The sequence below is a fragment of the Tursiops truncatus genome, chromosome 12 (genome assembly GCF_011762595.2).
Source record: "Tursiops truncatus isolate mTurTru1 chromosome 12, mTurTru1.mat.Y, whole genome shotgun sequence".
Classification (NCBI taxonomy): Eukaryota; Metazoa; Chordata; class Mammalia; order Artiodactyla; family Delphinidae; genus Tursiops; species Tursiops truncatus.
Window position 1 is genome coordinate 22686996 of NC_047045.1, and position 72089 is coordinate 22759084.

A 72089-nucleotide genomic window follows, 5' to 3' on the forward strand; every position below is an offset into this window, starting at 1 on the left:
GACCAAAATGGAAACAATAGCTTTCTGCAGAAAAGAAAAAAAAAGAGACCCAAGTTTCTGGCAGGGACCCTAGGGAGGGTGGTCACGCCATCACAGGGAGAGAAGATTTAGCAAGAAAGAAGCCAGTTCCATGTGGGACATGTTAGATCTGAGGCCCCTCTTATAGGAGAGTCCAACAAAGGTATGCTAGCGGCAATTTTAAATTTAGGTTTGAAGGATTAGGATTGAAATGTATCTTTTAGAATTTTAATCCAGATCACTGTTTTAAGTTATTGTTACATATACTAAAAAATCAAGGTAAAGGTTGACTATAGCTAAGATCAAAGGCCTATTCTCTCTTGATTTTCTTACAGTTTGATATACTATTGCTTCTCAGAAAATCAGATGGCTTGGGGAATTCCCTGGCGGTCCAGTGGTTAGGACTCTGTGCTTTCACTGCCAGGGCCCAGGTTCAATCCCTGGTTGGGGATCCCGCAAACTGCGCAGCGGAGCCAAAGAAGAAAAAAAAAAAAGAAAATCAAATGTCTATAAAAGGTATTTAAATTTTCTGATATTTAAATGCTGCTAATATTATTTTGGGCACTAGAGTTATTTAATGGATTAGGAAGAAAAACAGCATAATCTTTGTTGAGTTTCTCCTCCAAGTGAAGCACATTAGCAGACTGCTCCTACTGATTCGTATGTAAGAAAAGGTATCTTAAACACCTCAGCATGTCAGCCTTCACAAGCTCATGCGGCAGAAACTCTGAACTTCAAGTCTCCCTCTTCCTAGTCACGAAAGGAGGGAATTTTAAGGGACATTTGGTGAGGTTACTTAGAGCAGTGATTGACAGGGTGGACTCTTAGGTCCAACTCCGGGCCTCGTATCTTGCTAGTAATATGATCTCAAGTTATTTTCATTTTATCTTTTATAGCTGCCTCCTCTGTAAAATAGGAGTGATAACAGTACCTTCCTCGGGCTTCCCTGGTGGCGCAGTGGTTGAGAATCCGCCTACCGATGCAGGGGACGCGGGTTCGTGCCCCGGTTCGAGAAGATCCCACATGCCGCGGAGCGGCTGGGCCCGTGAGCCATGGCCGCTGAGCATGCGCATCCGGAGCCTGTGCTCCGCACCGGCAGAGGCCACAACAGTGAGAGGCCCGCGTACCGCAAAAAAAAAAAAAAAAAAATAGTACCTACCTCTTGGGTTTTTGAGGATAATTATGTAAAGCATTTAAGAGCAGTGCATGGCATATCGTGTGCACTCAATATCTGTTAGTATTAAATAATGCTTTTAATGACATTTTCTTTCCCCTAAACTCAACATCACCACTGATTAAAAATCTTGGGAAATTCCCTGGCGGTCCAGTGGTTAGGACTCTGAACTTCCACTGCAGAAGGCATGGGTTCGATCTCTGGTCGGGGAACTAAGATCCCACATGCCATACAATGCAGCCAAAAAAAAAAAAAAAAAACTTGGAAATAACTTTTGTTTTTTGGTTGCACTGGACCTTCATTGCTGCGTGCGGGCTTTCTCTAGTTGCAGAGACCGGGGGGCTAACTCTTCCTTGCAGTGCTCAGGTTTCTCACTGCTCCTCTTGTTGCGGAGCACGGGCTCTAGGCGTGCAGGCTTCAGTAGCTATGGCACGCGGACTCAGTAGTTGTGGCTCGCGGGTTCTAGAGCACAGGCTCAGCAATTGTTAGTTGCTCCGTGGCATGTGGGATCTTCCCGGACCAGGGATTGAACCCGTGTCCCCTGAATTGGCAGGCGGGTTTTAACCACTGCACCACCAGGGAGGTCTGGAAATAATTATTTCAGTTCAGATTTTCCCATGAGAAACAGGATTTCATATATAACATTTAATGCTAGCCCTCTCTGAGAACTCTGAGGGGATCTATAAAAGTCATTATACGGTAGAATCATACTAAGCAAGTAAAAATCAAAATGTGGACTGTTAGGAAAAGAATTTTCAGATGGCTAGGGATTAGGGCCAGAGCAGCAAGAACATCTGAAGTTTACTGAAATAAGTTCTACAGCCAAAACAGGCATGTCCCCATCAAAAATATGGAGAGATACGAGTGTTTAAAAAAATAAATAAAAATGTAAATCCAACTTAAATAGATCAATTTATCCTCATTTTCATAAAGCGATAGCTGGTTAATTAGGACAAACACATTTATCTAAAGGAACCCAGCAGTGATATGCATGTATACAGTAAACAACCTCACAAACATGAAAGACTATGCTTTCTTTTCACCGAAGAGACCATTCCGCTCCCAGAAAGATTAGTTACGAATATGCCTGAAATAAAATGAGAGTGTTACCAAATCATGAGCGTATGACACACGCTTTTAAATGGGCAGCTAACGTTCTTGAAAGGAATGCTTTAACGATGGTTATAAATGATGTACTGCTTAAAGTAAAACATAATACTAAATACTATACTTGATTACAAATTACATCCAGTCCACATAAGTTGAATGCATACCATACTTTAATAATCAAGACAATCCCGCTGTTTTTCTCGAGTGTGTTTCATAGAACCCGTATATAACAATATTGCTGTGTTTTTAGGCATTTTTACATTTAAGGGCCCAAAATATATCATGTTCACAAAACATTACCGTCTGTGAATGTCAACCAGTTTTTGATATATATTCCTTCAGAAACACGCTACCCTGGTCATACACACTAATCTACATCACTGAAAATAACCAAAGAGGGTATTTCACAAGCAGAGTCTCATCCCTACATAGAAGTTCTAATTGCCCTGGAAACCTGTAGGTCAAGTTCTCAACCTTTGAAAACGAGCAGAAATGTTCCAGCACAGGCACTGTAGCCATGTATTTGGGCTTTGTATTTATACATTATTTTGTATATTTATACATATTTATAGCATTACATTTGAGACCTAAAGGTGGCCACACACAAGTAAGCTAAGTCCCATATCAAAAATAAAATGAAAAAGGAATTGAAGAGATTTTGTAATTCCAATAGCACAGACTTCAGAAACTGAATGCTTAGATATAACTCCTACATTTCTCTTTAACTAAGAGGTCATTGCCATGCTTACGGCTTTGAGGCAGTAGTCTATGTATCAGTGTGTCATTAATCAAAGAGTGCACTTACTACCATGAACTTGAGTCTGATGTCATAGCATTAACTTTGCCTTTCCCCCAAAGAATCATTTGCTCTTGAAGTAATAGGCTTTTAAGGCACATTTTAACAAAAACCCATCATATACCCAGCTTAAAAATGGAAGCTCCACCTGGTTATAATAACATATATACCTAAGTAATGTGTGATTTACCAGATAGGTAAATGTCTCTATCTTGAGGATAAAGTCACTTTAGAAAAGTGATTCTTTATTTGCTTATCCAAAAAGAAACGCTGTGTAAAAATATTAAAGAATAGATTTATAAGAATAACTTCCATGTACCATGTTGGCAAAGGTCTAACAGGTTATAGGTCTGAAAATTAGGAAAAAGACTTCCCTGGAACCCTGGCTTCCTACCCACCTGTGTTTCTGAGTAGGAATCATGAGGAAGGGAGTTAGGGCACCTTCATGATTTTTAGAGATTTCCTTCCAAAATGCACAGACCCTTGGGAGGGCTCAAACCTTAAACCCCAATCAGCTACCATCTTAAATTACAGTTACCAGCCTCAAAGGAATAGGACTTGGGAAAATGATGGAAGGGGAGAGGATGGAAAGAAGCTGCAGATAGTAGTGGGATAGCTTCAAGAACAAGTTGCTTTAGGAACCTGATCCATTTTTGCTAGGATCAGCATTGCTATCCCTATGAGGCTCTGCTAAAAACATTTTCTAATACCTGCCAACATGCTTTACTTAGGGCACTGACCCTTGGGATGGATCTAGAATAATCTACTTGGAATGGTTTGGGATGGGGGTAGATTTAGAATCTATTAACTTGCTGTTGGCCTCAAGTAAACATAAGTGGAAGAATTTCATAGAAACAGACACAAAGCTAACTGTAATGCCTCCCCTGGCCATCCTTTTCCACTGACCTTTAGAGGTTTTCAGGATGGCTATTTAGCCATGCAGAACACGCTGCCGGAGAGCCGAGCTCTAGTTCAATCATAAGGTGGGAACAGGCAGAGTCCACAAGGCACACTGTCACAGGTGAGAGGGAGACTCAGAGGGGACAAATGTGCCCATCAGGATTCAGCTCTGTGGCAGAGAACTGAGATATTACCTGTGGTCGTGGAGCAATGCAAAAAAAAACAACAACAAAAAAACTGGTCCTAAATAAACATTTGCAATGTTGCACAGTAAGAGGCTCATTCCACAGGGGCCAAACATTGTATAGGACATATTTTAAAATCTGCAGTGGCCAATCACCTACATTTGGGAAACCATGTGGCCTCTGATGTTATTACTTTAGCCTGAGTGGCAGGTACAGAAAAGCCTCCAGAAACCCTGCAATTTAGTGACATTCTGATTTCTCTCCATTGATCGGCACCATTTTGGAAATCTGGTCCCAAAGGTTCTAAAGAACAGTAATGCAGCAAAAGGAAATAACCTCTCTGTATAAAATGATTATAGAGATGTGTGTTGAGGTAAAGAGTTTTGTAAAAAGGGTCGACTAGGGAAGCACTGTCACGGCTATAGAAATTTTTAGATAAGTTTGGTGCTAATATTATTCTATAAAACTTCTATTTATGTCAGTTATAAACAGGGGACAGTTCTTATTGCTCCTGAAGCTTGCTGCCCCAATCTGTTCCTCCACTGAAAAATGTTTTTTCTCAACAATTGGTAGCAAAGATTCCCAAATTTATAAAAAGTCATTGCCAACGCATCACTTTTTGATTACTTTCTGACTGCCCTATAGATATGGACTCGGTATGCATGTCCTAGACACCAAGGACAGAAGAGAGCCTAGAAAAGTTGTTTTATCAAAGTTTAGTTCAATGAGGGAAAAAAAATAAACATGAAAAAGTGCAAAATATATACAGTTCCTGGCAGTTCTCACACAGGATTTTTTCTGACTACAGACCATAAAAGTTTACATCTGTGTAATGAAGTTACAGTAGATTTCACTTCATTGTTAATATACGTTTTTGCTTCAAAGTGCTTACTTTATTTAAAAAAAAGAGAAGATCAAGTGGGTGGCAGGAATTTTTTTTTTACAGCAAATATATGTCGTGTGTCCCCATCTCCTTCTTCCTCTTCCTTTAGTGCAACACAGAGCAGCAGCCTCATTGAAAGGTCTGATTTTCAAAAGATGTTCCTGAAACCTCACCTACAGCAGCACCCTAGGCGTCCCGTTAGGGGTGGCTCCTTTTTTCTTCTGCAGCCTATTCTGAACCTTTCGTGATTTCACCACTTTCATTCTCACCTCAAAAACTTCATGGATGGCCTTCCGGAAGCAATGAAAATTATAGTCAATCAGCCCTGGAGAAGAAAACAAAAATATTTATAGAGGTGCCGCCTAGAAATAATCTCTTTTCATGGCAGCTATGGCGAAGACAAGCCAGTAGGGGGCGGTAGAGGAGCAGGCTTAACATAAGATCTCTAGATTTCTCTAGGAGGTGTGCAGCTGGGCTTCAGGAATTGCAGGCAAAGTCTTGTGAATATATATATTTTTACTAACGAAAGGTTCCAGAGTATATACCACATTTTCAAAGGTGTCTATGACCCAAAAAGTTTGAAGAACCAATTGAACTGCCTTTTTAAAAAATCTTTCAGAATTAAGGATTGTAAGAACAATTAAGATATATCTTCAGTGAAATACTTATTAGTATTTTTTCCCCAAAAGGTATTATTAAACTGACTCTGAGTGGAGGCAGACCCTGACTTGGAATATAGCTGAGATCTCAAGGTCACAGAGCCGTTGTCATAAGCCCTGGGGAAAACAAAGTTCCTGATTTTATTTTATTTTATTTTATTTATTTATTTATTTTGCGGTACGCGGGCCTCTCACCGTTGTGGCCTCTCCCGTTGCGGAGCACAGGCTCCGGACACGCAAGCTCAGCGGCCATGGCTCACAGGCCCAGCCGCTCCGCGGCATGTGGGATCTTCCCGGACCGGGGCACGAACCCGTGTCCCCTGTATCGGCAGGCGGACTCTCAACCACTGCGCCACCAGGGAAGCCCAGTGCCTAATTTTAGAGTGGTTATCATCACCTCAGGTGAACTCTGAGCTCAGGAATTCAACAACCAATGACACTCTCAGTTTTTCAATATTAAGTAAATTTTAAATGGAGAATAATAGTGGAGAATCTTCTTGTATTTTCAGAAATTAATAGAATTTTGTAGAATTGATACAAAATAGAATAAAATATAATCTAAGTCTTGAGCACATTTCTCATCACCACCACTAACTTGTAAAGTGTTGAGAGCAGCATTACGTTTATACCAATTAGGATAAGGCAGTGGGTTCCATTTACTATCTTTAAATTTATTAAAATAACTAGACCCAAAATTATTTGCATCCACTCAGGTGATGCTTCCAGAGTACCCCCCCCCCCCCAAAAAAAAGAATTGTTTTCCAGACAAGAAGAGAAATGCTTCAAAGCAGTCATGTAACCAACCACAAGTATGCTGGAAGAAACACCATCTCAGCTTCCAGGAGCAGGAAACTCTCTGAGTGGCGCCCTCTGCTGCTTCTGCAGTGATAGTGACCACAGTGCAATAAAACTAGGAGACAATTTCCTCAAGAAAAGACCAGTGAGGCAAGAGGGAGAAAGTAATAAGAAATAAGCAAGCCCAGGTATGGGCATCTCTTCTCTGCCTGAAGCTTTCTTTGGTACACAGACAGGTACCAGGGCTATGGAAATAAACGTTTCTGAGGGTATCCCTCACACAAAGAGACATGGGAGTTGGTGGACAAATGTGGAAGTCTTGCATGCCCAATGGGGGTGATTCCAAATTTCTTGCACACAGTTTCTCCGAGATTCCCCCAGCATGAGTGAGCATACAGCTCCCACTGTGGATGGCTTTTCTACCTCCCTTGTCTATTTCCCCACTTCCTCACTTTTATTTCTTGGAACCATCTTCCAAACAAAGCATGAACTTCAAAAAAAGAAAGAAACATGGAGCACAGAAATGATTTTATTTAGTGGGAGTTTGGATAAGAGATGTGAGAACCACCTCAAAATTCTCTGCTTATGTGTGCAACCAACTGCCTTAGGCAGAAAGCTTAGCTAGAGGACTTTGGCTCAATTAGAATTCAACCTGGGAAATTTCAGATCCAGCCTACTGATGATTCCTGACAAATCTCAATTTATTCATGGTGCACATTTAAAATGTAACAGTAGGGGCTTCCCTGGTGGCGCAGTGGTTGGGAATCCACCTGCCAATGCAGGGGACACGGGTTCGAGCCCTGGTCCGGGAGGATCCCACATGCCGCGGAGCAGCTAAGCCCGTGCACCACAACTACTGAGCCTGCGCTCTAGAGCCCGCGAGCCACAACTACTGAAGCCCGTGCACCTAGAGCCCGCGCTCCACAACAAGAGAAGCCACTGCAATGAGAAGCTCACGCACTGCAACAAAGACCCAACACAGCCAAAAATAAATAAATAAATTTATAAAAAAATAAAAATAAATAAAATAAAATGTAACAGTAATCTTGCTGCATTTGGAGCTTTAAAAGTGAAAATTCACGACTGAGGTTTTTAAAGGAAGTGCCTACAAAGAGTTTGCTGTTTATTTCAACTCTTTCATAAAATACAGTTGAAAGTACAGGAACAGGGCTTCCCTGGAAGCACAGCGGTTAAGAATCCGTCTGCCAATGCAGGAGACACAGGTTCAAGCCCTGGTCCGGGAAGAACCCACATGCCGTGGAGCAACTAAGCCTGTGAGCCACAACTACTGAGCCCATGTGCCACAACAACTGAAGCCCGTGTGCCTAGAGCCCATGCTCTGCAACAAGAGAAGCCACCACAATGAGAAGCCCACGCACCGCAAAGAAGAGTAGCCCCCGCTCGCCCCAACTAGAGAAAAGCCCGTATGCGGCAACGAAGACCCAACACAGCCCAAAATAAATAAATAAATTTATTAAAAAAAAGAAAATACAGGAACAGAGACATGAACAGAACAAGCACTATCTTCAGCACCATACGCAGTTATGGGATGGTCCTACATCCTTCTCTTGGTTCAGTGATTCTCAATCATAGCTGCATATTAAAAGCATCCAGAGAACTTTTTAAAAATTAACAAACCCCAGGTTCCTCTCCCAGGAATTCTGTTCTAATTGTTCTGTGGCAGGCCTCAATGGCCATATTTTTTAACCACCTCCCTTCCCAAGGTGCCTACGATGCGCAGCTAAGACCAAGAATCCCACTTCCGCTTTCTATCCTCCTCTTTCTGCCAAAGCAGTCAGAAATCATCCACGAAAACAGAGAGAGACCAACATCAGGACAAGTCAACCAACAAGGGTTGATTATCAGCACCAGCAGGACTCAACACTTGAGATTAAAGCAGCAAAAACAAATGGAACCACTCCATGCATATGTAAAGCGTCAAGCTCTTTCTAAAGCTAAGGTGATCAACTTAATGCATTTGCCTGGGACTTTCCCAGTTGCAGCCCTGAAGGTCCCCTGTTTCAGGAACCCTCACCTCTGTCCCAGGCAAATGGAGATTGGTTAGTCACCCTAAAAAGCAAACAAGTTTAACTTCATGGGGTTAAACCTTGTCTGCCTATTTATCTCTCTTATCACATTAAAACAAATACTCAGGTTTCTAATGAGTTCAATAAATTTTACAAAATCCGCCTATCTTCAGAGATGATCCTCCCTAGGTGGTTTAACAATAAGTTGCCCAAGATCCACATGAGAAATTCCTGCTTAAATTAACTCACACGACCATAGATGGACATTAAAATTAGTGGGCAAAGTGTGAGGAGAAAGAGGATTTGCATAGTTTGAAAGTATTTATTCACTACAAAGTGAAAAGTAGGAACTCTCCAGGGGAAAGACCTGGTAGACCCTATCTTAACTAAATCAAGGTCAGCATCGCCAGTAATAAGCCAAACTAACGTCATAAACATATGATACACTAAGGACACAATATCATTTCTGTGTGGTATTCTGGCCAAATTGCATAATCTCATTCCAATTGTGCGAAAATATCAGACAAACCCAATTTGAGGAACGTTGTACAAAATAATTGATGAGTACTCTTCAAAAGTGTCAGGGTCATGAAAGACCATCACAGATTGGAGGAGACTAGGAGAAGTAATAACTAAATCAATTTGGGATCCTGGAACAGAAAAAAAAAGGTATTTTTGGAAAAACTCGTGAAATTTGAATAAGGTCTGTAAGTTTTATTAATATTGATAGTATTATACTGATGTTAATTCCCTAGCTTTGATTACTGTACTACAGTACGTAACATGTTAACATTTCGGGAAGCTGGATGAGTATATATAAACTACGTATTATTTTTGCAACTTTTCTATTAAGTCTAAAATCAGTTCAAAATAAACAAGCTCTCAAGGTTGATGTTATTGTAACCTAAATTTTAGGACCTGTCATCACCCTAGATGGTTTGGGGTCTATAGTTGTACTATTTGCATTACTTTTACTTTCCTTAGTTTCCAAAATCAACACAAAATATTAATCACCAAATATAAATTCTAGAAATATCTTTAACCAAGGGAATATATGTATAATGGTTTAAAACACAATACACAGAACTGATTCCATACAGGGAGAAGCCTAGAAATCTTTAGCCCAGACTGCTATACACTGGTGGTATGACCATAGGAGAAAGTCACTTCTATTTCCTGGGTCTGGGTAAAATCATCAGTAACTGAGAGAGTGAAACACAGGATGGTCCTGTCTATCTTCAAAATTCCATGAATCCATTATATAATCTGTTCTTAGTTTCAGCGAGATGAAAGTGAAAAGTAAAAGATTACCACCATTTAATTAAAAGTTTTGAGGGCCAAGGACATAACAGGCAATTTGGCTGGTAATAGTAAATACATGAAAAAAATACACGACTTCACTAAGAAGCAGAAAAAATGTAAATTTGTTTTCAATTATCAGTGTTTAATGCTAATACCCAATATTAATGAGAATAAAGCAAAATGGACACACTCATATTCTCTTAGTAGCATAAACCTGTAAAAACTTTCTGAAGGACATTTTGGTAACATGCATTAGAAGCTACCAAAATGTATTGATCTAAGTAATTCCATTTGTTGAAGTATTTCCTGAGGAAATAACCAAAGATGTACACAAATATTTAGTGGAAAGAAGGTCATTATGGATTATTTATAACATCAAAATCTAGAAACAACACACATTTCTAACAATAGAAGAAACTAATCGTTAAAATGATGTGGTTAAAAAAAGATTTAATGAATTGGAAAGATGTCTGTAATAATTTAAGTGAAGGTTATAAAGTAGTATTTATTATATAATCCCATATATAGAGATATCTATGAAAAAACTGGAAAGTTATACAGAAAATATCAAGAGTGATTATGTGAGTGAGAAGCTTATCAATAATTATTTTTTTTGCTTATTTATTATATCTAAATTTTCTAAATGAATCTATTACTCTGTAACAAAAAGAAGTAATAAAAATCTAAATCATGGGCTTCCCTGGTGGCGCAGTGGTTGAGAGTCCGCCTGCCGATGCAGGGGACACGGGTTCATGCCCCGGTCCGGGAGGATCCCGCGTGCCGCGGAGCGGCTGGGCCCGTGAGCCATGGCCGCTGAACCTGCGCGTCCGGAGCCTGTGCTCCGCAACGGGAGAGGCCACAACGGTGAGAGGCCCGCGTACCGCAAACAAACAAACAAACAAACAAACAAACAAACAAATAAATAAATAAATAAATAAATCATGTTTTCAGGCTCAATGAATTAAGAAGATTTTAATGATATCAATAAGTGAAAACAACAGGATAGAAAATTATATAGGCAATATGGCATCACTTTTGTTGGAGGAAAGGAAGGAAAGAAGGGATGAAGGGAAGGAGGGAGGGAGAAAAGGAAGGAGAAAAAAAATCCCAGAAATTTAACACGGAGTTTAGCTCTAGATGGTGAAACTGACTTTTTTATACTTTCCTAAGTTTTCAAAGTATTTTTATAATGAACATGTATTGCATATAAGAAGAAAGGCTATTTCAGAAAATGTTACTATTGCCACTTTGTTGGGAATTTAGGGTAAATCATCCCCTAATCACTAGCAAGAATCCCTAGCTACATCAGTAAACTGATATTTCCCAGTTTACATAGTGGTGCCCGGCAGGGCGGGGGAATATGAGTATCTTTATGAGGGTTAATTGCTTTTGTTTCCAAATAAAACTAAATTTGGTCCTAAAAAGATATTTGGTGATGTTATTAAATATATTCATATCTCCCTGTTTTGAAATCACGATGCTGTCCCTGTGTTTTAGGACTAAAGAATGGACAAGGGCTGAACAGAAGTTAAATAACATCTAGCTTTAATGCTGTATGAGTTTCATCCTTTACACGGGGAGGACAAGTGGTCACAAGGTCCCTAATACCTTCTAGGGGTGTGGACCAAGAGGGAGGCCTTGGCACCCCCTGTAGGCTAGGGGACCTCCCCGGGGTAAGAGATCTACAGCCTGGCAACAACGCCCCAGCTGGCTCTGCTCCCAGAAAAGCTCAAGCCCCTCCCTGGGAGGATGGTGCGGTTCCACTACCACCTCACGGCAGCTGCATCACTAGAGGGCAGGCTGGTTCACAGATCCCAAAACCCCAGGACGTCGGGAGGAGCCAAAGGGCCCTGTGACTACAGTCTGGAAGCTTCCCAAGGCACACTGCTGTCCACCTGCATTCAACGTCTGAATGGAAATGCTTCATTTAAATCACACAAAAAATTACCTTTTCTTTCAAAGCTTTCCTCTCTGACAAAGCAAACGAGAGCCAGGAACTTGGTCACCTCTTTTAAATAAAGAACTGTTGTGTTATTCAGCTTTATAATGGCTGTTGATTCCTTGTCATAAGGGGTTCCTGCTCCATCTTCTTTGAGACTAAATGGGGAAAGAAACCAAAACATATTTGACCATTGAGAAAGAACTTCAGTTTGTAACCCAGCGACGGAGACCCGCTTTCACAAAGAGAACGATAATCATAATGACAGGGAGTTTACACTTACAGTGCCTTTCGGCTAAAGATCTCAGAAACCCCCGTTCACAAGAACGTACACAGCGTATGACAGTCACTTTCCTACTGACACACTGAGTGTGGTGTGTCAGCTGGGCAACTCTCCAGGCACCTGAGGAACACAGGTGAGGGATGGAGGTCAGTTCTTCTCCCCTCCGTGGCCCACAAGGGCTTCCAGTTTTCTCTCGTGACAGAATAACCAGGCTGCCCAAAGCACAGCCTGATGAAAGACCAAGAAGGGGTGAAGAACTGATCCAAAATAAAGCAGCCTGAAGAGAAACGGCAGCAAAATGCTGGGCTAGATCCTGGATCCAGCAAAAAACTGCTATGAAAGATAGAATTGGGACCTTTGGTAAAATTTGAAAATGGACTCTATACTAGATAAGAGTAATGCAGATATGTTAAATAAGTTTAATTTGAAAGTTAAAACTGTGATCCTACAAGAAAACATCCTTGTTATAGGACATGATTCCTATAGAATCATGTTACAAATTCCTCCCAATTAGTTCAGCAAAAACAAACACGTTCAGTCATCCCTCACTATGGGGGCGGGGGGGGGTGCTTGGTTCCAGGATTTCCCCCAGCAGATACCAAAATCTGCAGATGCTCAAGTCTCTTATATAAAACGACACAGTATGGGCTTCCCTGGTGGCGCAGTGGTTGAGAGTCCGCCTGCCGATGCAGGGGACACAGGTTTGTGCCCCGGTCCGGGAAGATCCCACATGCCGCGGAGCGGCTAGGCCCGTGAGCCATGGCCGGAGCCTGTGCTCCGCAACGGGAGAGGCCACAACAATGAGAGGCCCGCGTCCCGCAAAAAAAAAAAAAAAAAAAGACACAGTATTCACATATAACCTACACACATCCTTCCATATACTTCTTTTTTTTTTAACATCTTTATTGGAGTATAATTGCTCTACAATGGTGTGTTAGTTTCTGCTTTATAACAAAGTGAATCAGCTACACATATACACCCATATCTCCTCCCTCTTGCGTCTCCCTCCCACCCTCCCTATCCCACCCCTCTAGGTGGTCACAAAGCACAGAGCTAATCTCCCTGTGCTATGCGGCTGCTTCCCACTAGCTATCTATTTTACATTTGGTAGTGTATATATGTCCATGCCACTCTCTCACTTCGTCCCAGTTTACCCTTCCCCCTCCCCGGGTCCTCAAGTCCATTTTCTACGTCTGCGTCTTTATTCCTGTCTTGCCCCTAGGTTCTTCAGAACCTTTTTTTTTTTTTTTTTTAGATTCCATATATATGTGTTAGCATACGGTATTTATGTTTCTCTTTCTGACTTACTTCACTCTGTATGACAGTCTCTAGGTCCATCCACCTCACTACAAACAACTCAATTTCGTTTCTTTTTATAGCTGGCTAATATTCCATTGTATATATGTGCCACATCTTCTTTATCCATTCATCTGTCAATGCACACTTAGGTTGCTTCCATGTCCTGGCTATTCTAAGTAGAGCTGCAATGAACATTGTGGTACATGACTCTTTTTAAATTATGGTTTTCTCATGGTATATGCCCAGTAGTGGCATTGCTGGGTCGTATGATAGTTCTATCTTTAGTTTTTTAAGGAACCTCCATACTGTTGTCCATAGTGGCTGTATCAATTTACATTCCCACCAACAGTGCTAGAGGATTCCCTTTTCTCCACACCCTCTCCAGCATTTATTGTTCGTAGATTTTTTGATGATGGCCATTCTGACAGGTGTGAAGTGATACCTCATTGTAGTTTTGATTTGCATTTCTCTAGTGATGAGTGATGTTGAGCATCCTTTCATGTGTTTGTTGGCAATCTGTATATCTTCTTTGGAGAAATGTCTATTTAGGTCTTCTGCCCATTTTTGGATTGGGTTGTTTCTTTTTTTGATATTGAGCTGCATGAGCTGCTTGTAAATTTTGGAGATTAAGCCTTTGTCAGTTGCTTCATTTGCAAATATTTTCTCCCATTCTGAGGGTTGTCTTTTCGTCTTATTTATGGTTTCCTTTGCTGTGCAAAAGCTTTTAACTTTCATTAGGTCCCATTTGTTTATTCTTGTTTTTATTTCCATTTCTCTAGGAGGTGGGTCAAAAAGGATCCTGCTGTGATTTATGTCATAGAGTGTTCTGCCTATGTTTTCCCCTAAGAGTTTAATAGTGTCTGGTCTTACATTTAGGTCTTTTATCCATTTTGAGTTAATTTTTGTGTATGGTGTTAGGGAGCATTCTAATTTCATTCTTTTACATGTAGCTGTCCAGTTTCCCCAGCACCACTTATTGAAGAGGCTGTCTTTTCTCCATTGTATATTCTTGCATCCTTTATCAAAAATAAAATGACCATATGTGTGTGGGTTTATCTCTGGGCTTTCTATCCTGTCCCATTGATCTATATTTCTGTTTTTGTGCCAGTACCATACTGTCTTGGTTACTGTAGCTTTGTAGTATAGTCTGAAGTCTGGAAGCCTGATTCCTCCAGCTCCGTTTTTCTTTCTTAAGATTGCTTTGGCTATTCGGGGTCTTTTGTGTTTCCATACAAATTGTGAAATTTCTTGTTCTAGTTCTGTGAAAAATGCCATTGATAGTTTGATAGGGATTGCATGGAATCTGTAGATTGCTTTGGGTAGTAGAGTCATTTTCACAATGTTGATTCTTCCACTCCAAGAACATGGTATATCTCTCCATCTGTTTGTATCATCTTTAATTTCTTTCATCAGTGTCTTATAGTTTTCTGCATACAGGTCTTTTGTCTCCTTAGGTAGGTTTATTCCTAGATATTTTATTCTTTTTGTTGCAATGGTAAATGGGAGCGTTTCCTTAATTTCTCTTTCAGATTTTTCACCATTAGTGTATAGGAATGCCAGAGATTTCTGTGCATTAATTTTGTATTCTGAAACTTTACCAAATTCACTGATTAGCTCTAGTAGTTTTCCGGTAGCATCTTTAGGATTCTCTATGTATAGTATCATGTCATCTGCAAACAGTGACAGCTTTACTTCTTCTTTTCCAATTTGGATTCCTTTTATTTTTTTTTTTTCTTCTCTGATTACTGTGGCTAAAACTTCCAAAACTATGTTGAATAATAGTGAGAGTGGGCAACCTTGTCTTGTTCCTGATCTTAGAGGAAATGGTTTCAGTTTTTCACCATTGAGAACGATGTTGGCTGTGGGTTTGTCATATATGGCCTTTATTATGTTGAGGAAAGTTCCCTCTATGCCTACTTTCTGGAGGGTTTTTATAATAAATGGGTGTTGAATTTTGTTGAAAGCTTTTTCTGCATCTATTGAGATGATCATATGTTTTTTCTCCTTCAGTTTGTTAATATGGTTTATCACATTGATTGATTTGCGTATATTGAAGAATCCTTGCTTTCCTGGGATAAACCCCACTTGATCATGATGTATGATCCTTTTAATGTGCTGTTGGATTCTGTTTGCTAGTATTTTGTTGAGTGTTTTTGCATCTATATTCATCAGTGATATTGGCCTGTAGTTTTCTTGCTTTGTGACATCTTTGTCTGGTTTTGGTATCAGGGTGATGGTGGCCTCGTAGAATGAGTTTGGGAGTGTTCCTCCCTGTGCTATATTTTGGAAGAGTTTGAGAAGGATAGGTGTTAGCTCTTCTCTAAATGTTTGATAGAGTTCGCCTGTGAAGCCATCTGGTCCTGGGCTTTTGTTTGTTGGAAGATTTTTAATCACAGTCTCAATTTCAGTGCTTGTGATTGGTCTGTTTATATTTTCTATTTCTTCTTGGTTCAGTCTCAGAAGATTGTGCTTTTCTAAGAATTTGTCCATTTCTTCCAGGTTGTCCATTTTATTGGCATATAGTTGCTTGTAGTAATCTCTCATGATCCTTTGTATTTCTGCAGTGTCAGTTGTTATTTCTCCTTTTTCATTTCTAATTCTATTGATTTGAGTCTTCTCCCTTTTTTTCCTTAATGAGTCTGGCTAATGGTCTATCAATTTTGTTTATCTTCTCAAAGAACCAGCTTTTAGTTTTATTGATCTTTGCTATCATTTCCTTCATTTCTTTTTCATTTATTTCTTATCTGATCTTTGATTTCTTTCCTTCTGCTAACATTGGGGGCTTTTTTCCTCATTTTCTAATTGCTTTTGGTGTAAGGTTAGGTTGTTTATTTGAGATGTTCCGTGTTTCTTGAGGTAGGATTGTATTGCTATAAACCTCCCTCTTACAACTCCTTTTGCTGCATCCCATAGGTTTTGGGTTGTCGTGTTTTCATTGTCATTTGTTTCTAGGTATTTTTTGATTTCCTCTTTGATTTCTTCAGTGATCTCTTGGTTATTAAGTAGTGTATTGTTTAACCTCCATGTGTTTGTATTTTTTACAGATTTTTTCCTGTAATTGATATCTGTTCTCACAGCATTGTGGTTGGAAGAGATATGTGATACAATTTCAATTTTCTTAAATTTACCAAGACTTGATTTGTGACCCAAGATATGATCTATCCTGGAGAATGTTCCATAAGCACTTGAGAAGAAAGTGTATTCTGTTGTTCTTGGATGGAATGTCCTACAAATATCAATTAATTCCCTCCCATACACTTTTAAGTATCCTTAGATTACTTATAATGCCTAATACAATGTAAATGCTATGTAAATAGTTGCCAGCATGCAGCCCATTCAAGTTTTGCTTTTTGGCATTTTCTGGTATTTTTTTTTCTGAATATTTTCAATCTGCTGGTTGGTCGAATCTGCGGATATGGAACCCACATGGAGGGTCAACTGTATTAGAAAAAGAAAGAAAGAGCAAATATGGCAAACTGATAAAAATTGGTGAATCCCAGTGAAGGGTACATAGGAGTTCACTGTACTATTCTTGTACATTTTCTATAGATTTGGAATTTTTTCAAAATAAAAAGTTAAATAAATAAATTGGTCTATTTACGAAAAGGTGTGGCCTGCAAACACAAATGACTTGGGTTTGAATCCCAGCTCTCTTATTTATCGTATAAGTTTGGGCAAATTAAGTAACTTCTTTGAGCCTCAATTTCCTCAACTGTACATGAACAATAATTACCTCAAAGTTTCCTAATGCAATGAAATAATACATATACAGTGCTAAGCACAGTGCTGAGAGCATATAAAATGCACAATAAATGCTAACTGCTATTATCATTATTAATATGGCCTTAATGATCAAAACTGAGCCCTCTGAAGCCACTGATGTAATCAGTTATGTATCCTTCCTTTATAGGCAAAGGAGCACGTCTTGTACCTTTTCCCTTATCTGAAACTGTGTATACGTTTTCAGAATCCCAGCTGAGATTCTTGAGCAGACCAGGTCACCTGCTTCTAAGGTCTCCAATTACAGGGCTGCCTGCTTCCCGGGCTGGGACATGCATCCCCGGCCACCCCCTGCAGGCCACATGGGCTGGCTCATGGCTGCTCCAGCAAACAGTCTCAAGAAACCCCAGAACTCACGCCCCATTTGTGACCCATACCCAGACCGGTTCTTACTGAACCGGGCGGGCTCCCAGGAACACTGCACTCGGCAACAGAAAAGCAATCTACCAGCAAGGCCCTGCTCCCTCCTCCGCCCAACCCCTCCCTCCCCGTGTTTGTTTTAGCTGGATAAAAGTAACTCTGATTAACATCATTTATATGAACAACTTACCACTTATGTCTAATTACCATATAGCAAAATAATGATTATGCATATCATTAAACATGTGCCAGATTAATTGTGTTGTTCATTGTATTTGATTACGACAGCCATCTAGACTGTAATCAGGGTAGTTTCAGCTTCCATGGCTATTTCAAGGTCACCCACTTAGAGTTTAAAAACAAGAGAATACTGCAGGGCAGCGATCGTGGAAAATAAGGTCTATTTCTAAAGCCGGTGGCAGTGTTTAGTAAGAATAACAATAATTAATAATAATTATAATGGCAGCTACATTTATCCAGGGTCCACCAGGGGAAGCCTAATGATACTGCATCCTCACTACAGTCCTGTGAGGTAAGAATCACTTTCCCTGTTTCATAAGGGAAGGGACTGTGGGTGTTCATGTGTGTATAACAGTTAACAGAAAGAGTCTAAACTGAATGGAAGAGAGAAATGGTAAGACTGAGGCTCGCCCAGAAGCTGGCAGAGGAGGCTGTGTAAAGCGAGTCACAGCCAGTGAGGAAAGAGGAAGATGAAGGAAAGCTTTATCTCATCAACGGGTGCGTGAGGATGTGAGATTCAATATGAAAACAAGGCAGCAACAACGTGATGCCTTAATAAGATAGACACACAAGGTCACACCCACTCACTCTAAAACACCCTGAATTCAGCAAATTCACAATTATGTGGAATTATTTCTATGTCTGGTAACAGAATCAATTTTCCCCACGCCTGTTTATTTTATATTATTTTAAATGTACAAGAAGTTCTGTTTTATAAGAATATAAGATAATAATAATAAGCAGGTAATGTTGTTTGCTTACTTTAATAATTCTCTGCTATCCACCATAGAAGACAATCAAAAGTATATTGGAAAAACAAACAACTCAGCAGTTATTTCATGTAATGAAGAAAATAATAAAACTGTGGTAAACATGAGATATTTATGTAGAATCCAAGGATCCTAGTGGTCTCCCTCAAGTAAATACATTATGATATGACAACAGATTTTTCAGTAGAGGAAGAACGTATCAGACTTGAGCTCAAATACAATACTAATTCTGTCCCTTATTGACAGTGTGAGCAGGTGTTAGAAACTTAACCACTCTGGACCGCAGTGCCCCATCTATAAGATGGTGATAGTAATTCCTGCCTCGAGGAATAGTGGAGAATTCAATGATAATAATGTGGGCAATGAAATTATTAGCATAATGCCAGGCATTTACTCAATAATGTTTTGTTATTATTATTACATACGAAATGGTGTATTTATAGATCTCAGTCATTTCAAACAAAAGTATTAAGATCAAATAAGTAAATGCAAAATTCTCAAAGGTTATGAAAGAAAAGTATGGCTCAATTGTAGCCTTTCAGAATGTTCTACTTACCCATAAATACAAGAAATGTCGATAACCACATCGATCATGTCACAGCAGAGCTCATAGGTTTGCATATCCACGGGGGTACTATCAGTTGCAATGTAAATCTTACTGACCACATCAAAGAGAAACGCCTTTTCAATTCCAGAATTCTGAAACAGAAAAGGAGATGCGGCCTTAAAGGGACAGCTGATTGCAGAGCATGTCATGGTTACATAAAATGATATGCCATCCTCAGTCTCAGATATGAACCAGCAAAAAGTTAGGTTGTTCCATTTTATTACAATTTAAACCTCATTGTCATAAACTTCTTTATAATGGATTTGCACAAGAAATGAAAACTGGAATTATCACGAATTATTTACTTTCGGTAAACAAATTAAGTAGTGTTTCCTGACTCTTAGAAATGTACCTGCAGTTAGGAAAAAGGCCAAGTAAAAAAAAAAGCATTTTAAAAACTTTAAATTTAAAAATAGATTTAAAAAATCTAGACAAACAAACTCAAAATTGTGCACTGAGAATCAATGCGAATGCAACCAAAGGTCTGCCTTAATTCTATTTTGTGACGTTTGACTTGACGTGGTGGTGTTTAGGACTCAGCCGGACAGCACATCATTCACAGTGTTAAACATATTTTAAAAAATTCAACAGTATATATCTTATAGCCAAAACCAACTTTTATGCTCCCAAACTCTGGTAGGATTCCATTAACATTGAATGATCGCCTACAACTTGAATAAACATTCCGATTACACAAGTGAAGTACAGGAATCGTTTTGGCAGTTACATTTTAAAGGCCCTAAAACAGTACATAGGCGCAATCTTCAAAAATAATATTTCAGTGAACTTGAAGTGCTGTAAGAGCAAGTGGAAATAAGATCATTTCCACTCTTGCAATGTTATTCTTAAATTCCGCAAATGACTCTAACAGGACAGTATTATTTACTTACTGAGATAAAGATGTTTAGCAAATTCTCCAGGGTGGGGAGTTGTGGAATCAGCTTCTGAACCACTTTGCTAAAAGCTTCAAATATTGAATGATCATATATGCTTGTCAGATAAAAGCTGAAAGATGAAACAATATTTCATCACTTTTTACCTCTGACTGAGGAATAGACTGTTCAGGCTATGTCATAACACCAGAATCATGCCTTCTGTATTTACTACACACACATTCTAGCCCCCTTCAGAATTCAAAACAACCTCAGTCAAAAAATGAACATGTCTTAACAAGACATTCCTGCCCAACTCCCCAAAGCAAGAACTGTGCCCATTCTGATCTGCTGACTGGCTGGACTATAGGAGGCTTAAAAATGCAGCCCACGTGCTTGCTTCGGCAGCACATATACTAAAAATGCAGCCGTATATGCCTGTATCAGCATCCTTACCTTCTGCAAGAGAATCCACACCAGATCATCTTTATACACACCTCTCATGTTAATAACAGTTATGTTATTGATACTGAAGCACCTAATCTTTCCATTTTTCCAATTTGCAAAATGAATGGTGCATATATATACTACCCCACAAAAATTAGAGCCATGGCTTTCCTCTGAATATTTCTATTGGAATTATTTTCAGAGGACTCCTTTACTTATGATTACAGATACTATCTATAACAGTAAACTTCAGCATCGATTGACTTCCTGGATGCAGTTCATGGGTTTTCTCCTATGTGTTTTTCATAGGGGGGAAAGAACCTTAGCTTTGACCTTTGGTCCAAAAAATTTTTTTAAAACCCCACCGCTTTTCCCAAAGATGAGAGTTGGCACATGCAAAGCTTGCTTTTCCCAAATACTACCCCAATGTCTACAGCACAAAACAGGGTACACAGGGCTCTGTGACTCTAAATGGCAGTCCGGGCCAAACCACTCCTGATGGCTCTGGACCCCAATGATCCCTGATGGGTTTCTGTTCTCACCTGAGGTGAATTTTTTCTAATCCAGCATCTGCAAGGTCATCATTTGCCCTCTGGTGAATATCTCTCTGGGTTTCAATTTTGTGATCATCTGACAGACCATCCACTTTGTGAATAAACACCTCGAAGTTGATGTCGGTGTTCACTTTGTAGGCCCTGGTCACCGTGAGGTGGAGCCTGGCCAGGGCCTCCATGTAATCGTCCTGGGAACAAAGCACACTCCTGTCAGGGAGGCTGTTTTGCTTCCCTTCCACATACAGTCTTCCCTCCCAGCTTTACTGAGGTATGACTGACAAACTTTGCATGTATTAAGGTGACGACGTAATGTTTTAGTACCATTGTGTACCCATCTGTACCCATCGTGAAAGGATCCCCCCAGTCAAGCTAATGAACCAATCCATCACCTTACAGGTACCATTTTTTCTCTTCCACGTACATTGTTAATCTTACAACCCCCTCCCAAAATATTTTGCAAATGCCCACATAAAAGCTGTTTCATAGAATTCAAGACTGAAAACTTAAGTTTTGTTAACAAAGAAATGAAAAAGAAAGGCCAGAAAAATACAGTTATGATTTAGCTTGATGACAGTCACAAAGGTCAGAGTTGCAGTTTTATGTATTGAAAATGACCACACACCATCCAGGACCTTCCCTGGAATACTGTCCCTCCAGGATTCTGAGTCACTTGGTGAAATGTAATGAACAAGCAGGGATGAAAACATGGTAGGGATCACTGGGAAGATGGGGAAGGAGCCAGGAGGAAAAAATTTTAAGAACCACTGATCTAGAGCAGAGGTCAGCAAACCATGGCCCTCGGGCCAAACTGGGCCCACCTACTGTTTGTAAGTAAAGTTTTATTGGACCACAGTCACACTCATTTGTTTACAGACTGTCTATGGCTGCTTTGAGGGTACAGTGGCAGAACTGAATGGTTTTCCTCTGTGGAAACTCCTCAGAGACAGCACAGCCTGCGAAGCCTAAAATAATTACCATCTGGCCCTTTTCAGAAAGAGTCTGCTGACCCCTGGTCTAGAGTAATTGCCCCAAATAACACACTATTTTTTTCTCCTTCCTACAGATGATACCTATGTAATAATGTAATGAATGCCTGTGTATGCATCTCTCTGTTTAAGAAATCAAACATTAGACACTGAAGCCTTGTATGTTTCTCCCCATCCTCCCAGCCTATCCCATCACTGTACCCACACCCTCCAGAGGTAACCACTATCCTGACTTCTGCCTGTATCATCACTTATGTCTTTATACATTACTGCATACATATGGATCACTGAACAACATACAGAATTCATTTACATTGCTTAAAACTTTACAGAAATATCAACTTGCATGTGGATTACAGTTTGCCTTCTCCATTCACATTACGTCAGTGAGAGTCACCTTTGTTGAAGCACATACTCTAGTGCATGATTCCTGTTAACTACTCTGTAAAATTCCATCGTATGGATGGTCTAAAATTTATCGCTCACTTGCCAGCTGATGAACATTCAGAATGTTTCCAGTTATGTGCTAGTTCAGATGATGATGACAATGTGCCCAATCTCACGCACACATCTCTGTGCCTGTCTGCAAGTTTCTTAGGGCTTACCCTGAAAGGAGGCTTGTTGGGTCATAGGAATGAGCACCTTGAACTTGACTGGATAATGTGTAAGAGCCCCTGATGCTCCAGACTCTCCACAACACCCAGGGTTGTCAGGTCTCTTCATTATTGCCAACTTGAAGGGTGTGAATAGGTCTTGTTTTTCCAGCAAAAAAAGGAAAGGGGGGAATCGCCTGGCGGTCCAGTGGTTAGGACCCTGGGGGCGCTTTCACTGCCATGGGCCCGGGTTCAATCCCTGGGGGGAACTAAGATCCTGAAGAAAGGGATCTTCAGGACAGAATTTAAAGGACTTTTCACCGCCCCCTGCCAATTCTGACTCCAAACCTGGACAAATACAGAAAAGCCAATAAAACAGGGGATGTTTTTAGGCATTCTTGTATTCCCCAAATTAAATTAATAAAAATATATCCCTAGTTTTTAGATAAATCAAAATATTAAAGATACTAATATGAAACTATGAAGGGAGACAAAGATAAGCGGAGTCCTCATCCTTTGTACTCTAAAGAGTTGTTTAAAATGAAAAACAAATATTGGACACTGGGATAGCAGATTAAGCATCTTGGAAAAATTCTAGATTAATAATTTGCAGCACTTTTTTAATACCTTGCAATATCTCAGATAAAAACTAAAGTCCACATACTGTACAATTCCACATACAGAAATTCTAGAAAAGGCGAACTAGTCTATAGAGAAAGGAAGCACATCTCATCAGCAGTTGCCTGGGGCCGGGGTCTTGGGGGCCGTCTGAGAAAGGACACAAAGAAGATTTCAGGGTGGGGGAAACATTCTGTATCTTGATTGTGAGGTGGTTAGAGGTGTATTTGTCAAACTTGTTGAACTGTGTATTTAAAATGAGTGCAATGTATTGCATGTAAATTACACTTCAAAAAAATGTTATTCCTTATGTCTTTAACAGAAGAGAGGAGTTCAGGGCACATGTCTGTGAGAACACTAGCCAAAGTCAAGAGTGTTATCACAGTCTCAAGATTAGAAATCACTCCTCTAACCTCCGTGCCAAGCATGTAAAATGGTCTGATTACCAACAAACTGATGAAGTGGTACAGATCTATAAGGGCTAAAAAGGACATGAAAAGAAACAAAAGACTTGATTTATTAGAGCAGAGGGATTGTGAATGATTTTTTTTCTACTGTGTTTGTTATTATCTTCTACAACAAATTCAAACAAGGAAAAATATGCTGCCTGGTTTCTATTCCAAAATTAGATCTAGGAATTAGAGGCAGGTCACAATCACCAACGCGGGTCAAGCCGACACTCTAGTTTGGATCCCAGGCACATGTGAAATGGCTCCCGGGGGCCGAGGGTGGCCCTGGAGATGAGGTCCTTTCTGTGGGCCGTGCCAGGGGGCTGGCAGTGTCACACGGGGAGCTCACGGGAAATTACCCTTGATGCTTTCATTCTCTTTTATTTTACAACATTCTGTGAGGACACACTTTCTCCTTGGTGATATATTTATCTGGCAATTCCGTGGTTGTGAGGAATTCGCAAGCAAAAAATAAAAAAGTGTGAGGTGTCAGACGAACATAGCACTGCTTAGAAATGAAGGCAGTGACATTCAAGAGTTGCCGAGACACTTCCCTCAAGTTTGGTTTTGTTTAGTGCTTGCAGTCGCATCAAGTAAATGTGATTGTTATCAGCTGCTTCCAGTAGAAAAGCCTATTAGGCAAATTCTGGAAACTGCTTATTTAACGATTCCTTATTTTTAGTAAATGACAACTCTCAACAATGTTTTTTTCTACCTTTTAAAAAGTGTCATTTAAAAAGATGTAGTTCTCATTCTTATACCTGTGTCCGCCCTACGGCCAAAACAAGACCCAACAAACCGAGAAACAAATTAAAACAAAGAACACATTTACCAACCACAATCGAAGGTCCACTTTTCATGCTCAGGTAAAATTAAAACCAAATTACAGTTCCAATTTAAAAATAGGCTAAATAAATAAATAAAAAATAAAAATAGGCAAGTGGGAGGGGGAGGGATAAATTAGGAGTTTGGGATTAACATATACACACTACTATGTATAAAATAGATGACCAACGAGGACCTACTGTATAGCACAAGGAACTACACTCAATATTTGTTAATAACCTATAAGGGAAAGGAATCCGAAAAAGAATATAAATATATATATATGTAATATATATATATATATATATATAACTGAATCACTGTGCTGTACACCTGAAACTAACATGATACTGTAAATCAACTATACTTCAATAAAACAAACCAACCATAAAAAGGGGATCACTCTGAAGCAATAAAGATACCCCAAACAATAAAAAACAAACAGGCAAGTATGCCTGTTTTAGCCATATTACAAACACCTGAGATAGAGGTGCACCGGAAGTTCAAATTCCATAAATGTAAATTGCTATGCATGAACAATATTGTATTGAAGGAAGTATTCCTAAGCCATTGTCTTGAAGTGATGAGTCAGGGTTGGAATCTACTTACCCATGGGTAGGGCTACTACAGCTCCACAAGTTCACCATGCAGTCCCTTGAAACTAAAAGGCTGAGTTGAAAATTTCATTTTTATATTAAACAGGCACCTCATTCCATGAATGAATTTATGATACTCTCAGGCATGAGTAGTCTTGTCTGAGAATGGTTTTCTAAGAGTGGGCTCAGAACCATTATTACTAAGGGTCTTCACAGCCCTTCCTCCCTAACACCACTGGGCTCCTGAAGGGCTGGGAGTGCTTGGCCCTACCTGTCTGACTGTAGGTCCACAGTTGCAGGGAAACACTGAGACCTGAGCTTAGAGTTGGCTTAGGGCATTCCTGCAGGACTTGTTGCCTTTTATTCCCCCACAGCTACAAAAGAGAGCCCTCAGGAGGGCCTTCGGGCTGGGCCACCCATTGGGGACACTTTCTAAGGGTCCCTGCACATGGAGAGTTTGAAGAACGTAAATGTCAATGTCCCAGTCCTGCTACCTGTGCTCTTTGCTAAGACTGACCTGCCGGAGATGCATCTGTGGTCCTGCTGCTCCTTCCCTTAAACCACCAGCTCTGCCCATACTTCACAGGAGAAAGGCCCAGGGTCTTAAAAACCCAGAGTGCCAAAGAGACCATTCAGAAGGCTGGTCTGAATACCAATAAAGTGAGCAATGCCTGGGTGATAATACGGTTCTTCACCAGTCAAGGGGCTCCCAATTCTTTGCTTTCAGCAAAGTTAAAGGAGGACACAATCAGGATGTCTACTGATAAACTATGAAAAAATAATTTTTTTGTGATAGAAAATTGGGTAATTTAGGGGATATAACTTAGAAGGAGTTAAACAATTGAGTGAATGCTAGAACAAAACTCACCCCATATCCACCTTATGTGAACAAGTTTTCTCAGTACTTAACAGCTATACAAACAAAAAAGGATTGATGCCAAATCCTGTCTTAGTCAAGCATAATACATGAATTAAGTGGAAAAAAAAATATGTATCTCAAATTTTACATTTTGTATTTAGTTACCTATAAAATACATACTAGTCATGCTGCTGTAATTGTGTACTAGTAGTAATTACAATAATGATTCAGAAGAAAAATGTTCACCCTTAGAACTTTATCTTCAAAGGAAATAGTAAACATTTTGAAATGTAGATATATATGTATTTTTGTTATAGAGAACTTGTGATCTTTTATAGATGTCTGCCAAGAGTACCAGAGGGGGGGACATATCGTTGGTGTCACTGACCTGCACGGTGGTCCCTCCTGCCCCCCATCTGTGAGGTTTCCTCTAGGGTTTGCTGAGAGCACACAGTTCCCGAACATCGCATGTTGGTCAGGGCTGCGTGAAGGGAGCCTTTTCCCCTTTGCAAAGCCTGAGAGTCCCAACTGAGAAATGCTAGTCAGGTAAAAAGTCCTATTCCTGACTCTAAAAACCAAACCAAAGTGATTGCAAAGGAACTTGTTTGCAAGAAGGGGCTGCCTGGGGCAGGGGGCTACAGTCCCACCGTACCCCGAGACTGAGCCTTACCTGGGAGTCTATGACAAATATCAGTGCTCCTGTCCCCCGGAAGATCATCTCATAGTCAAAGGTAGGGTCAAAAAAGTCAATCTGCCCTGGGAAGTCCCAAATCTGAAAATTAACAAAGGAGCTGTTGGAAACGTCTTCCCGGCAGATCTTGTTCGTACTTTCCAAGAACAGGGTTTCGTTGGGAGACATTTTATGAAAGACAACTTTCTGGATGGATGACTTGCCACTCCTTCTCAGGCCCATGAGCAGGATCCTCGGCTTCACCTCCGTGCTGAAGGGGTCGCTAAAGTCCAGAACTGGAGAAACCACAAAACAAGAATGAGGGTGAGATGCTGTCACAGCGGTTAATGAGATGAGTTTCACTTCCGCCTCAGATGAGATTTATGATCCACAGACAATGCTACATTTCCAGATACAGAGAGCGCTAACTCCATCACCCTGCTCATGGAGGGGCCAGCTCTTAGAAAGTGCAAAACCCTGAAAAATGCTGCATCACCACCTCTCACACAATTTCAGAGGGCCACAAAACCTGGGATATTCCCCATCACGAGCAGGGACTCTGGAGTGTGAAGCACAGAGGTTTCCTGGAGCAGACTATGGGGGGAGAGAATCCAGTCTTAGCATTCCAGAGCAAGGTCCTTCTTTGCCCAGATCATCAGTCTCTGCACTAAAGAGATGCTTGTTTGAGTGACACCTCAAAGAAACAATTTTGGACATCATCAAAATTTAAAACTTTTGTGCTTCAAAGGACACTTATCAAAAAAGTGAAGACAACCAAAAGAATGGGAGAAAACATTTGCAAATAATATATGTGATAAGGGTCTAGTATCCAGAATATATAAAGAACTCTTACAATTCAACAATAGAAAGATAAGCCAATAAAAAATGTGTAAAGGATTTAAATAGACATTTCTCCAAAGATACACAAATGGCCAATAACCACATAAAAAGATGTGCGACATCATTAGTCCATAAGGAAATGCATATGAAAACCACAATAAGATGCCACTTCATACTCACTAGGATGGCTAAAATAAAAAAGACAGACAATAACAAGTGTTGGTGAGGATGTAGAGAAATGGGAACCCTCTTAAACTGTTGGTGATAATGTAAAATGGTGTGCTTTGAAAAACAGTTTAGCAGGTCCTCAAAAGGTTAAAGATTTGAGTCACCACATGACCCAGCAATTCTATTCCTAGGAATAAAGAAATAACATATGTCGAAGCAAAAACCTGTACATGAATGTTCACAGCAGCACAATTCATAATAGCCAAAAAGTAGATAGAGTCCAATGGCCATCAACTGATATAAATGGATTAACAAAATGTTGTATATTCATATAATGGAATATTACTCAGCCATTGAAAAGGAATGAAGTACTGATTCATGCCACAACATGGATGAACATCAAAAATGTTAGGCTAAATGAAAGAAGACAGACACAAAAGGTCACATATTGTTTGATTCCATTTACATGAAATGTTCACAATAGACAAGTCCATAAAGACAGAAAGTACTTAGTGGCTGCCAGGGGCTAGAGGGAGGGGGAAATTGGAAGTGACTCTTAATGGGTATGTGTTTTCTTTGGGGTGATAAAAATGTTCTGGAATTAAGGCTTCATGACTGACCCAAAAAAATAAGTAAAGAAAAATAAAAGACCCAGTATGAAACTTGGAAAAAGATCAAGAAAAGAAACCAACATTTTAAGAAAAAAGGCAGAATATAGGAAAATAAATATACATATATTTTTCTACATTTCTTTTTTGTTTTCTTCTGAGCTACACCTCGTTATGTCTTTCTCAGACCCTGGTCCTGATCTAAGCATAATCCAGTACAGACTGGATTTATTTCCCTATTGCAACTAAGAATTTTTCCTGAAGTTCTACAATTATCTAAAACACAGGTTACTACCTGATAGAATCTTAGGAAAGTTCATTTACTATATATAATATTTTCATGTTTCACTTTGCAATAGGTGCAGGGAAATACATAAATTTCAGGTAAAACAGTAAATGAATAAAGAAAAAGTAAGTAGCTGTACACAGACACTATTCCACTATAAGCAACATTTTACTCCCATCCTACCCACACACACTTTCCCCATTCAACTTAACCCAATTCAACAAATTGCAGATGATATGCCCTAGACAGAGTGATGTGGAATTAAACCACCCAAAAGATCACCAGCTTTCTTCTTCTTCATCAGGGATTATACGCTATACTTGCAGTACTATCATTACAAGTCAATCTTAGCAAAAGCAGGACATGAATTGAAAAAGAAAACAGGACTTCCAGTTGCAAAAATATCAGACTAAGAACATGTCAGTCTCCCCTTCCCATACTGAATCCCTAAGCACAATAGAAAAGGTATGAACAATAAATAAATAGATGAACAAATAAACACGGATAGCTGAGCTTGAGACCAAAGAGAGAACTCAAAATTGACAAATTACTGAGAAATCCCTAAGAAACACAAAGATCAGATGGAAGGGGGAACCTGCAGCCCTTGATTATGAATGGTAGGGTTCTGCTGGAAAAGGTAGAACTGGAAGCTCAAACAGCAAAGGACATGAAAACAACCAACAGGGTTGTTATTTGGAGAATCATAGTGAGAAGAGCCAAGCAGATAAACTCTGCACCTACATACACACTAGACTACACACTAGACTATCCTCCAAGTGTAAGCACTGAATGTAGGAGTGTAGGTATGAGAGGCAGGGCAGTGTCCTAGAGGCACTGATGCCCAGAAGGAACAGGAAGCACCCACAGTACCCCCTCCAAGTACTCTGACCTTCCTCACTGCAATGTGTGTGGAGTTCAAGAGGTGGAAGCAGCACCACCATCCTCCCTCTAGACATTTCCTCAAATGCCAAATATTTGAGGAAAGACAAGATTATAGAAGAGAATACAGACTCAACAAATGGAAGAATGTATACCTGAAGAAGCAGAGTTATACAGGAGTCAGAGTAAACTTTCAGGTATAATTAAAATACTCAGAGATCAGAGAAAACATGGCATTCATGAAACAAGAATAGACAGTTTCAGAATCAGAGCAGTTATGAAAAAGGGCCTTATGGATCTTAGAAATAAAAACACAACTGTTGGGCGGGGAGGATATATGGATTGAAAAGCAGAATAAACACAGATGATAAAATAAATTTTATCATCAATATGAAAATAAATAAATAAATAAATTTATTTTTTAAAAAAAGGATGCACTCCTGGAAGAAAATACACTCAAATATAGTGGAATGCAACAAGCAATAGAAGACAAATTTTACTGAAACCTATTGAATTGAAATAAGTATTGATTTTAATTTTTTTTTTTTTTGGCTGCATTGGGTCTTCGTTGCTGCACGCAGGCTTTCTCTAGTTGCAGCGAGCAGGGGCTACTCTTCATTGTGGTGTGTGGACTTCTCATTGCAGTGGCTTCTCTTGTTGTGAAGCACAGGCTCTAGGCATGTGGGCTTCAGCAGTTGTGGCACACGGGCTCAGTAGCTGTGGCTCGCGGGCTCTAGAGCACAGGCTCAGTAGTTGTGGTGCACGGGCTTAGCTGCTCCACAGCATGCGGAATCTTCCCAGACCAGGGATCGAACCCATGTCCCCTGTATTGGCAGGTGGATTTTTAACCACTGAGCCACCCAGCAAGTCCCTGATTTTAAATTTTTGAATAAAAATCAGAAACTAAAATTCCAGACAATGTAGACATGGGAGATTGGTGAGGGAGAGGTAGGCAAAAGGTAAGTAAGAGAATACTATGGTTCTTGTTACAAAAGCCCAGTTATGTATCAATTTTTTTAAATATAAGGATAAGCATCTCAAACTAGTAGAAAATATAAAATAGGGGTACCACATTTAATTATGTACAACTACAAAAATATTTAAGTACATAAAAATGTCTTTATTTCTTCCCAATTTATACAGTTGGATGTGGATGCAGACTGTAACTTCTCTTCAGCAGGGTCTGCAAGTCTCTGTGTGGCATGATCATTGACACTGGTGCCCTGGAGGTTGGATCTCCTCCTCCTGGGAGAGTGGGGAGGTGATGGAGACCACTGTGGAAAGGGGAGGGAGTGTGTACGTGTGTTTACATACATAGAGTGGCTGGGAAGTGAAATACACATACAGCTATAATATATACACACAGCTGGAGGCATGAGCCACCAAATGTAAACAGCTGGGAAATAGTGAGTCAGATCAGCAAGAGGACCATCAACTCTGTAGAGATCCCTTACACCCATGCAGATGTATTTTGTCATATTTAACTAGCATGTACAGAAATATACTGTGCGCCAGGGACCTCGCTAGACATAGACATCTCTACAAACTTTACCCACGCAATGAGGAGGTACAAGTCTGCTTTACACCTGAGGAACTTGGGAGAAGGAACCTGCCCAAGGATGCAGGACAGGTATGTGCTAGAGCCCTTACCCAGGCCTTAGCCACCAATCGGCTGGCACTGTACTAAAACTGCAACAAAGACAAAAGAAGAGACCAGAAAATATCAGAGTGCCTTCTGCATAAGAAGAGTAAATACTGCTAGTGAAACTCTCTTACATTAACTTATATGTAGGTGGGTGCTGGTTCCCAATATAAACGTATTTTTTATTGTGGACTCACAGCCAAAAATGTTTGTAGGCCACTGCTGTTGAATAGGGGAGGTTTCTTACATCAGAAAAGCCTACTGGCAAAAATCTTCCTTCTAATTCTCTCTCACTCTCTCAAGTATCTCTACTTCTGAAACCCTGTGGGGTTTCTCAGAGGATCTCCTTCCACCGGAGGAGTGGTAGCAAGGAGCTTCCATCAGAAAAGGAAACACCCCAGCCTCCAAACCTCCTGCAGAGGGCTGCCTCATCCCACCCCGCCATGACATTTCCCTGAGTATCACGCGCTTGCTCAAGCTTGATAAGAACCACCTGAGAAAAATGAAAGCGTTAAAGAGGATGAAGGATGAGAGGGGCTTTGAAACGGGCAATAAAAGGGCTAGTACTTTTTTTTAAAGGCAAATCAGAAAGGAACTACAGGAGAATCTGGGACTAGACATGGGACCCCAAAGAGGGCTCTTTAAAAGTGTCCGCGGGGGTTTGGAGGAAGTTGCCGGAGAGAGGTGAAATTTACAAGAGGGCAGTTTGTTCCTGTTTCATAAAGGTTCCCTGAACGTCTGCCAAGTGTTCGTTCTGTTCGACAGGGCTGCGCCAGAGGCTGCAGACACAAAGAAAAGCTTCATTCCTTAGCGATTAGGGGGGAAAACAGACAAGAGGAACTGACAACTACAATGCACTGCTATCTAGGTGTTATGGGTTCAGCGAGAAGGTTCCCTGGAGAAATAGCATCTGCGTCTTAAAGGAGAGGAGGCATAAAAGAGATGAATGAGGGAAAGGTCGTGCCAGGAAGAGATGTGGCCTTCCTGGAGTTTAGGGAACATACTTGAAAGACAAGAAAAGCCTGCACACTCTCCAGCGGCTTCCCACAGCATTTTGAATAAAATCCAAATAACTTCTTAGCCCAAAAGGCCCTAAGTGGGCTACCCTCTCATCCCATGCCTGGTTCATCCTCCCCACCACTTCCCTACCCTGCAGCCACACGGGCCTTCTGCTTCCTCACCTTAGGGCCTCAACTCGCTCCTCCCTCCTCCCTCCTCCTTCCGACTCGCTCCTCCCTCCTCCCTCTGACTCGCTCCTCCCTCTGTCCAGCAAGCTTTCCCCAGGCCTCCCCCGGCTCCTCCTCCCACTCAGCCCAGGGGCAATTTTACCTCCTCTCACCTCAATGGGGTCCCGTCACTTTCTAATATCCCTGTGTCTTCTTCATAGTACTTCACTATACAAAATTATCTTTTTACTTTATATTGTTTATCTTGTTTGTTTACTTGTTTATTGTCTCTCACATATACACAGGCAAAATACATTGTAGCGGGCTTCCCTGGGGCGCAGTGGTTGAGAGTCCACCTGTTGATGCAGGGGACACGGATTCGTGCCCTGGACCGGGAAGACCCCACATGCCGCGGAGCGGCTGGGCCCGTGAGCCATGGGCGCTGAGCCTGCGCGACCGGAGCCTGTGCTCTGCAACGGGAGACGCCACAACAGTGAGAGGCCCGCGTACCGCAAAAAAAACAAAAACAAAATACATTGTAGCATGTGGTGTGAACCCAATAAATATCATTGAATAAATTAATTTATAGAGAGATAACAGGCCAGCTCATGAATGAGATGCAAGTTTGGATTTTACTTTGCAAGCCATGAGGAAATCACTAAGGATTTTAAGGGGAGACTAACATGATCAGGAAGCTCACTCCAGAAACAGACTTCCTTTGAGGGGGTCAGTGTACAGACACCAATAAGCCACTATGGAATAAAAAGTTTTTTGAGCTAAAGGCACTGGAGTTCCTGAAGTCCCTTATTTGCCTAGAGCAGACCCTCCCAAAAGAACTCAGTTGTCAAAAATGTCCTCCCCAGGAGCAACTCTCATCTTCTCTTCTTGGAGACAGAGAAGTCAGCCCTACACCCAAACAGACACTGTCACCAAACTATCGTTATCTCCCACCTTTTCTCCTATGGGCCCATTTATCTTTCCAGTGATTTGTTTTTCCATAAGTGCCCCTTCCCGCATTCCCTTTGAAGTCATTTTTTTCTCCCAGAAGTGCCCCTCTACCCCTCCTCATCCTCTTAAAATGGTATATAAGCCCCAAATTCTAACCGCCTCCTTAAGTCGAATTTTTTGTGAACTCTCATGCATTAGTACTTAATTAAACCTACTTTTCCCTTGTTCATGTCATTTGTCAGTTTAATTTGCAGGACTTCAACCCTGAACCTAAGAGTTTTTCCTCCCTGACAATAATTAGGTTGTTCTAGAAACACAAATGAGAAGCATGTGGAAATGGGCAGATGGAATGGATTCATGAGAAGCTCAAATCCACTCAGTAGTACTTGGTGATCCTCTGAACATAGGGGACAAAGGAGAAAGAAACCCCAAGTTCCTGACCTGGAAGATCAAGTGAATAAGGACCTGTTCGTGAAGTTCATAAAGGTAAAAAGGCTGAACACAGATTTGAAGCTGTTGAGTCTGGGGTGCCTGTCGGCCTTGGCTCAGGTGAGGAAAAGATCTGGGGCCTCAGAAGGTAATATGAATACAAAGCGGCAATGCAGTTTGCTGAGGCAGTCCGTGCCCCATTGGTCCTTTTTTCCCCTGATCTTGTTGGCTGAGGGTGAGGGCACACTGGAGAGGTTTTGGCCTCGGCCACCAAGAAATGGCTCAAACCAACCCACTCCAACCGCTTATCACCAGCCGTTACCATCTACTAAGCACCTGCATAGCACACAGTGTCATCTCTAATCCCCAAATTGATAACATTTATCCTTCACAGATGTGAAAACTGAGGCCTCGGTGTTTACCACGATAAACACTCAATAGATGTTCGCTGGTTGGGATGATTAAATGAAAGTGATTGAGCAGAATGTGAAGCTACATTAGCTGAAGTTTTAAAAAAGAAACTCCACACCTGACTTTGGCCCAGCCCAGCATTTAGGTATCAAGAGGATAAGCTTTATGCCCAGGTGAAGCTTATCCACTGTGGTCAGGGCACTGAACACACCTTACCTATATCTTCCACTGGATCCTGTTCGTACCCAAATTTCCCAGATAGCTCAGTTTTGTAACTAGACCGCCAGGAAGCCCAGGGAAACTCAGGCACCCAAGGAGCAGGATCACGGGGAGGGGTTACTTAACTGAGCCACTGTCAGCCTTTAACACCTGCAGGCTAATGACTTAACCCAGAAACGGCAGAGCCCTGTCAAAAACGACAGAAGGAAGGGAGAGAGATGGATCCGTGACTTGGGGACAGGGCTGCCTGGGGGCCACACCTGACTGATCTGTGGGCTGGGAATGTTCACAACAAAGAAGGAAACAGAAATCAGGAAAAGGAATTGCAGTTCTGACAGGCTTGGCCCTGGCTTCCTGGGGAGAACAAGGTATTGTATGAAATGCATTTCATCAATTCTGATGTATCAGACAATTGAGAGCTATTATAATTTAGGAAAGTTCTCCAAGAGATGAGACGCCTTTGAACAGATCCCAAACTGGAAAATAGAACAAAGATTTAACAAAAGAATTAGGATAATCTGGTAGCAAATGGAATGGTTGAAAAAGTACTGTGATAGTGCCAGACTGGGGTTCAAGTCCCAGCTTGGCCACTTACCAGCTGTGTAAATGCCCACACATGTCCCAGAGCCCATGAGCCTTTATTTCCTCATCTATCAGGCTGTCAGCGTGTACACACACACACACACACACACACACACACACACACACGGCTTCTTTTTTTCTTTTTTTCCCCAGCCCAAGCCTAGGTAACGAGAAGGTCTTTTTTGGAATGTGACCACAGCGAGAGGCTCACTCAGCCTTAAGGGAAAGTTAGAATGTCTTTGCTATTAGTATTCTGTGGGGTCCACAAAGGCTTAAGGTTCTACATACTAACGGTTTTAGGAAGAGGCCCCTGGTTTGGTTCTATTTGCATCATTATCTGTAGCCCTTTACATCTCTGATCAATGGAACTACTTACACATTCAAGAGCCAGGAGTCCAGTAAGAAATTCCAACCCAAGTGGCAATTAAATATATGAATACTAATACTGTTAATAAGAGAATATGCAAAAATCATGAAGATTCACTGTCCGTTTGATTAACGAACTACTTAGAAAGGAAAATTTAATGCAATCAGAACGTGTATTTTCAAAGGCACAAAGGTTTTTGTGTGTGTGTGTGTGGTACGCGGGCCTCTCACTGTTGTGGCCTCTCCCGTTGCGAAGCACAGGCTCCGGACGTGCAGGCTCAGCGGCCATGGCTCATGGGCCCAGCTGCTCCACGGCATGTGGGATCTTCCCAGACCGGGGCACGAACGCACGTCGCCTGCATCGGCAGGCAGACTCTCAACCACTGCGCCACCAGGGAAGCCCGGCACAAAGGTTTTTGAAGATGATTTTTATTTATATGTGAAGACCTAATCTTTTTCTATGAAATCCTCTCACATCACACTGGCAGGTAACTAAAAAACATGATTCTATATGTGAATATTTCCTTTACATAAGCATCCAATAACACTTCTGGGAATTCCCCGGCAGTCCAGTGGTTAGGACCCAGCACTGTCACTGCTGCGGCCCAGGTTCAATCCCTGGTCTGGGAACTAAGATCCCATAAGACGTGTGGCACAGCCAAAAAAAACAAAAAACAAAAAAACACATTTCTAATGTGTTCTGATTTGTTTCTGCAAGAAGGGAAAAGTGTTCTTGTGAGCTTTTTTTTTTTTCCTCCAAACGATCACTCTGAGTGTGATCAAGGTTGGTTCTATGTCGCCCTCGATTTTACACACTGAGAAACAGAGCTGGAGTCTTCCCCAGAGATCCTCAAGAGGAGAAAGTTCACCAGCTCTCCGGGCGCGTTAGGCCAGGAGTGAAAAACCCATCTGTCTTGCACGTTACAGCAGAACCAGGGAAAGCCACTGTCGCAGGACAGCTTTAAAGCCCTCTTTAAAAGAGAATTGAAAAGTTACCTTTAAAAAAAGGTAAGGAGGGCTTCCCTGGTGGCGCAGTGATTGAGAGTCCGCCTGCCAATGCAGGGGACGTGGGTTCGTGCCCCGGTCCGGGAAGATCCCGCATGCCGCGGAGCGGCTGGGCCCGTGGGCTATGGACGCTGGGCCTGCGCGTCCGGAGCCTGTGCTCCGCGACGGGAGAGGCCACAGCGGTGAGAGGCCAGCGTACCGCAAAAAAAAAAAAAAAAAAAAAAAAAAAAGGTAAGGAATACAAGAATAAAGGAAGTAGAGAAGTGAGAAAAATGAGCAGGACAGAAGTGATTGTGATAGGAAGTAAAATCATACCACCAACAGTGATGCGAGCTGGGGGGACTGAACAAAGCAGGTGAACTCTCAGGCACAGCACCTTATCCAGAACTCCAGAACTTGCTGATTCTGCCTCTTTGTTCCATTAGACTACCCCAGGTCTGTTCTAATATTAAAATGGGAGATATTTCTTATAAAAGTAGAGAATCAAGATTCTATGATACCAGGAATCACTGAAACATGTTCACACACATCTGATATAAAAATATGCTCTCTAACCATATGTATCTGAATAAGCTTTGGGCCTCAGGCGTGACCTTGGTCACATCATTTTTAACTATTCTGTGTTTCCATCTATTCCAACACATATATCTCTGTATTTTCAGGACCAGAAGGAAACCCAAGAGATTGGCTATAGCCAGGGTTGCAGTCAACCCAACTCTTTTTGGACAAGGCACAGTTACAAGGGAAGGGGCTTACATTTCCATGTACTCGACCCTCTCCTAAACCTTGCTCAGTTCTAGCCCATGCTGTGGCTGCAGGAAAGTCCCCTGGCATCTCTGAGCCACAGATTCGATATCAGAAGAACAATTCTCTCTACTTACCCTCAAGAATCAATGAGAAGGTAACTTCACTAATAATTTAAAAAATTATTTTAAGAAAAAAAAGCTGACACTAATGATGAGAAGTGAATCACCAGATTCACTGCCTTTACAGCCACCAGGGAAGGATCACCTGCTGACCCTGGATTTTCTGTGCCTCCAGGGACCACCTGTCACTTCCTCAGACCCTGAGAGAGTGCACAGGCTGCTACGAAAACAAGACCGCACTTAGCTGGACCGTGGCAGAGCAGCTGTCTTAGCCAAATTTCCCTTAAAAACTGGCAGGGAGTCGGGGCAGGGGGGGCTTCCCTGGTGGCGCAGTGCTTAAGCATCTGCCTGCCAATGCAGGGGACACGGGTTTGAGCCCTGGTCCGGGAAGATCCCACATGCCGCGGAGCAACTAAGCCCGTGCACCACAACTACAGAGTCTGCTCTCTGGAGCCCACGTGCCACAACTACTGAAGCCCGCGCGCCTAGAGCTCGTGCTCCGCAACAGGAGAAGCCACCACAATGAGAAGCCCGTGCACCACAAGGAAGAGTAGCCCCCGCTCGCGGCAACTAGAGAAAGTCCGCGTGCAGCAACAAAGACCCAATGCAGCCCAAAATTAATTAATTAATTAATTTAAAAAAAAACTTTCAAAAAATTGGGAGGGACTTCAGGAAAAAATAATTTCACTTTCTGACTAAATATGATCTTTTAATTGGTTTCCTTGTTATTAGTTTTTAAAGAACTGTAATTTAATAAAGACTTAAAAGTCCATGTGTCTAAAAATAATCAATATTTTCGGTGCAATTGTTTTTAATGGTTTAATTATTGTCTCCTCTCTCTGGAGTTTTATCTGGAGCATGGGGGTTGAAGATGAGATTCATCTTATCTCTGATTAACGACCCTGAAAGGGGGGGTTGAGAAGTGCCCAAACCTGTCCTTAACAGAACTAAAGTGCTCAAGAACACGCCTGCTATTCATGAATAAAATTTGGAACGTAAGCCAGAAAAGTGCAGTTTAAGGCTCACCTTAGCTGCACTACATTTTCAACCTTAACACAATGTGGTAAAAGGTACAAGGCACTCGGTTTAAAAATAAGATCAGAGGTTCCTTGTAAGACTACGGGAAGTAAAAATCACACTACCCACCTTCAATCGCATTCTTTTGCACAGCAATGCTGGTCAGGCCTGCATCCCACCCACCAGGGTAGATTTCTGAACCTCATGGAAAAAGCCCCAGGTCTCCGAGAAGCTCAGGCACTAAACCAAGTCCATTAGGATGGTACGCAATTCATTAGAGAAATGCTTTGCTCATGGTTCAAAGTGCACCATATACATCTCTTCTCAGAGGAAATAAGTCCTCCCCACCCGCTACTTTCCACATCTTGAGTTTGAGAGTAAGTAAATGTAAAATTTACCCCAAATAACACAGGGTTATAAGGCAACACGTGCCCGGGGCCCATGAGAAATCGGGATGACCATTTGGCGGCACCTTGCTGTCTCAGGAACACAAGAAGTCACAACTCCCAGCCTCCACCCCCATCCTGACTCCCCAGGACCATATCAGCTGGCATGACAGGTGTCAGGGACAGTCCTTGCTAGAACTGCTGACTGAGGGGCCTATCTGCTACTCTAGAAAGCGAATGTTCTGATAGAGATTCTACATTCAGGCCTAAACCCCAAAATCAAAGCCAGCAACACATGGAAAGAAAAGCAGCCCAAGATAATGGAGGAAATCTTCAGAGAATAGACGGTATCCACAGCAGGCCCAGGTGGAGAAAGGCCAGGCTTCAGTAATGTTTGCTCTTCTTACCACACAAATATACTCAGGGCTTTTATAGCAAGATTTCAGTTTGATACCAAGAACTCACGAGGGAGGATTTTATTACTAAAGTAATCATAAGCATCAGTTACAGGCGGGTTTGCCCTGGGTTAGGAGCACTGGGGAGCATCCTACACCCAGATCTGGGGAAGCCCTTTGTTCAGGAAATCCCCGCCCCTCAGCCAAAGCGTTAATTTCACTTCAAGGCCCCAAATCAAAATTTTAAAGTGCCCCCTTAAAGAACTGCAGAATAAACAAACAGGTCCCGTGCTTTTCCTGGAACCCAGTCTCTGGCCCCCAGGACAATATCAAATTACAGGGTTTTTCTCCCCATATACGGTCTCTTATTTCTTTTCCTTTTTTTCAAAGAGGATCACAACTGCACCCTGTTGTGTGTCTTCGGTTTCAAATACCTTGCAAATACATCCCCATTCTGAATCTCTCCGGAGCCTCCGAAGAATCTGGGAGGGGCTAACAAACGCAATTTGAATAATAATGAAGCGACTGAACAATTTAACCACCAAAGGTAGCCCTAGAGACTCCAACAAAAGGGTTGAAAGCCTTCATCTACAAAAATGTGGCCACCTGCTCGACTGTGGGACCAGTTATGGGGAGTGCGGAAAAGAGAGGCGCACAGGTGCACACACGAGTTTAAGCAAATAGGGAATTAGTACAAATGCTCCCTGGGGACCAGACACTATGAAAAAGGGCGACTTGGAAAGCTCCTTTCTCATCTATCAGGCTCAAGGTTTAGTTAACAACCTTCCCCTTCTGATTAATTGAAAGTAGCACTCACCATACGTAAAATAATGAAAACTCACCCCCTCCCCGAGAAAGGCTTTGTTTGTATGGAGAATTTAAAACAAGTACAGTGAATTTTCAATAAAAGTTCTTCAAAATCAACAGCCACGAAAGTACTTTTTATCCCTCATGCAATTTCTGCCAAGTGAACATTTTAAAAGTTAGTTCCTTCTTCAGGATGCTGACAGTTCCACCTAGATGTTATGTTTACCAGCGTCACTCTACTTGACCTTTCCAAAAGACCTTACGATAAAGGACTTTTTCCTCGATTTGGAGGGAAACAAAAAAGATGAACCTTTCTGGAATCCTAAAAAGCTCTCAACTCCCTTAGTCCTTAAGAATTAAACGCAGCAAGCCCCCGCTGGCTGAACAATTGCTAAATCCTGCTTCTTGAACAGGAAACAGAGTTTGCTTCTGAGTGGCTCCGTATTCCCCCGCCCCGCGCTCACTCCAGGGCAGACGCTGCCATGCCCAGGTGGTGACGCTGAGCAGAGATAAGGTGTCCTAACAACCTTATTTGCCTGGATCTCTGGATACCCGCGGCCACACGGCGACTCCTTTATCACCTGGGTGCATCCCTCCGCCGACCTGGGCGGCCCCGGGACCCCTCCGGCGGCGACACGGGGCAAGACTGACACCCGCAGCTGCCGACGACCCTGCCAGTCACGCTGCCGCCGGCTGCCTTTTTTAGCCACGACATCTGACCCCGGCTCCGACAGCAGCAAGCAGGGAGAGATCCCAGGGCGCGCCGGGCGGTCCCCTCCCCTCCCAAACCCCCGGACCCTGCGGAGAGCTCGGGGTGAAGCGTGGGGGAGGTACTGGCCCTGGAACTGGCAGAGAGCGCGCGTTCCTCCTGCCCAGACGCTTCCTCTCCGTCCTCTCCACCGATCCCGGCCCCCGCTCCGCTGCCTGCACCCGGGCTCCCCCATTTTGCATCTCGCCGCGGCTCCTCTGGCGCCCCTCCCCACTCCCACCCCCCAACTCCGCTTGCCTGGATCCCCTCCAAGTCAGCTGCCCGCGCGCCGGGCCCGGCGGGGGTGCGGGCCGAGGACGCTCGGGGCGCGGGGCCGAGCGGGGGAGCCGGTGCTCACCTCCCTCCTCCGTCCCGCTGTCCGGCTCGGCGTCCGAGGAGTCGGGCCCGTCCCCGTAGCCCGCTAGCCCCACCAGCTCATCCTCCTCGTCGTCGTCCTCCTCCTCCGGCTGAGGCTTCCCCAGCACCTGGCTCATCGCGCCCACGGCCGGCCGTCCCCGGGGCGACGGGGGTCTCTGGTGGGGGGCGCCAAACCTCCCGGCCTGCCGCTCGCAACCTATTTCTGAATTGGGGTTTTGTCCCGAGGTTCGCGGGCTGAGGCGGGGGCCGCGCGTCCCTCGCAGCGGTCGGCGTCCAGGTCTGGGTCCCGCCGTTCGCAGCGCGCCCGGAGCCCCCCCTGCCCCGCCCGCCCGCCGGCGGAGGAGTCAGCCAGAGCGCGGCAGTTCCTCCCCAGAGGAGGGAGAGAGAGACTGCGTGACCCAAGTCACCTGACACACACTGTCATACACTCTCTCTCTCTCTCACACACACACACACACACACACACACACACACCGCACGGGCGCGCGCGCGCTTTCCCGGGAGCACCGCTCGCTGGGGCGCTGGGGCGCTGGGCCGTGGCCGCGCACACACACTCAACCGGGAGCAGGCCGGCGCGGGCCCCTCCACCCACCCAGAAGCGCACACAGACACTCGCCCGGTACCCGGGGACCCGGGACGCGGCGCAGTCACCCACCGCGGCTGCTCGCCCTGGGCCCCCAAGCACCTCTCCTGCACGTGGTCCCCGCACAGGCGGGCGAGCTGGGGTACCGCGCACCCGGAGAACCTCTCCCCGCCCTCCCACGACACACACACACTACCTAGGGCGGCCTTCTCCAGCTTTCGGTCCCGGCCGAGGGTTCCAGTCCCAAGTGGGCTGCCCCCGCCCCGGACACTGCTGCGCCCAGGCCCCCTCTCCGAGCGGCGTGCCTAGAACACCCCGTGGCTGCTGAAGCGCCCCGAGAAGAAAACTCTAGAGATATGCGCCGCAGAGGCGGCGCAGTCTCCATAGCAATTGCCTTTTAGTGCGCGTCTGCGGTTCAAAGTGCTTCCCACCAAGAAAACAGACGCATTCGCTAATCAGGCCTACCCAGCTGTAAATGTTCCTGAAAAAATAACATGCCTCGTGGCTGCCTAGCCTGAATAATAATTCCTCTGCGGCGTTTGGGCAAAGGTCTCAGGTGTGTAACACACCAAGGGGCTATTCATAGCCACCTCCGCCTGTCTCACTGTTGAACAGACTGTAATCCCAAATCCCACATCTCAAAATAAAACGTTTCAAGGCTCTTGGGGGGGGGAGAGAGGGGCGGTAGACGGGGAGACAGGACTAGCGGCAGGGTGAGGGTGAGATTAAAACCGGCATTCCTCCACAAGCTTTTCACCACAGGACATACCGTACCCGCCCTTTCTGGATACTGCAAAAAATCACGTGGATGAACTTCCTTCTGTCAAGCACAATGAGAAATAAACCAGCTGGCCAGCAGGATAATCCAGATTCTACAGGTGCCAGCAGCTCCGCAGGTGGTATGGGGGAGGGGAAGGGGAGGAAAGCAGCTCAGGCTGGAGGCTCTTGGGGCCCCAGGGTGCTGCCTAGGTAGGGAATTTGGATGGAGAACCTACCCTATGCCAGGGGGCTGGGCTACGGGGTGAGGGTGCGGGCCTCCACGTAGGCTCAGAACAGTGTTCATGCCCTGGAAGAAATCCCAGTCTAGCAAATCATGACTCCGGTCCTGGATTTTGTAGTAGCTGTAGGTGTTGAAGGTGGATGCGGACACCTCCTAGGAGGTTTTGGGATTTTCCAGGTGGAGGCAGTACAACATGTATGGCTGTATCAGTCAAGGTCCTTCCCAGGAGAAAAATAGATGGCACATGCAAAGATTTTAATTCAAAAGCCTTTATAAAGTAAAAGGGACAATTTACTAGGATGTGGGCAGAGTTTAGGGATCGACACAGGGATTAACAACAGTGGGAAGAGGTTATCTCCCCTAAACTAGTTGGTGTAAAGGAAGGGAAATAGAGTCCTGGACAGGGAGCTCAAAACAGGAGCTATAGCTGGTGACAGCCACTGCCAGGGCCACCTCCTGTCCAGGAGACAGCAGTGGGAAGGAACACACTGACCTCTCTTGCCTCCCACCCTCCATTCTTCTCTTTTTGGCCGTGCTTCCTGGCTTCCAGGATCTTAGTTCCCCCACCAGGGATTGAACCCAGGCCCCCTGCAGTGGAAGCACAGAGTCCTAACCACTAGACCGCCAGGGAAGTCCCTTCATTCTCCTGAAAGAGGTTCTCATTGGCCAAATCCAACTGGACGCCAAAGGGCTAGAGAGACTGCAACCTAGTCCAGGACTCAGATATTGGGTAGGGAGGGCAGTGGGTTCCAGGGGCAGGGGTAGGGGCAAATAGTATATCCAGCACAAGCAAGCTCTACTCGGTCTTATCAGAGGAAATTATTCTAGGAGTAAGTTTCCTAGTCCATCTTCATCCATTCTGTTTAAGGAAAGAAGTACCTGGGAGGTAGGCTCTTTTAGAGTGGTTTTCAGACTTTCAGTTATCCCAGAACAAACCACCAGCCTGGGGAAGTGTTGAGCTGGCCTGATTCAAAGTGCAGAGGGCCCTAGAAGCCAGTCCCAAGGTCAGCCCAGACCATCAGGACATCCTTTGGGCTGTCTGCTGACTGTGTATGCCTTGGGGATCCAGGGGTTCAGGCAGTACAGTCGCTAAGCCAAAGGCCCCTCTGTGCCTGAGATCAAGAAAAAAACGGAGATACCTGATGGTTCTCTGCCTCCCCCCCGCAAAAGAGAGATCCTGAGGCGGGGAACACCAGCAGGAGATTGGAGCATACCCTAGGATATTTGAGAATTTGACCATTCTTGAGAAAAAAAAGGAACAAATCCACACACACACAAAATCAATAAAAGCCAAATCCTTAATTATGCTCCACCCCAAGGTAGATAAGAGTCATGTACAGGTTTAAGAGATTCAAATTCATTGTCATTTCAGAAATGTACAGTATTGATAAAGTTTGATTGAACAGAACAGGAAAAATCTTTATTGCTTCTCTTTTTTTCTGTTATCATTTCAATACTGTCAGCTTTCAAATAAAGAATATGTTGAAAAATATCTTAGAAATTTTTAAATTTTAAAAGTCGTGGGCTTCCCTGGTGGCGCAGTGGTTGAGAGTCCGCCTGCCGATGCAGGTGACACGGGTTCATGCCCCGGTCTGGGAAGATCCCACATGCCGCGGAGCGGCTGGGCCCGTGATCCATGGCCGCTGAGCCTGCGCATCCGGAGCCTGTGCTCCACAACGGAGGGACCACAACAGTGAGAGGCCTGCGTACGGCAAAAAAAAAAAAAAAAAAAAAAAAAAATTGAAAGTCGTGTGTGTGGATCCTTTCAGAAATTAAATAAAATTAGAAAGACACTAAACACTGAAAGCCTTTGAGACACTCGGTATAGGATCTACTCAGTGAATTAGCTACCGCCTTGATCACTCTGGCCTGGAGCTCAGGCTCTGTGACTTCTCCCCAGGAGGGCGTTCTCAAGAATCTGAGGATTTGTCTCTGGGCTACTCTTGGTTTTTGCTGTTGTATGTAACCATGGCAGGTTGCCACATACATGATAGGTGCTGAAGTTTATGAAATGAATGAAAGAAAAGAAGGGAGGAAGTTATACAGTACATGGCCAGGCATATTTTTGAGAGAGACTTCAGGAAAAAACAGAAGCCAGGGGCTTCCCTGGTGGCGCAGTGGTTGGGAGTCCGCCTGCCGATCCAGAGGACGCGGGTTCGTGCCCCGGTCTGGGAGAATCCCGCGTGCCGCGGAGCGGCTGGGCCCGTGAGCCATGGCTGCTGGGCCTGCGCGTCCAGAGCCTGTGCTCCGCAACGGGAGAGGTCACAGCAGTGAGAGGCCCGCGTACCGCAAAAAAAAAAAAAAAAAAAACAGAAGCCAAATTTTCTACTTACTCTAAACCCTGGGAAATGCCACAGTGACATAAATATGAACTATGCTGTACAAGAGTGCAACCAGAATGAGTTGACGTGCAAGAGATGATGACTCTCAGGCCTTCCTCCCTTCAGGACTGCCTGAAGACTGGAAGGAATTACAGTATAATGACTATGGAATGCTTATTCTATTTTTGCTAACCCTTCCTTTCTAAAAAGACTCTTCACGTTCAGAGATATTTTGTAGCATCATGAAATATGAGATTTGTCTTTTGCCAAAATTTTCCAACTAATATTGGGAAAAAAAGACATGAATAAGGAAGGAGCTCTTCCCAAATAATATGACCTTCAAAATATTCCCATTAAGTAATATTATTGTCCTTAATTTACAGATAAGAAATATTCACCCAAGGTACCACATGGAAGGTACCAGATGGTGAAACTACTTTGGAACTCAGCTGGACACTAGACCTATTCCTATTTAATGGCATTAAAGCTAAAGTCAATTACATTATGGCCTGAAACTGAAAAGGGAAAAGGGGAAGGGAAAAGCTGGCTCCCAATCTCCTAGGTAAAGAACCAAAACATACATAGACACTAAAAAATGGGTCTGTTGTCTCAGCCACTAATTTACAGGATCCACTGAAAGGAGGGAAAAGAAGAAAAATTGAAAAGCTTCCTAACGAACAGAAGTTAGAAAACTACTTGTCATAATAAAATTGTTGACCACCATCACTCCTTTTATTAGGAACACAAATAGCAAGTGAGGGACTTCCCTGACGGCACAGTGGTTAAGAATCCACCTGCCAATGCAGGGGACACGGGTTCGAGCCCTGGTCCAGGAAGATCCCACATGGCACGGAGCAACTAAGCCCATGCACCACAGCTACTGAGCCCACACACCGCAACTACTGAGCCCACGTGCTGTAACTACTGAAGCCAGCGTGCCTAGAGACCATGCTCTGCAACAAGAGAAGCCCCCGCAATGAGAAGCCCACACTCCGCAACGGAGAGTAGCCCCCGCTCGCCACAACTAGAGAAAGCCCACGCAGCAACGAAGACCCAACGCAGCCAAAAAAATTTTTTAAAAAGTAAACCTGATCATTAAAAAAAGCATGTGACTTAGTTCCCTTTCTGACTAATATGGCTCTATTGTACTACATGCTTAGCTAAACTATAACATCTAAGTGTATTTTTGTTTAAAATGTGAATTTTAAAGGCCAAAAGTTTGTGCCCTTATTTTAGTGAATTATTTTGCTGTTACCAATTAGATGCTTTGTGACAAGGAACATGAGAGCTGTTTAAAAGAGACCTGTAGGGCTTCCCTGGTGGTGCAGTGGTTGACAGTCTGCCTGCCAGTGCAGGGGACACAGGTTCGTGCCCCGGTCCGGGAAGATCCCACATGCTGTGGAGCAGCTGGGCCCGTGAGCTATGGCCACTGAGCCTGCGCGTCCGGAGCCTGTGCTCCGCAACAGGAGAGGCCACAACAGTGAGAGGCCCGTGTACCGCAAAAAAAAAAAAAAAAAAAAGAGAGAGACCTGTACCGGCAGAATAATTGCAGTCCTGAATAGGGCAGGCAATTAAATACAGACTGCAGCCCTGCATCTTGGGGTATTTTGAGGCATCTGATGGCATTGCACCTGGTTCCTGGGATTCGCATGTTGAAAGCCTTTAAGGCTTTCTTTTTAAATATGTATTTAAAGCCATTAATTCTCTCTTGATGAAGCAAACAAAAGAAAGAGCCTTCTACAGAATCTTGCCGCACTCCTGCTAATCCAGGAAAGCCAACTTTTTCAAGAGGGCAGCTCAGAGTCTCCGGTTCTCCTAAGACAGTTGATGCCCTGATGAAATCATTAAATCATTTCCACTGAGACAAACCATCATTAAATATATTTTATTAAAATAATGTTTTGATATTTTAAGAACATGCATGTGGTAAATAGTCAAACAGCATAAAAGAATATCCAGTGAAATGTTAGTGTCTTCCCCCAACCTGCCCCCCTCACCGGCCCTACAGTCTCCTGGTTTCCCTCCACAGAGGGAAATATTCTGCTTTAAATGTGCAAACATATTTGTAGCCTTTATATATATATATATATATATATATATATATATATATATATATATATATGTAGCCTTTATAGATATATAGATATATTTGATAACTTTATCTCTTTAATAGTCTACAAATTTTTTTTTTAATGAACGTGAAGACAATTAGATTTTTAGGGCTGTAATTTGAAGGAAATAAATAGAGAGAGATGAGAGAGAAACCGGGGATGAGAGAAGGAGCCTGATTTAGATGGGGTAGCCAGAGAAGACCTTTCAAAGAAGGTGACATTTGAGTTGACCGTGAGACAGAGACAGACAGCAAAGTGAGTCAGGGTGGAGAGTGTTCCCCTGGAAGGTATCTCCACAGTTAGAAAAATCAAGGAGAAGTGAAAGGACTTGGTGTTGGAGGAACAATATATCAGTGTGATGGGAGAGGGGGACAGTGGTAGTCATGAGAAACAGGTAGTCTTCTCCACCAGTATAAAGAGTTTGGATTTTATTCCAAGTGCCACTGAGGCACTGAAGAGTTTTAAAAAGGGAGGTGAAATGCGTGGTTTACATTTCTAAAAGCTTACGCTGCTAGATTGTTTCCAAAGATGGCTTCAACAATCATGCCATCCCACGTGCCCTTCTGCAAATGTGACTTTGCCACTCCCTCCTCCTATTTTTCCTCCTCTTAAATGTGGGCAGGCTCTGTGACTTGCTTTAACTAACAAAATGCAGCAGAAGTGACAGTGACACTGTGCAAAGTCTGAGATAGGGTCATAAAAGACCTTGCTACTTCCTTTTTCACTTTCTTGGTGTCTTTAGCCACCATGAAAAGAAGTCTGGGCTAGCTTACTGGAGAGGCCCCATGGCTACAGAGGCCCTGAGATGTTCCAGAGCACAGGAATACAGAGGCCCCAGAATTCCAGCCATCCATCTGAGGGGCCAGGCATGAGAGGGACAACAACTTGGATTCTCCAGCCCAAATTGCAACCACATGAGCAAGTCCAGCCCACTCTGCATGAAACACAGACTTGCTGTTACAGCTGAGCCCTGCCAGCCAACCCACAGAATCATGAACAAATAAAATAGCTGTTTTTTTTAAACCATTAAGATATGGGGTGGTTTGTTACATAGCAGCTGGTAGCTGATGAACATATTCTGGCTGATGTGGGGAAAATGGATTGTAGATTTCAGGTTGGAAGAACAGGAGATCACTTTAGTAGTCCATAAGTGAAATGAATGGAGGCAGTGGAAACTGAGAGAAGTGGATAGATGTGATATAAATTTTGGAGGTAGACTGGATCAGATTTATTGATAGCTAAATTAACATGGATGGTCAGGGAAAGGACTCGTACCAGACATTTGATTTGAGCAACTAGACGTATGGTAATGCCATTTATTAAAGTAAGTTAAGACCCAGATAGGAACAGGATTGGGGGATGGGAGGTGAATCAAGGTCCTTGATTTCTAACATTCTAGTTACTGTATATGGCCACAAGGCAAACTACTTTAATCCTGTGATTTTGGCTGTTTCTTAGATATCTATCATGTTGTCTTTGGTATAAATAATGAATTTTTCCAACTACAAGTCATGAATGAACTGAAGATGACACTTGTAAAAGTTCCAAACTAGTGAGATGGAATTGTTACATATGGACTTCCATAAAAAGTTAACTTTTTATTCATATGGATTTTTAAAGACAAGCTTCTGACATAAATGGTGCCGTAACATGAGAGCAGAAATGTCTTGACTGTAGAGTCGGCCAAACAGAGGTACTAACAGCTCCACATCTGTAGATCAGTTTGGACTTGGCAACCCCTGCCTTGGCTGGGAGGGTTACACTAACTTCAGTGATACAAAAAAGCAGATTCTCCAAGACAAATGACCTTATTAAAAATCCACAAGGGCTTCCCTGGTGGCGCAGTGGTTGAGAGTCCGCCTGCCGATGCAGGGGACACGGGTTCGTGCTCCGGTCTGGGAAGATCCCACATGCCGCGAAGCAGCTAGGCCTGTGAGCCATGGCCGCTGAGCCTGCGCGTCCGGATACTGTGCTCCGCAACGGGAGAGGCCACAGCAGTAAGAGGCCCGCGTACCGCAAAAAAAAAAAAAAAAAAAATCCACAAGAATGAGAGAGTTCCCAAGATGGTAGAGTAGGAAGGCCCTGAGCTCACCTGCTCTCACGGGCACACCAAAATTACAACTATTCACAGAGACACTGTTGCTGAGAAAGACCAGAACCTACCAGAAAAGACCTTCTATAACTAAAGATATAAAGAAGGAACCACACAAGACAGGTAGGAGGAGAGGAGTTGCGGCACAGTCAGGACCCATATCCCTGGGTGGGCAACCCGCAAACGGAAGAATCATTACAATTGCAGAGGTTCTCCTCGAGGAGTGAGGGGTATGAACCCCACATCAGGCTCCTCAGCCCAAGAGTCCTGCACGGGGAAGTTGAGCCCCCAGAAAGTCTGGCTCTGAAGGCCAGGGGTGCTTACTTTAAAAAAAATTTCTTTTTGGGTGCACCACATGCTATGTGGGATCTTAGTTCCCCGACCAGGGATTGAACCCGTGCCCCCTGCATTGGAAGTGCAGAGTCTTAACCACTGAACTGCCAGGGAAGTCCCCAGTGGTGCTTACTTTCGGGAGACCCAGAGGGCTGTGGGAAATAGAGACTCCACTCTCAAAGGGCGCACATAAAATCTCACCTGCTCTGGGACCCAGGGCAGAAGCAGTAATCTGAAAGGAGCTTGGGTCAGACCCACCTGCTGATCTTGGAGAGTCTCCCAGAGAGGCAGGAGGCAATTGGAGCTCACCCTGGAAACACAGACACTGGCGGCAGCCATTTTTAGGAGCTCCTTCTACCACATGGATGCCGGTGCTAGCAAAAAATTTTGGAATCCTCCCTCTAGTTTATTAGCCTTGGGACCCAGCCCTACCCCCATCCACTAGACTGTAGGCACCAGTATTGGGATGCCTTAGGCCCAGCAACTACCTGGGTAGGGAGACAGCCCCACCTACCAGCAGGCAGGCTTCCTTAAGAGCCCCTGAGCCCACAGCTGCCCTTGGACATGGCCGTGTCCAACAGAGGACCCAGGACTTGGCCCTACCCACCAGGGCACAGGCACTAGGCCTGGGACTCTCAGGGCCCTGCAGCCAGAGATTCCGAGACCCAGCTTCCCCCACTGGTGGACAGACACAAGCCCCAGGACCACCAGAGCCCTGTAACTTGCCATGGCAGGACGCAGCCAACCCACCAGCAGGACAACACCAGCCCTAGGACCTGTTAGGCCCCAGCTCAGCCTACCAGCAGTCTGACACCAGCTCTGGGACCCCTGAACCCTGCAGGTAGAGACCCCAGGACCTGGCTCTGCCCACCAGTGGGCTGGCACTAGTCCCAGGACCCAGCCTCACCCACCAGTAGGTGAGAACCAGCCCTGGGATCTCCTGGACCCCAAACCCATCCACCAATGTGTGGACATCAGCCCCAGTCCCACAGTCCCACAGCCTGCCTTGTCAGGACTCAACCAACACACCAGCAGGCCAGCACCAGCTCCAGGATACCAAGGCTCAAGCCTTGCACACCACCAGGCCAACTCCAACGCTTGCTCACCTTGGGGCCCTCAGCCAGTGGCCCTGGGACCTAGCACCACCCACCAGTGGGCTGACACCAGCTTTGGGACCCCCAGGGCCCTGCAGCCAGAATACCTGGGAACTGGTTCCGCCCAACAGTGAGCTTGCACTAGCCCTGGGGCTCCCAGGGCCCTGGGCTCACCCACCATCAGGCCAATACCAGCTCTGAGATACCTTGGACTCCTTAGCCAGCCACTCCAGGATCCAGGCCCACTTACTGGTGGGCCAGTACCAACTTTGGGAAAGCCCAGCACCTGCAGCCAGCCGTGTCAGGAACTGGCCCTACCCACCAGAAGGCCAACACTAAATCCAGAAATTTCAGCCCCACAAGCACCCACCCCAGAACCCACCAATGAGCCAGCACTAGACCCAAGACCCACTAGGGTTGCGCCGCCAGCCACCTCATGACCCAGCCCCACCAACCAGTGGCCGGCAGCCTCTGCACAAGGCAGGGCCTGGCAACCAAGCAGACTGAGGCCCAGCCACGCCTACCAGACGGCCCATAGTAATCAGCTCGCCACAACAGAAGGACGCATGTTGCCCACATGGGGGCATCCCTAGAGCATATAGCTCTGGTGGCCAGAGGGGAGTGCACTGCCAGGGCGCATAGGACATCTCCTCAAAAGGCCAATTCTCCAAGGTCAGGAAACAAAATCAACCTAGCAGATACATAGAAATAAAAAGAGCAAACTAGGAAAAATGAGATAACAGAGGAACGTGTTCCAAATGAAGGAATAGGCTAAAACCCCAGGAGGAGAACTAAGTGAAGTGGAGATGGGCAATCTACCTGAGAAAGAGTTCAAGGTAATGATGATAAAGATGATCAAAGAACTTGGGAGGAGAATGGATGAACGGAGTGAGAAGTTAGAAATTTCTTAACAAAGAGTTAGAAAATATAAAGAAGAACCAAACAGAGACAAAATATACAATAACTGAAATGAAAAATACATTAGAAGGAATCAACAGTAGTTTAGATGATACAGAGGAACAGATCAGTGAGCTGGAAGATAGAGTAATGGAAATCATTGAAGCCGAACAGAAAAAAGAAAAAAGAATAAAAAGAAATGAAGACAACTTAAGAGACTTCTGGGACAATATCAAGTGTACTAACATTCGCATTACAGGGGTCCCAGAAGGAGGAGAGAGAGGGAAAGGAGGGAGAACATATTTGAATACAAAGAACTAAAAACTTCCCTAACCTGGGAAGGGAGATAGACATCCAAGTCCAGGAATAACAGAGAGTCCCAAACAGGATCAACCCAGAGACAAACACTATATATCACTTATATGTGGAATCTGAAAAAACAAAACAAGCAAACAAATGAAACAAGCAAACAAATAAAACAAATGAATATAACAAAACAGAAAAAGACTCACAGATATAGAGAACAAACTAGTGGTTACCGGTGGGGAAAGGAAAGGGGGGAGGGGCAAGTAGAGGTAGGGGATTAAGAGGTACAAACTACTATGTATAAAATAAATAAGCTACAAGGATATACTGTATGGCACAGGGAACACAGCCAATATTTTATAATAACTTTAAATGGAGTATGATCTATAAAAATTTTGAATCACTATGTTGTATGCCTGAAACTAATATAATATTATAAATCAGCTATACCTCAATAAAGAATACTTAAAACCATAAGAAAAATCTACAAGAATGAAATCTAGGAACTGTCACTTATACATACCACTTAATGTTACCTAAAAACATGGCAGATGCTCTCAGTCAGCTACTTACCATCCATCCCCAAACCTCTTCTCTTCTCCTGTTTCCCAAACTAGCAATGGGGAAAGTACTCAAACTCTGAGACTCCTTCACGTCTTGTCAGTAAGAAGATAGGGGGAATCCTGCTGGGGAACTTCTAGGAAAGGGTTTGCTTCCTAATAAAAGATGTCAGGGTATCAGAAGAGCCCCCTGACCCCCCTTCCTCACCCTTTCCTGCTCTGAACACAGTTGTGTGAGAACATGGTACTTGGAGTTAGGAAAGCCATCTTGCAGCCTTGAGGTAACAGGCCTTAAGATTAAAGCCTGTCCTGGAAATGGCAGAATAGAAAGAAGGAAGACGCTGGATGACCTTGCTGAACTACTGTGCTCAAACCTGTAAAAGCCTACCCCCAAACTTCTTATTTCATGAGAAAATTAAAAGTCCATTTCTTAAGTCAGTGCTGCCCTACCTTGACCAGTCATGGCACACATATTTATACGGCACACTGACCTAAACGGACAGGCTGCTTGCAGCCAGAGGTGACTGGCCCAGAGACTTTGGCCGCCTCAGGCCCTGCCCAGCTGTCCCAGAGGCTGAGGGGATCAATAACTTGGCCATATCAGTAACCCATTTATGGCACACAAGTAGTGGTGGCAAACCAGTTGGGAAGTTCTACTTAAACCACTGAAGGTGGGGTTTTCTGAACTTTGCAGTAAAACGTATCCTAGCTGATACAACATATAACCTTTATAAGTGGACGGAGGGAAGGAGGGATGGATGGATGAAACGGGATCATATACCTATCGGTGAATTCAGAAGTTATGTCATATTCAGAGGATCCTAGGAAAGGTGTCTCAGGATATATCAGGAGATAATCACAGCTTCATTAGAAAGGGAACTTGGTTTTGCTTCTCTCTGTACTTCTCACTTCCTTCTTCTCTCTCTGCATGAAAACTGGCTTTCTGTGTTTCCCCCACCAGATGGCAGGAGATGGCTGCTCCACCTTTCCAGGCCCAGTGATAGTGGGCTCAGTTTCCGGAACTAGGCTACCTGGGTAGCCTAACTAGCTGTGTGACCTAGACCAAGAAACTTAACCTCTCTGTGCCTTGATTTCCTCATCTCTCAACTGTTTATAATGTTATATACCTCAATAGGGTTGTAGAAAGAATTAAATCCATTAAACTATGTAAAATCATTTTTCAAGGTGAGCACAATATAAGTTTTAGCTATTATTATTTTTGATTCCTAGGCAAGAAAATCTGATTAGTTGAGTTTAGGCCAGTAATCCATTCCTAATGCCCCAATCATATTTTACATAAGACCATATACTGCTACTCCTTTAGCACATGTACCTCAGCTATTATTTAATATTTGATTGAGAACTGTATTCACCACTAGACTCTAGGACCATTGCTTGCGCTCATTGTTTTGTTCTCAGTGCCTAACACGGTGGTCAGAGCCTCTCTGAAGCACAATTCTAGGGCGCACCATTTACGTTGTATTTTATGAGCAATATGGCAGCTTGACGGTGGTCCAGTGCCAATAAGTATGCTGAATTAATGGCCCAGTCCACTATGGCTGGGGGTGCAGCTTGTGGCTGCAAAGGTCTATCCTCATGAGTGGGGAGACAGCTCTGAACAAAAGGGGGAAAAGCTGAATAGAAACTTCCAAATATACCTACCATGTGCCTCATGTGGCCAGGCACAGGGAATACAAAGTCAAACAAAGTCAGGCAGAGATTGCTGGTGTCATAATCCCCCCACCACTTTGTCCTTAGTTTGATATCCTTAACTGTTCTTGAGTATCAACATACTCGAGGAAGGAAGCCCAGGCTCAGTGGGGTTGAATCATGATTGGTTTACACTGGGTATGATAACCAGCCCCTCACCTTTGTGACCCAGTTGTGATCAATGACATGAAAGGAAAAATAGATTTAAGGGGCAGCTGTGAAGAATTTGTTCTCAAATTAAAATAAACACAGTGAGAAGGCCTGCCCCTTTCTCCTGCCTAGATGTCAAGCCAAAGACAAAAGCCAGTACTGAGGTGGTACGGTAGAATAATAGAGCCTAGACCCAGATATTTTTATTATATAGTTTTTTATATGTTTAAACCACTCTAGTCAAGCACACTCTTTCCAGCAGCCAAACACATTTGAACTGATAAACATGGCCCCTTTATCTTTATAACTGAAAGTGAGTGAGGGAGACAGATCAGATAATCAGTAGCTCAAGATCAGGAACTGAGAAGGTGGCCCACTACCATCACTCCTATTCCACAGTGTATTGTAAGTCTTTGATTGCATAATAAGATAGGAAAAAAGACAGGGTTTCCCTGGTGGTGCAGTGGTTGAGAGTCTGCCTGCCGATGCAGGGGACACGGGTTCGTGCCCCGGTCCGGGAAGATCCCACATGCCGCGGAGCGGCTGGGCCCGTGAGCCATGGCCGCTGAGCCTGTGCGTCAGAAGCCTGTGCTCCGCAATGGGAGAGGCCACAACAGTGAGAGGCCCGCATACCGCAAAAAAAAAAAAAGACAGAGGAACTGAACAGTCGAATCTCAGAAACAGAATGCTAAGTGAAAAAAGCAAGTTGCATAGGAATCATGCAGAATGATTCCACTTACAGAAAAGTTGAAAACCAGGCAAAACTGAACAATACAGTATTTAGGGCTACATATGTTTGTGATGAGAATTATTATTTTTTTAATTATTTTATTTTATTTATTTATTTTATTTTTGGCTGCGTTGGGTCTTCATTGCTGCGTGCGGGCTTTTTCTCTGGTTGTGGCGAGCAGGGGCTACTCTTCCTTATGGTGCACGGGCTTCTCATTGTGGTGGCTTCTCTTGTTGCGGAGCACGGCCTCTAGGCATGCGGACTTCAGTAGTTGTGGCTCGTGGGCTCTAGAGTGCAGGCTCAGTAGTTGTGGTGCACGGGCTTAGTTGCTCCACAGCATGTGGGATCTTCTCGGACCAGGGCTCGAACCCGTGTCTCCTGCACTGGCAGGCGGATTCTTCACCACTGCACCACCAGGGAAGCCCTCGATAGGAGAATTATTAACATAAAATTACGGACTGTGGTTTCCTCTGGAGGACAAGGAGGGTATGATCACGGAGGGGCACATGTAAGGTTTCGTGAGTGGAAGACTTAGCAAGGGATGGAAGTCAGAATGTTGGGCTGAAGGACCAACTGCAGCTAATGTCGCAAAAGACAGCTAGTGCAGTCAACTCATTAAAGAAATGTTGCTGGAAATAGGAGCAGATTATATTCTCATAGAACAGTGAAAGCTGTCATTGGTAGAGTAGAACTTTTTTCTCATGAGGCAGAAGGAGAAAGTAGTGGGGTGGATGTATGAGGCTGGCTGTGATGGAGCTGGACAGAGAGGCAGAACAGAACTGCAGGCTGGGAGCCTCCCTCATATACAGGGAGCTTTAGGATTCTCCTTTCATTAGGTGTCCAAACACTGTGTGCCCACTTGGAGACAAGCAAGCGTGATCTCCAAGCAGCTCACCCACTGACTGCTTTGGCTCTCATGAGGCCCCTCTGCCAGGAATTGCCATTAACTAATGTCCGGGAACAACTGCAGACCCGTCAGTTCCCAGGAGCATTCACATGTCATACAGGCTGGCTTCTGTTCCTTTCAGCAGGATTAATGTGCAATTGCTCTGACTGCCCATGAATGTAACTTCAAACTCCATCTCATCTCGACCTTGTGGTGATGTCATAAAAGCTTCCCGGAGGAATGCAGCACTCTAGCTTTGGTTGTTTATTCAAGGGACTATAGCTAGGAAAAGTCTTTAATCTGGAAAAGTATAAGAAGGAAATGATCAGGTTGAAAGGTAATGGGTGCTTACCTTGACCTTGGGGGTTCACCTAGAACTCAGCAGTGACCTGCCTGGAGAGAAATCCAGAGCTGATGAGCACGGAAAGAAAATGTGTTCTAACAGCTTTAGATGGGGAGCGACAGGGATGGAGGCAAATCTGAAGAAAGCCAAAGGATACTCAGAAGAGAGGTTTCACACTCTGCCACGTAAAACCCTAGCTATGCCTTTGGGGTTGGGGGAAGTTCAGAAGTAGTGGAGGAAAATCAAGCACTTACCCTTTCCTGGTATGCATAGGGCTGTTTGGATTTCTCCTGCTTAATGTTCCCTGAAGGAGAGAGGGAGACAAATATCTTAAGAAAAAGTAGGAGATCATCATGTTTCTTTTTCCCTGGAAACCAGGCCTATTTCAGAGGGGATAAGAAAAATCCGGTTCAAAATAAGCTCAGGGAAGACCGAAACTCCATTCTAGGTTTCCCCACCTCCCTCTCCAGCTCTCTGTGTTCAGAGAGCAGATACCTGTCGCGCTTCTTCAAAAGGTTGAATGAGGTCCTACTCATACATTCATTCAACAATAACTTACTGAGTGTTCGCTATGTTCAGGGAACTCTTCTAGATACTGAAGTAGTGACTGTGAAAAACAGACAAAACCAGACCGAGTTAATGGTATGTAAAGTGTGATTTGAATATAGGAGGCAGGAACGTTCAATGCTTTTGCCCGTTTCGTATGGGATGCTTCCGACAAGCTATTAGCAGACAAGCTTTTTGGAATAAAGGCTTCCTTTCTTTTCTCCAGCTTTCTAATGAGCCTGGATCATTCATCATTGTTGTTCAGCTTCTGAGACATCCCGGTTAAGTGAACTACGAACATATTGAAATACACACTTGGCCACAGGTTGAGGGATGGTTTCTCCACCCGAATCCCCTCTCCCTCCTACAAACCTCCTGGCAACCCCTGCCAGGAAAACCTCACCCAACTGCATCCGCCGCTCCTCTCCCTCTTTATAAGGATGGCTCTCAGGAGGGCGCGGAAGCGGCAGCGGCCCAGCAGGGAGCTGGCTGCAGGCCAAGGCCAGCCCGAGGGCCCTGGAGGCCCCACCTCCCCTCGGGCCGCTGCCGTGCCCTGACCGGCCGCTGCGGGGCGCTGCGGCCCCAGCCTAGGAGCGCGGGCGCGGCGGGGCGGGGCGCGGCGGGGCGGGGCGGGGCGCGGCGGGGCGGGGCGCGGCGCCGAGCGGGCGGCGGGCGCGGCGGCTCGGCCACAGGTAACCTGCGGGAGCGGGGAGCGCAGACCGGCGAGCGGCGGCAGGAGGCGGCGGCGCTGGGCGGCGCCGAGGCCCAGGGCCCGCCGGAGCCAGCGGGAGCCCGTGCCCATCGTCTCCCCTCGCCCCCCACGCTGTCGCCGGCGTCGGTCCCAGCGGCGCGGAGAGAAAGGTACCGTGTGCTCTCGCCGGGTCCCTTCGAGACCCCTCTTCATCCCAGGACAGGCGTCCCCTACTCTCGGGGGGTTTCTCATCCCGGGAGGACCGTGTCGCGGGTGGGAGCGCCCCCAGGTCGCTGTCTGTTTGGGGAGGAGTCCCAGACAGAGCGCGTTGCCCCCTTTTCTGCGGCCTCTGGGGAAGCCGGCGTGGGAGGGGGGGTCCTTCCTGGGGCACCTCCCTTGTCTCTTTCCTTCAGTTGCTTCCCTAGAATATAGAACTTTGGTGGGAGGCGGCAGAGAACTTTCTCGTCTTTGCTCGTCCCCCTCCTCTTTCTCCAGTGAGCTCAAAGAGTTTGTAGAAAGTGGGGGGCGGGGCGGGGGTCCCAGACCGGGTGCGGAGGCCGGCCGTCTTCGGGCGTAAGGGAGGGTCCCGTCTGGTGGCCAGCGTCCCCCGCCGTCCCTGGGCCTGCGGGCCGGCCTCCGAGTGACCGGGCTCGGCTCGGACGCGACAGCAGCCTGACCCCTTCCCTCACCCCTTCGAGGACCACAGAGGGCTGCAGGCGCCGGACCGTGGGGCTGCCCTACCCCGGGGAGGTCCGCTCTGGCTGGACTTAAGCTCTGTAAAGAGTTAGGAAGTGGCATCTCCCCGGGCTCAAGGGAGCGAGCACATTGTTTGGTTTGAGTTCAGACATCAGCTCCCGGACACTTGTCTTGGAAATTTCGGTGTGGTGCTTCCGGTAGATTTGAGGGGCGGGAGGGGAAGTGGAGTCTTATTTGTGACCCTAGAGGAGCGTCCGTTTCCTAGAGCGGGTCAAGAATGTTTTCCCGGGGCTTACCTGGTGGCGCAGTAGTTAAGAATCCACCTGCCAATGCAGGGGACACGGGTTCGAGCCCTGCTCCAGGAAGATCCCAGATGTCGCAGAGCAACTAAGCCCGTGTGCCACAACTACTGAGCCTGCGCTCTAGAGCCCGTGAGCCACAACTACCGAAGCCTGCGTGCTCCGCAACAAGAGAAGCCACCGCGGTGAGAAGTCTGCACGCTGGAAAGAAGAGCAGCCCCTGCTCGCTGCAACTAGAGAAAGCCTGCGTGCAGCAACGAAGACACAACACAGACCAAAAAGAAAAAAAAAAAAAAAGAATGTTTTCCCTAAAGCATGGTGAGATGGTTTAAGTGGTGGTTGAGAGATCCCCTTTGGGGTCATGAGATTGAGTCTTGATGCCACTTGTTAGGTGTGTGACATCGGAAGACCCACTTCTTTAAACCTCAGTTTTTAGAATTGTAAACTAGGTGTATGACACATAGCCTGGGGGTACGGTTGTAGAAATTAAGTGAAATGATGCAAGTGAAAAGCTTGGCAGAGCGCTCTTGAAGGTTGGGCATCCTTTTTGTGAGTCTGTTGGATGGTGATATTCATTCACATTGAGCTAATGTCTGTTAGGCCAATGGAAGTGGGAAGCACTTGGGCAGTGACACAAACACCCCTGGGTCCACGGTGGTCCCACAGTGTACTGATGGTCTCTGACGTAGTTTCCCATCCTTAAAATGGCAATAGCAGCCTGTTGTTCTGCTGTAGTAGGTGCTGGACTATACATATTTAGCTTTCCTCATCCCTAGCAGGTGCTTAGTATCTGGTAAATGAAGAATTTTTTTTTGATTAGGGATATAAATTAAAATTGGAAGAGTTTTCTGCTCTCTAGGTCCTAAATGAGATGGGGAGAGTGGAAGAAGGGTGTAAAGGAGTAAGAGCCCAGAAAACAACTGGTTGCATGTTGTTGGGAGGTATAAACCAAGGGTGATAACAAAATGCTAATTTGTTGACTCCTTGTTCGGTGGTGGCACCAAAAATTAACCTTAGCTTCCCACTCAAACTCATCAGCCTCTCCAGAGCCCCTCCAGGTAAGCATATAATCCAAGTAAAAACAGACGGCTTGTGATACAACTCTGCTTAGAGACGAAGTACTCTTTCAACTCCCAAGGCCCTCGCATATTGAAATTCTGGTGCTGCCACTGTGGCCTATATCATACATTCAGAAAGTATCAAACGGAGAGGTGCAAATTAAAGAAGAAGAACACAAGGCACACCCGGGTACCCATCACCCAGCTGAAGAACCAGGGCATCCTCAGAACCTTGCAGGCCCGAGCACTCCTCCCTGTGGCATTCCACTTACTTCTCTCTCTCTCCCCAAGGAACTGATAGTCTGGATTTTGTGTTTATTTTCCCCTTGCTTTTCACCTTAATATCTTACATGAAAAACTCTGTGGAAGGGAAGTTTCCAAACAAGCCTTTCCACAATAACCTGGAGCATTCCTGTAGAACGTAAAAGCAGGATATTGAGAGTAAGATGCAAACCACAGAAAGCTGAAAGTATCAAAGTGCTGGGACGGGCAGGCTGGCTGTCAGGGTCTGCCCCCAGTTTCCTTTGGCACAGGTTCTGCGGGTGTGTTCTGTCTGTGTCGGGGAGGGCCAGTCTCTTTCAACATAGCTTGGAGGCTATAATTTTGAAAGCTTTGCTTGAGTCTCTAAGAAGTGGAAAAACAGTAATTAGTGTGCATGTGTTTTAGAAGTGTTTAAAAAAAATACCAGTTTTCCAGGGGACATTGTATGGGATTTGAAGGATTAAGCCTGCTGAGAGTGACCTTTAAAAACGGTTTTAACCTAAATTCTTCTTTTTCTGGTTATGATATTTGTGTTAGGGACCTTAAGTTATTCCTTTGGGCTGAATCACAGGTCTCCTCTGTGAATCTTACACATTCTGACATTTCTTGGTTAAGGCAAAGATTCCTAAACTTGGTTCATGGCCCCCTTAGTATCTAAGTAATTTTTTCAGTGTCCCTAGATTTAGGTAGTTAGTAGTAGTTAGGTTGAAATAACGTAATAAGTATTTATATCCTAACAACATACAAAAGCTGTTTGAAAAAAAAAGAATGCACATAAACTGAGAGAAAAAAATTTATATCATTCTTAAATAACCACAGCTACAAAGAGGATGTGTGTGTGTGTGTGCTGCACACACAAACTTTGGGATCAGATTGGATCCCAATCTCATTTCCTGTCCCACGTTAATTTTTCTGCAGCACTTGCTTTTTATCACAGCAACCACTGAAAACCCAAGCTTTGCAGAGATAAATGATGTCATTGATAGGAATGTAATGGGATCTGATGTTGAAGCTGTGGACTCCTCCAGTCTGTAAGTTCAGTGTCCAGCACATTGAGTACACTGTGTTTCCCTTGAAATTTTCAAAAATCCTACGTTTCCCCTGTGCATTTTCTACAGCTCCTGAGCGCCTTGGCGCACAGTTGGGGAATTGTTGGTCTAAGGTAAAACCCCCTTCCCAAGAGAGATCAGTTACTAAGGAAGGTGTCTGCCTGAAGTAGCCCCAGGTTAAGCTTCTGGGTACAGTGGGCTACATCTGGGTTTTCTCCTCTGCGTAAAATGGAGTGGCTAGAGCCTTCCTCATCAGGGTCATTCAGAGGATTAAACTAGATAACGTATGTAAAACCATCTACCAAAGCCCTGGAATATAATGGAGTCTCAAGAAATGGTAGCTGTTTTAATGATTGTTAAATAGTACTAAATGAATGTCCAGTAATAGGTGTATGTCATTGCCCCTATTTAAGAATAGCCAGTGCTTGAAATCTCAACCTTAGCAAATAAACTATGAGGTAATTAGTTCACATTATAGGATGATTTATCATTTTCAAACAGAAAACTCTGGTGTACCATTGTGACACTTTGATTTTTCAGACCATCCTTGGAATACTCATTTTCATTTGCCACCATGTGCCCTGGTTTGGGGAGGAGGTCATAACTGATTGGATTGAGCCTGAACTTTGTCATAAGACAAAGTCTTGGGAAGTTTGGATGTAGGTTACAGGCCAAGAAATGTTTCAAGTAGGATTTAATATATACTTTTGGCACAGAGAGCAGATAATCTTTTCAGATTAAACAGTTTTTATTAAATTGTAGAGCATCCCATGATAATTCCTATCAATAAGTGGTACTTGTTAATCCTCCAAGGAAAGGTTGACTTGGATAGCGATGTCACAGATGGCTGTCACGGTGCCTTTTAGGTAACATAGACCTTTCCTCCCTTGTCCTATTCCTTGCCCAGATCCCAAGCGTAAGCTAGGACCAGGTGATATTTTAACAATTTGTGAGAATACACTCAATAGTGATGTTTCCCTAGCCTAGTTGTAGATTCTTATTGTTGCTTTCTTCAGTCAGTTATCATTGGGAAGCCTATACAGAACCATAGGCGATGCTTCCAGATTGACATAAAATTTTTTTCTGTTTGTTTTGGTTTATAATGTTGAGGGTTTTCTTCTCCCTCTATAAAATTTGGATATATGTTTGTGTGTGAGAAAGTATTTGATTCTTCTGAACTGATAATTCCATTTTTTCCATTTCACGCCCATCTATAAATGATCAGCATTATTTTTACTTAACATATTGCTCCTTTCTTAAAAAATAAGAATTTCATATCTTGCCTTGGGTTAAGCTGATTATATTTAACACTCAACATCTTCTTTTTCTAAAGTACAGCTGACTTAACAATATTATATTAGTTTCAGGTATACAACATGGTAATTCAATATTTTTATAGATAATACTCAACGCCTTATGGTTTTAGGGTATAAAGTAGAAAACTGCATTGTAGATAATAAAATGTGGATTAGAATGAATTGCTTTCTACTTTTTGTCTGCAACTCTTAATTAAAAGAAAATTGAGAGTCAAAGTTTGAGCATCCGTTTAACCATTAGAATCTGATATTAGGCACAAAGTGCTTTGCAAAATGCTTGACTCTTTTTCTTAAAGGCTGTAATCCATTTTTAGTTATTATAAAATATTGGCTATATTCTCTATGTTGTACAATATGTTCTTGTAGCTTATTTTATACCTAATAGTTTGTATCTCTTAGTCCCCTACCGCTATACTGCCCCTCCTCCCTCCCTCCTCCCACTGGTAACCATTAGTTTGTTCTCTGTATCTGTGAGTCTTCTTCTTTTTTTTGTTGTATTCACTAGTTTGTTGTATTTTTTAGATTCCACATATTAGTGATGCCATACAGTATTTGTCTTTCTCTGTCTGACTTATTTCACTTAGCATAATGCCCTCCAAGTCCATCCATGTTGCTGTAAATGGCAAAATTCATTCTTTTTTATGGCTGAATAATATTCCTATGTGTTTATGTATATATATACCACATCTTCTTTATCCATTCATCTGTTTTTATTAATACATTTATTTATTTATTTTGGACTGTGTTGGGTCTTTGTTGCTGCGCGCAGGCTTTCTCTAGTTGTGGCGAGCGGGGGCTACTCTTCATTGCAGTGCGCGGGCTTCTCATTGCGGTGGCTTCTCTTGTTGCAGAGCACGGGCTCTAGGCACGCTGGCTCAGTAGTTGTGGCACGCGGGCTCTAGAGCACAGGCTTAGTAGTTGTGGCACACGGGCTTAGTTGCTCTGTGGCATGTGGGATCTTCCTGGACAGGGCTCGAACCCGTGTCCCCTGCATTGGCAGGCGGGTTCTCAACCACTGCGCCACCAGGGAAATCCTGTCCATTCATCTGTTGATGGACACTTAGGTTGCTTCCATATCTCGGCAATTGTAAATAATGCTGCTGTGAACACAAGGGTGCATGTATCTTTTCGAGTTAGTGTTTTTGTTTTTTTCAGATATTTACCCAGGAGTGGAATTGCTGGGTCACGTGGTAGTTCTATATTTAGCTTTTTGAGAAACCTCCATATTGTCTTCCATAGTGGCTGCACCAGTTTTCGTTCCCACCAACAATGCAAGAGGGTTCCTTTTTCTCCACACCCTCTCCAGCATTTGTTATTTGTGTTCTTTTTGATGATAGTCATGCTGACAGGTGTGAGGTGATGTCTCATTGTGGTTTTGATTTGCATCTCCCTGATGATTAGCAATATTGGCATCTTTTCATGTGTCTGTTGACCATCTGGGAACTGCTTGACTCTTAATATCTTCATGTAAAACTAGGAAAGGGTATGTGAGGAGGAAAAGATTTAATTTAAATTTGGGAGTTTATTGGTAGCTGAATGGACTTAATTTCATCTACATCACTGATTTGTCTTCAGTTCCAGAATGGAGATTATGGGAAATATTTCTGTCCATGATAGTAAAAAGCATTCTTTAAAAAAAGGTGGATTTGGGACTTCCCTGGTGGCGCAGTGGTTAAGAATCCGCCTGGCAATGCAGGAGACATGGGTTCGAGCCCTGGGTTGGGAAGATTCCACATGCCGCGGAGCAGCTAAGCCTGTGCGCCACAACTACTGAATCCTGCGCGCCTAGAGCCCGTGCTCCGCAACAAGAGGAGCCACTGCAATGAGAAGGCCTCACACCACAACGAAGAGTAGCCCCCGCTCGCCGCAACTAGAGAAAGCCTGCATGCAGCAACAAAGACCCAACGCAGCCAAAAATTAAATAAATAAATGAATTTATAAAAAAATAAAAAAAGGTGAATTTAATGGAGATAGATATCAGCAGATAGTAACTAAGAATGGAGAGGTAGTTCGAAGTAAACTAGTATTAATAGCTAAACAGGAATCAGCAAGGCTTTTTTTTTTTTTTTTGGTTTATTTTTGTTTTTGTAAAGGACATATGCTTTGAGAAATGTTTGTAAAAGGAATAAATACAAAAGAATAAGGTCAGTTTTCCTTACAGATATTAAGTAGATAAGAGGTGAAAACAGAACTTAGTTCTTTCAAGGTTGTGACCTTTTCCACATTAGCTCTAGGAACCCTGTTCTCCATCGTCTTGTTGGGTTGGATGGAGGGGCACGTCCGGGGTCCTTGAGGGGGATGGAAGGACATTGGATGGACATTAGGAAACGTAGTGTAGTCCTGGCCACCAGCTTGCGGTGGAGCTCTAGAAAATATCTCAGAGCCTCAGTTTTCTCTTCACTAAGAGGACTAGACCAAAATATTATTTTTTAAAAGGTATGGTTTTGTGAAATCATTCATATTCACAGTGTAAAAGCAACACTCTTTTTTTCCCTCACTTCTAAAGATCGGTGCCCTTGAATCAACCTGATGGTCTGTGAGCCAAAGAGAGCTAATGAGATTGTTAACCTCATGTAACCTGATGACTTCCTTTTATTATGAACATCAATAGCTTACTGTGTAGAGTCCTTTCAGACTATGTATGCGTGTATTCACATTTTAGAATATAAACCCAAAGTACCATCTTATTCTATAACCTGATTCCAAGGTCAGAAAATTTATATTCTTTTTTCAGTAAATTAGAGTTTTCAGTTTTTAAAAATGTCAGCATTTTATTCTAACTCTAGGAAAGTCCCAGGGGAATCTGATATACTAGGAGATTGCCTCTAGGTGGTGAGTTTTAGGAGCATGGGTGTTTTTGCCTCTCTGCATCTTTATGGAAATTTTAAGTCTTCTTACAATGAACATATATTTAGTTTATAATCAGAAAAATAAATTAGTTAAAAAGTTTAAAAAATTACACAAGAAAATTCATTATTAATCCAATGTACTAAAAAAATACTTTGTTCCCGTAATAGAACTATTTAGATGTTCGAGTAACTAAAATATTTGCTTAATGAGAGGTGAAAATGTAATGACATGAGATTGGACCTATTTTTTAAAAAAATTTATTTATTTTTTATTTATTTATATTTGGCTGTGTTGGGTCTTTGTTGCTGCGCACGGGCTTCCTCTAGTTGCGGCGAGCGGGGACTACTCTTCGTTGCAGTGTGTGAGCTTCTCATTGCGGTGGCTTCTCTTGTCACGGAGCATGGGCTCTAGGCACGCAGGCTTCAGTAGTTGTAGCACGCGGGCTCAGTAGTTATGGCTCGCAGGCTCTAGAGTGCAGGCTCAGTAGTTGTGGCGCGTGGGCTTAGTTGCTCCGTGGCATGTGGGATCTTCCCGGACCAGGGCTTGAACATGTGTCCCCTGCACTGGCAGGCAGATTCTTAACCACTGCGCTGCCAGGGAAGCCTGAGATGAACCTATTTTATTATGGTTAGATGGTAGTGATTTGAATTTATTATTGAGGATGAAAATAAATCATGAACAATTTGACTTGGAAATTTTCAGTTCAGATTTTTCACAAAAATAAAAGTTATTTCTCTTTCTTTGGAAGGGATAACATGTCTTATGCCAGTTTTTTGTTTTTAAATTAATTAAGTTATTTTTGGCTGCGTTGGGTCTTCGTTGTGGTGTGCGGGCTTCTCATTGCAGTGGCTTCTCTTGTTGCGGAGCATGGGGTCTAGGCGCGTGGGCTTCAGTAGTTGTGGCATGCGGGCTCAGTAGTTGTGGCTTGCAGGCTCTAGAGCGCAGGCTCAGTAGTTGTGGCACACTGGCTTAGTTGTTCCACAGAATGTGGGATCTTCCCAGACCAGGGCTCGAACCCATGTCCCCTGCATTGGCAGGTGGATTCTTTACCACTGCACCACCAGGGAAGTCCCTAGTGTTAGTTTTTAAACTTACTTTCTATCTAGAAAATACCAAGTGAACTGTAAGTCTCAGCTGAAATTCTGAATTTGACCCAATTTAGGTAGAATGTTGAGATGCACTGTATAATGTTTTATATTATGCCATATGTAGTATAAAATATTCAAGTACCAAAGAGCAGACTTGTTTTTTTTTTTTTTGCGGTACGCGGGCCTCTCACTGTTGTGGAGCGCAGGCTCCGGACGTGCAGGTTCAGCGGCCATGGCTCACTGGCCTAGATGCTCCGCGGCATGTAGGATCCTCCCGGACTGGGGCACGAACCCGTGTCCCCTGCATCGGCAGGCGGATTCTCAACCACTGCACTACCGGGGAAGACCTGGTTGTAACATTTTTGACGGTTTACTTAACCTCATTATGCCTCAGTTTCCTAGTCTGTAAAATGGGGATTTGAAACAGTTTTGTACTCTGACTATGGTGGTAGTTACATGAATCCATGAATGTGATAAAATTCATAGAACTACACACACACATACGCGCGCGCACACACACACACACTGTGAGCCCATGGAAAAAGTGAAATCCAAATAAGTTCTGTAAGTTTACTTAATAGTATTATACCAGTGCCAGTTTCCTTGTTTTGATAATTGTACTATGGTTATGTAAGATATTATCATTGAGAGATAGGGTACACAGGAACTCTCTGTATTATTTTTTTATTGTGATAAAATATACACAACATAAAATTTACCATTTCAGTAACTTTTTAAGTATGCAGTTCAGTGGCATTAATCACATTCACATTGTTTTGTAACCATCACCACTGTCAGTCTCCAGAGCTTTTTCATCATCCTAAACTGAAACTCTGTACACGTTAAACGATAACTCCCCAATCCCATCTCCCCCAGGCCCCTGGTAACCACTCTTCTACTTTCTTTCTCTGTCAGTTTGATTCTAGATGCCTCCTGTAAGTGGAATCATACAATATTTGTTCTTTTGTGACTGGCTTATTTTACTTACTCTTAATACCTTTGAGGTTCATGGACTATTTTTGCAACTTCTATGTGAGACTAATGTTGTTTCAAAATAAAGTTTAAAAAAGTAATTAAAAAAAAAATCCCATTGATGGGGCCCCACTGCTGGACTGTACCAAGGCCTAGAGGTTAAGAGCAGTGCAGATGGCCAGAAAGGCCAAGGAGTGACATTACCTCTGTTTCCTCTTCCTCCTTATCCCCAGTCATAGGAGAAGAGATGCGAGAAAGAGCTGTGTTCTCTCTTGTATAGGGAAGAGCCTGCATTATTTATTAGTAGGTTCCTATATCAACCTGAGGAGCAGCTATGAAATCTCCTACTAAAATAGGGATTCTTTTTGTTGTTTTGATGTTTCTGAAAACATGCTTGATTTTTAAAAAAAAATTTTATTAGAGTATAGTTGATTTACAATGTTGTGTTAGTTTCAGGTGTACAGCAAGGTGAATCAGTTATACATATACACATATCCACTCTTTTTTAGATTCTATTCCCATATAGGCCATTACAGAGTACTGAGTAGAGTTGCCTGTGCTATATAGTAGGTCCTTATTAGTTATCTATTTTATATATAGTAGTGTGTATATGTCAATTCCAATTTTCCAATCTATCCCTCCCCCCCTTACCCCCGGTAACATAAGTTTTTTTTCTTTTTTTTTAAAAGGCATTATATTATTTATTTATTTAATATTTATTTATTTATTTGACTGTGCTGGGTCTTAGTTGCGGCACACGAACTCTTAGTTGTGGCATGTGGGATATAGTTCCCTGACCAGGGATCGAACCCAGGCCCCCCTGCACTGGGAGCACGGAGTCTCAGCCACTGGACCACCAGGAAAGTCCCCATAAGTTTGCTTTCTACATCTGTAACTCTATTTCTGTTTTGTAGGTAAGTTCATTTGTACTCCTTTTTTAGATTCCACATATAATCATATAAATATGGTATTTGTCTTTCTCTGTCTGACTTACTTTGAAATAGGGATTCTTAACCTGAGGTTCATTGATGGGCTACAGATGCTTTAAGAGCTCCCAGAATTTAGGTGTAAGTATTTAAGTGAATGTTCATTTGTATATATGAGAGGGAAGACATTCCATAGCTTTTGTTATATTCTCACATGGTTCCCTAACCCAAAAATGGTTAGTAAGCAATGCAAGAAAATGTTGTTTACAGAGCTCTACCCACTGCATAACAGGCTCTTTCACTTGGGTGTCTTAGCCCCTTTCAGTTTTCTGGTATATCTTTCCCCTTACCAGCCTCCAGAGGCTTTCTTTCTGTTTAAACCTGAGAGAAGCCTGAACAATTCATTTCCCTCAGAGCCTCCCGCCATTCTCTCCTATATCCTACAAACTCCAGGATCCATTCCTCAAGGGCCAGAGGAGCCCCACAGCAAACTATCTTGGAGTCCCTAGTGGGCAGATGTGGAACTAGAGTGTGTGCAGGACTCAGCCTCACAACTGCCATTTCTGTCCCTAACCTCTTTAGGCTCCAGAAAAATAGGAAGAAAATAATACTTGAGATACAGCTCTGGAAAACTCATGAAGTGGTCCTGAATGACTGAAGTTCAGTAGATTCTGCCTTGGGGAATGCAAATTTAATTTTCAGATTGTCTTCTGGCTTACACTTTATGTTTTAAATGTATTATAAATATATCATACAACACATTCTACCTTGTGGAGTATCCAGTGATTTAGGTGAGCTATTGCAATGATGTATTGTTATAAAAGATGTTAGTATCAGAATTTATTTATAAATAGAACTCTCTAGTCATTCAGACTGGTTTTTAACTCATATGAATGGATTGCATAAATGGGAAAAACTGTAACTTTCAAGTTTTTCTTATACATGTGATTCTTCAATACTTGCATTCATCTTAGAAACCCTTCAGTAAATTATGACTTGACTCATTTATCCACCTCAAATCTCAGTAGCTTAATCCAGTAAAAGTTTATTTCCAGCTCACCTGAAGTCCAAATAGGTTATTCCTGGTTGAGCAGCTCTCCTGGTTAGCTCTTCTGCAAGTGACTCTGAGATAAAGGCTCCTTCCATCCCGTTATACCATCATTTTCAACATGTGGTTTCTCATGTCCCTACAAGGGGAAGAGAGTATGAAAAACACAACCAGATTAACTACCCTCACCAGCAAGTGAAAACATCACTTCTGCTCACATTCCATTGGCCAGAAGCAGTTCAGAGCCCCACCTCAATTTATGGGGACTGGGAAATATAGCCCCTGGCCAGACAGCTGCTTCTGAGCAATAATCATTTACTTTATTTATTTAATTTTTTATTTTTTGGCTGCACATGCAGATTCCGGGATCTTAGTTAGATCACGGATGGAACCCAGGGCCACTGAGTCCTGGTCACTGGACCACCAGGGAATTCCCAATAATCATTTACTTTAGAAGGGGGACAGAACTCTTTGGTGGATAAGTAGCCATCTTTTATATTAATATGCTAGTCTTTTAACCGGTCAGTTCAGTGTAACTGCCTTCATATTATTTATTTCTCACTTTCCAAACAGCAAGTGTTATGTCTTTGTAGTGTAAAGTGTGGATGAGACCTTCATATGGGAAACAATTTTGTCATAATTGTTGAGTAAATAAAAATGGGATTAAGCCATCTAGTTTTATACATTTATTAGGGAATGAAGTATATTTTATTTATTCAGTCACCCAACCCCCTAGAGAATTGTACATTTGAGAAAGATGGAACATTAGCAAAGAGGAAGATTAGTAAAGAACAAGAATATGCATATCTTATTGGGTTCATTCTCGTAGTAATTTAAAACTACTTCCAGGGCTTCCCTGGTGGCGCAGTGGTTGAGAGTCCGCCTGCCGATGCAGGGGACACAGGTTCGTGCCCCGGTCCGGGAAGATCCCACATGCCGCGGAGCTGCTGGGCCCGTGAGCCATGGCCGCTGAGCCTGTGCGTCCGGAGCCTGTGCTCCGCAATGGGAGAGGCCACAACAGTGAGAGGCCCGCGTACCACAAAAAAACCCAAAAAAACAAAAAAAAGAAACCCAAAAATAAACTAGTTCCAGCTGCTGGCAATAGGCAAGTATGAAAATTTTCTTCTTCTTCTTCAAAAAAATACAAAAGCAGTCTTCACCATGGGATGTATTACACAATCATAAATGTATGTGTCACTTTTATTTGCTCTTTAAAGATCTTAATTTTTTAAAAAAAATTATTTATTTTTGGCTGCGTTGGGTCTTAGTTGCTGCGTGCGGGCTTTCTCTAGTTGTGGTGAGCGAAGTCTACTCTTCGTTGTGGTGCCGGCTTCTCGTTGCGGTGGCTTCTCTTGTCGCAGAGCACAGGCTCTAGGTGCGCGGGCTCAGTAGCTGTGGCTCGTGGGCCCTAGGGCACAGGCTCAGTAGTTGTGGCACACAGGCTTAGTTGTTCCATGGCATGTGGGATCCTCCTGGACCAGGGCTCGAACCCGTGTCCCCTGCACTGGCAGGTGGATTCTTAACCATGGCACCGCCAGGGAAGCCCTACTTATTTGCTCCTAAGGGAAATTAATGTTGTAAGATTTGGATCTGTTTATCTCATTTGCTTGAAGCCATTTTGTGCCTAGGAGGGTGCCATTTGGCTATATTCAGCATCCGACAGCTAGAAATGGAGAATATCGAGTGTGAAGGATCCCAGTACTTGGCTGGAGTCATGGAGAAAGTGGTCCACAACTTTAGTAGTTACACTAACTATACAGGCATATCTTGTTTTATTGCTCTTCGCTTTACTGTGCTTTGCTTTATTTTGCTTCATAGATACTGTGTTTTCCACAAATTGAAGGTTTGTGGCCACCCTGTATTGAGCAAGTCCATCGACACCATTTTTCCAATGGCATTTGCTCACTTTGTGTCTCTGTGTCACGTTTTGGTAATTCTTGCAATATTTCAACCTTTTTCATTATTAGTATATTTGTTATGATGATCTGTGTTCAGTGATCTTTGATGTTACTATTGCAAAAAGATTATGACTCACTGAAGGCTCGGACAATGGTAAGCATATTTTGGCAATAAAATATTTTAAAATTAAGGTATGTACATTTTTAAGACATAATGCTATTACACACTAAATAGACTACATTGTAGTGTAAATATAACTTTTATATGCACTGGGAAACCAAGACACTCGTATGACTTGCTTATTGCAGTATTCACTTTATTGCAGTGGTCTGGAACCAAATCCACAATGTCTTCGAGGTCAGCCTGTAGTAGTGTTTCATTCACCCATTACTAGTTGAGACTGGGCTGTTCCACCTAAGGAAGAGGTCCCAATAATGAATATTTACCATCTTTCAAGTCCTAATTTATTTCTTTTAAAGTTACATTTTATGGTGCCCATGTTGGAATTAAAGATGCACTAGACCAAAGGTCAGCAAATTATAGCCATGGGCCAAGTCTAGCCCACTGCCTGTTTTGTAAAGTTTTGTTAGAACACAGCCGTACTCATTGATTTACATACCGCCTATGGTTGCTTTCACACTATACTGGCAGAGTTGGGTAACTGTCACAGAGACCATATGGCCCACAACACCTCATGTATTTATTTAGTATCCCTTTATGGAAAGTTTGCTAACCCTTTCACTAGACCCTTAAACCCTTAAAATTAGTATAACTTGGTTTGCGGTAACTCTGCTCCTACTTAGGATTTACTTAATCTCTGGCCCACAGTTCGCCATCATAGTGAGGCTAGTAAAACCTACCTATCGAGGTAGTTAAAGTAGACTTTAAGTGATCTTGGGCAAGTTACTCAGTTGATCTTCTAGTTAGCTATCTGCCAGTCTGTCTTCCAGTAGGCTTCCTTAGACCAATCCATTTCCAATTTGCCATGTATAAGAATCATCTGGGGACTCTATTAAAATTCAAAGATGCCCACCCTCATTCCCTAGGTCCTGATTCATCAGGTCTGGGAAGATGCACGTGTAACAGGCACCCCAGATTCTGATGCAGGTGGCCTGGACTTCAAGTAACTCAGACCCTTGTGGCAACTTGTCTTTGGGTCCCTAGAAATAGTTTCTCTGACAGCTCCAGATATGCTTCTTGACTCAGCCAGGATTGAAGCCTTGCCTACTATATAGGAGAGCTTGGAACCAAAAGGGGACTGCCCAGCGGCGTTAGTCATCAGCATTCTGAACATGTGCAGAGAGACCCGGCAGTGAGCTTATCGTATAAATCAAATCATTGACTGCCTGACTGCACCTATACAGCCATCTGCTGCTTTGCTTTCAATAGAAATAATGATAGGGAAGTTGGCACTGGGGCTTCAGAGAAAGTGATTGGTTTACGTTGCAGCTCTGTATGCCTCTTGATGCTAAGAGGGAACAAATTAAAGCTAAAATGAGCAGTATAGCCCTGGGGTAGCTGTCTCTTTTTAA

The 72089-nt window shown here is 43.5% G+C and overlaps 2 protein-coding genes across 10 annotated transcripts in view; one reads left to right on the forward strand and one right to left on the reverse strand.

Annotated features, from left to right (window-relative positions):
• Window positions 1-2454: 2454 nt before the first annotated feature.
• On the reverse strand, window positions 2455-41097 carry RRAGD (Ras related GTP binding D). Of its 2 annotated transcripts, none has more exons than XM_033867557.2 (7): window positions 40723-41097; window positions 26597-26892; window positions 20989-21188; window positions 20018-20132; window positions 19077-19219; window positions 11798-11946; window positions 2455-5391 (listed from the first exon to the last, which is right to left on the reverse strand). In XM_033867557.2, exons 1-7 carry the CDS (start codon window positions 40856-40858, stop codon window positions 5240-5242), a joined length of 1191 nt encoding a protein of 396 aa, XP_033723448.1. In that variant the 5' UTR covers window positions 40859-41097; the 3' UTR covers window positions 2455-5239. The 2 variants fall into 2 exon arrangements, with proteins under 2 accessions (XP_033723448.1, XP_033723449.1); XM_033867558.2 differs by having other exon boundaries at window positions 40623-40756.
• A 15983-nt stretch (window positions 41098-57080) lies between these two features.
• ANKRD6 (ankyrin repeat domain 6) overlaps window positions 57081-72089 on the forward strand; it is a 282254-nt gene continuing 267245 nt past the window's right edge. For 6 of the 8 annotated variants that reach the window (XR_012324746.1, XM_073789434.1, XM_073789439.1 and 3 more), the window contains exon 1: window positions 57087-57265. The gene's annotated coding sequence lies outside the window, so the exon portion shown is untranslated. Of the gene's footprint in view, window positions 57266-72089 lie in introns of all 8 variants that reach the window. The other 2 variants (XM_073789437.1, XM_073789436.1) reach the window with 2 other exon arrangements.

Coding starts and splice junctions, on each gene's coding strand:
- RRAGD (XM_033867557.2), bottom strand. CDS start 40,858: ATGAGCCAGGTGCTGGGGAAGCCTCAGCCGGAGGAGGAGGACGACGAC. Junction 21,189..26,596: donor TATTTGTCATAGACTCCCAG/GTAAGGCTCAGT, acceptor CTTTGTTCCCAG/GACGATTACATGGAGGCCCT. Junction 19,220..20,017: donor TGCTAAACATCTTTATCTCA/GTAAGTAAATAA, acceptor TTTCTGTTTCAG/AATTCTGGAATTGAAAAGGC.